This window comes from Spinacia oleracea, chromosome 2 (assembly GCF_020520425.1).
Source record: "Spinacia oleracea cultivar Varoflay chromosome 2, BTI_SOV_V1, whole genome shotgun sequence".
NCBI classification, from domain to species: domain Eukaryota; kingdom Viridiplantae; phylum Streptophyta; class Magnoliopsida; order Caryophyllales; family Amaranthaceae; genus Spinacia; species Spinacia oleracea.
In genome coordinates, this window is record NC_079488.1 from 79,781,285 (window position 1) to 79,853,373 (window position 72,089).

The following is a 72,089-nucleotide window of genomic DNA, read 5'->3' on the forward strand; positions in this document are numbered from 1 at the left end:
CTTTCCATGCGTTTCAAGTTAATATGGCCTAATCGACAATGCCACAGATAGGTGAGATCTGAATCATCCTTTTTGGCCTTTTTGGTATTTATGTTATAAACTTGTTTGTCGTGATCTAATAAATAAAGTCCATTGACTAATCTAGCAGATCCATAAAACATCTCTTTAAAATAAAACGAACAACTATTGTCTTTTATTAAAAAGGAAAATCCCTTAGCATCTAAGCAAGAAATAGAAATGATGTTTTTAGTAAGACTTGGAACATGGAAACACTCTTCCAGTTCCAAAACTAGCCCAGAGGGCAACGACAAATAATAAGTTCCTACAGCTAATGCAGCAATCCGTGCTCCATTTCCCACTCGTAGGTCGACTTCACCCTTGCTTAACTTTCTACTTCTTCTTAGTCCCTGTGGATTGGAACATAAGTGTGAGCCACAACCTGTATCTAATACCCAAGAAGTTGAATTATCAAGTATACAGTCTATAACGAAAATACCTGAAGATGGAACGACTGTTCCGTTCTTCTAAACTTCCTTTAGCTTTGGACATTCTCTTTTGTAATGGCCTATTCCATCACAATAAAGACAGCTTGATGTGGACTTGTCCTGCTTTGATTTAGCATTGCCCTTGGACTTTCCACTTTTCTTGAACGGTCTCCCTTTAGCCTTGAGTAAATCTTTGGCTTCGCAGTCCAGTATTATCTCAGCCTTTCTGACAAGGTGAACAAATTCTGCAACTGTTTCTTCTCTTGGTTCACTTAGGTATAGTTGCTTGAAGCGACCAAACCCACTATGCAGTGAATTGAGCAAGATAGAGACTGCCATCCTTTTGCTTATTGGTGTTCCTAGCGGACTTAGGCGATCGAAATTTGAAAGCATAAGATCCACATGGAACCTTAGTGGGACGCCTACCCTTTGTTTAGTGCGAAGGAGCTGAACATGTGTTTCTTGGACCTCCATCCTATAACACCTGTTGGGAGAACTAACCTTTAGACCAGACATTGATTCAATCAACTCATGGACGTTCAGGTCCCTGTCCTCCGTGCTTCCACGACAGATATCCCTCAGATTCTTGATGAGCGTAAAAGGTTCATAAGCTACAAACCTTCTAGCCCATTCATCAGGGATATTGTTCAGCATGAGACTCATAACCTTTTTGAGATCCGCATCCCAGGCGGAAAATCTTTCAAGGGTCATGTCTCTGGCATAGTAGCTTGGCATGGGATGTAACAGTACATACTCAAGTCCATTGAGTCTGACTATTTCAACTAGCTTAGCTTCCCATTCAAGAAAATTTGTTAGGTTCAGCTTGACCATAAGCTCAGAACCCATGATGATGTTTTGATTGTTGTTTGCCATAGTTAAAACTACAATTGAAAAGTATAAACAAATAAATAACCATTCAAAATTTCTCTTAATAAACTTAAAATCTAGCATACATGCATAATTCAATGTTCATTAAGCATTTTATTCAAGTTATGTGTTCCGGCAGGTGTGAATAAAATGATTCCAAGACCCTAAAATCCATTGAAGAATTAAGCACATTATGTATTTAGACTCAATTCTAAAATCTTTTAGGTAAGCAAAAGCCTTTTGCTAATAGTCTAGAAACTACTCTTGGTTGATAGGTACGTCTAAGAATTTTTTAGGTAAACCTATCGATTTTGCCACGACATAAAAGGACTCCTTACTTATATCGTTGAGTTTCACCAAAACTAACATGTACTCACAATTATTTGTGTACCTTACCCCTTTAGGACCAATAAGTAACACCTCGCTGAGCGAAAACTATTACTAGATTGATGTAAAGGATATCCAAGCAAGTGTTTATTTTGGCATGGCACCTTTTAACTCAATTTTTAAGTTTGGAACTTAAGGCTCTTACTATGTTGGTTAGATTTTAAGTGAACTAAAATCCTTAATCATGCAACATAATCAAGCCACAATCTCATGCATAATTAAGACGTATTTAAAGCAATAAATAACTTAAAGCATACATAAGATAAATGTGATCTAGTATGGCCCGACTTCATCTTGAAGCTTCAACTTCAAAGTCTGTCTCGAAAATGGTAACTTCGTCTTGAATTTCACCGTGGGAGGCGCCATTTTCTTCAAATAGGATAAGCTATAATTAAACTAATTACAACTATTTGATGGTACGCAGACCATATTTAAATTGAAAAACAAATTTGGTGCATTAGACCAATTACATTCAAATTAATGGTGCGCAGACCATATTTTTCTATCCTATTTGGGCCATACTAGTCACTCCATAACCTGCAAAACAGTACATATACAATATATACCATTCACCCATTCATTATCATGAATGGCCCACATAGCTTGTTAGTAAAACACGTTATGCATCACACAAATATTTACAGCAATTAATTGAGGGCACCAATAATCTACCAATTATTCAGTCCTTATTAATTCTAATCAAGTTGTTTAACCTTAAAGGATTTGTAGACCTAATCAAGAGTTTATGACTAAAAATGCTCCCACTTAAACCAATAAATTCATATGCTTTACTAATTTTAAACATAAAAATGTATTTCTAGTCTAACCGGAAACATACAAATTTAATTAAAATTTAAAGCTCATATAAATTTATAATCGAATGCATTAATTTAATTTATTTCAGTTGAATTAAACGAATTTAAATTAATTCAAGATTTAATTTTAGTAAAATAATTAGTATAAATAAAATTTATAATAATTATAATATTCAAAATTAAAATCCAAGAAAACAATTTAAATTACGAAATTTAAAATTAATTAAAATCGTTTCCGAACTGAAAATTAAAAATTAAATTCAAAGCGCATCAATCGGGTCAAGACGAGGCCATGGGCTTGCGCCCATTCCCCGTCGAGTCCACGAGGCAGCATCGCCCCTCACGAGTGATCGCACAGCAAGGCACAAGCAGCTTCCAAGCGCAAACGCAGCAAGCCGAGCCACGCTTGCGCGCAGCATCGCTCGCTGCTTCGTAGCGCAGCAGTTGCTTGGCGAGGCTGGGCGAGGCAACGCTCGTGCTGCGAGGCACCCCTCGCTGCCCGCGCGCGCGCCTGCCTTACTCGCTCGCCTTGCTTCTTCGCCCATCCGCCCATGCATCATCGCAGCACTCGACGCAAGGCAGGGCTGCTGCCTTGTGCTCGCGTGCTACTCGCCTTGCTCGCTGCATTCATACCGCATGGGCGACGAGCTCCCTTGCTCGTCGTCGCATGCCCGCACTATACAACACCCCTTAAGGGTAACACGTAGCTTCCATTGCTTTGTGCGTGCAAATTTTATGAGCGAATTGTATAAAATTTAAAACTTTTATTTCCAAAATTAATGACAAATTAGTAAATCATATTAATTTCATAATTTTAGGGCGAAAAATCGAAAATTTATTAATTAATTAATTTCCGATTAACATGGATTCAAATCTAGGTCATAAAAATTTAAAATTTTAACACAAACTAACAATTTTTATGGTGGTTTTTAATCATTGGTACCTAATTAAATTATTAATTAATTATGAAAATCAAATTAATTCTAAATTATTCGAATTTCAACAAATTAATCATAATTACAAATTAGGTTGTATAATTAACAAGGCTAGGCATTCAAACTTGTTAAACATATACTGTAGGTCAATAAAAAACTCAAGATTTATCAACAAGAATCGCAAATACTTAATTTAACATCTTAAATTTACAAACTTTTGCGTTCGAAAAACTAAAACCTCCGAAAAGTCATAGTTAGGCTTCGAATTTGGGAATTCTGGGTTCGGCCGAAAAAAACCTATTTTTGTCAAAATTTTAGAATGCCTTTTACATGCAGAATTGACACAAAAATCACTCGATTTGGATGAGTAACGAAGAAACTGCCGAAAAACTGCGTACATATAATTAAATAAACGCAATTTACAATTAATTAACAATTACGAAAATTAATCACCCCTTTTTAATTCCTTGCAAATTTGTAAAATTTAACCATGTTTATGAAATTTAGATTATGAAAATAATAAGAGGCTCGTGATACCACTGTTAGGTTATGATTCATATGACAAAAACATAAATCATGCGGAAAAACCATAAAGCCAAGAAAGCATATTATTTACACATAATCATTTAGCATAGTTTAGATGCATACACTTTGTTGCGTGCCCTCCCTAGCTGCGCCAGAACCGAACAAGAACAAGTCTTTAGGACTCCAAGTGTCGTCCCTCCGTAGATAGTCCACAGCACGTCCGAATCCGCCTTAAGCTTGACCAACTAGAATCGCCCTTAAGGTTGCTTAGGAATTTCGGCTATTTAGGTGCAAGTGTATGGCTGATTTTTCTTCAAAACCTTACCTTTAGAATACTTCAATTGTGTCTATAAATTATGACCCTAGGCTCCAATTTATAGAGGTATGGAAAAGGAATTATAATCCTACTAGGATTTGGATTTATTAATTAGAATCCAACTTGAACTCTAAATAATAAAATTAATCTATTAGGATTAGGATTTAATCAATACACGAATTCCGATAGGTATTAGGATTCGTTACGAACATGAGCATCGTATGGCCACGAGCATTGCACCACCCGCGCAGGCCTTGCGACCCACACGAGCAGCCGCTGCTCGCAGCCCAACAGCACGCCTAGCGTGCGCGCGCCAAGGCCTTGCTGGGCCTGGCCTTGCGCTGGGCCTGGCGAGGTTGTGGCAGCTCCATGTTGAACGCTCGGCTTGCTGGGCGCGGGCCTAGCTTCGTGTTGGGCCTTCGTCTAGCAAGCCTCGTCCGATGCTAATTCGTACGATGCGCTTCCGATTAAATTCCCGGTTCCAGAATTCATTTCCGATACGAACAATATTTAATATTTCCGATTCCGGAATTAATTTCCGTTTCGAACAAATATTTAATATTTCCGTTTCCGGAATTATTTTCCGATTCCGATAATATTTCCGATTCTGACAATATTTCCGTTTCCGGCAATATTTCCGATTCCGGCAATATTTCCATTTCCGATAATATTTTCCGATACGTACCATGTTTCCGTTTCCGGCAACATCTACGACTTGGATAATATTTATATTTCCGATACGATCCATATTTCCGTTTCCGGCAATATCATCGTTTCCGGAGTATTCATTTCTTGCTTGTGACGATCTCAGCTCCCACTGAAACCAAGATCCGTCGATTCCGAATATCCATAGATGGAGTATTTAATGCCATTAAATACTTGATCCGTTTACGTACTATTTGTGTGACCCTACGGGTTCAGTCAAGAGTAAGTTGTGGATTAATATCATTAATTCCACTTGAACTGAAGCGGCCTCTAGCTAGGCATTCAGCTCACTTGATCTCACTGAATTATTAACTTGTTAATTAATACTGAACCGCATTTATTAGACTTAATATTATATGCATACTTGGACCAAGGGCATTATTTCCTTCACATCTATCACATTTACCGCCAAGGTTATCAAAATTGTGATTCTACTTTGAATCGAAAGAGACTCTCAAAATCGAATCGTAAAATCTAATCTTATAATCTTAATTAGATTCTACGAACAAGTATGATCAAGATTTTGTTTCAAATTTCATTGAAGTACTTGTATTATATGCGAAAAGCTTAATAATTGAAATATATAGGCCCTGTTTGGCAATTGGCTGTTAATAGCTTTCTCAACATGATTCAAATTTATGATGTTTCATTAGTAAAGAAAAAAGTGAACAATCGTGTAAAATCGTAAACCAAATCGTAAGATCATATTTAAAGATTATACAATTTGAATCGTGATTTTAATAACCATGTAAAGCACAACTAGATTACTAACTGCACCAAAACAAGTTTATGTTATCTTTTGAAGAAACTAATACTAGTACTAAAATCCGGGGATGGGGTGTGACAAGGCCCAAGTAGGCCACCCTCTAGATCCGCCGGTGGTTAATTGATTTGCTTAATTTATGATTCAACGACTGACATTAACCCCCAAAATTGAACAGAAAATTTAGGGTTCATAATATAACGTTTATGTGATTTTTAGCTTAATTTATATAACGTTTAAGAATTGATAAAAGACAATTTTTTAGATGGCAAAATATATTTCTATGTTTTGAGGTGGTAAAAAATAATAATGTGAAATTTTCAAAGTAGTAGAAAATAATTAATCCCAAAAAAAGAACATTAAAAAAGAACTCTACTAAAATTCCCCAGGGCAGACTCTAGAACGAAGGGCTTTGACGGGGTTTTACGAACCTGAAACTTCACTCCACACTCCCTATATTCTCTAATACCGCCTTCTTCAGTTCTTCAACCCAGAAATTCTCCCCAAATTTTCCCGCCCCGACACCCTCTTCTTCCTCATTTTTACCTCACTCTCCCAAAATCACTATTTTTAGGGTTTCCGCAATTTCTCAAAGCTCCAACAATGGTGTCCCCTAAACTACTCCTTTCAACAATTGAATCCACGCTTCTAAGTTCTTCACCTCCTTCTCCTTCTGATCGGATTGAGCTTATGCACGCAGTTCGCAGTTCTCTATCTTCTCTCCAGAACCTCCTCTCTTACCCTGTAATGTTCCATTTTCGTTTTTAATTTAGTTATTTGATTCAATTTTGAAGTTTTTATGTCTAATTTGATTGATTTTGTGGTTTTATTTGGTAGCCCCCGAGACCTTCGGACCGAACTGAGGTGCAATCGAAAGAAGTCCGGTTGCCGGAATCACCACCGATATCTTTGGACGATCAGGACGTCCAACTTGTAAGCTTTTCAATTATTTTTTTTAGCTGAATTACTTGCTTTTTTTTGTTTAATTACTTCCTTGTTAGTGTTATGGAAAGAAACTTCCTTTGATTGAGCAGTTGTTATAGAACTGCTTTAAATTTTTATGCTTAAATGCTGTTGTTTTTTGATGAATGGTTAGGCTCTGAAACTGAGTGATGATCTTCACTTGAATGAACTTGATTGCGTCAGGTTGCTTATTTCTGCTAACCAAGAGGTACAATTTCGCTCCTCCTCTCTGCTTGCTTTTCATCTCTTGATGCATAAGTATGTCTTACATTAGTAAGTTGACATCAGGTGTCCTTGTTGGTTTTAAAATTTTTATATTGTTTTTTTTAGTGTGGCTTGTTTGGACGAGAACCTTTGGAAATTTTGCGTCTAGCAACGGGACTCTGGTATACAGAAAGAAGAGATTTAATCACAGCCTTGTACACTCTATTAAGGGTATTATGTTTCCTCTCTTCTTCATTAGTTTTAACATGTTATGATGATTTGTCTCCATGCCCTGATCATTATTTTTTACTTCTTGTTTCCACAGGCTGTTGTTCTTGATCAGGATCTTGAAGGGGATATGGTGGCTGACATTCAAAAAAATTTGGAGGATCTTATAAATGCTGGGCTTAGACAACGGCTGATAAATTTAATCAAGGTTAAATCATGTGTTTTTCACTCTTCGCTCCAGTGTAACTCTTTTCTCTTTTGCAGAGTTTGATTCATCTCAGTAGTTGAAACTAAGAATACGAAAATGTTGTAATGTATGAATGGCCGTGATATTGAGTAAAAGGCCCTTTAATATATCAATTTTCCTTATGCAAACTGTAAATGTAGGAATGCTAATCATATCTATTATATTCCTATGCGAACATTTGCACACAATGACACAATGATGCAAGTTGACTTCTTTGCAGAACTTCTAGTAACTTTCTGCTGTGTTTTGGTATCTAGGAACTCAATTGGGAAGAACCAGCTGGTTTAGGGGGCCCTAACGCAGAGCGTTTTATCATTGATGCTCGTGGTGCTATTGTAGAACGGCGAGCAGTTGTTAGCCGGGAAAGGCTTATTCTTTCTCATTGCCTTGTTCTGTCTGCTCTGGTTGTTCGCACAAGTAAGTCCACACAAGTGACTATCGTATTATAGCCTTATAAGTTTTCTTTGAGCACGATGGGTGAGGCAGATGGAAAATACCAGATTCCTGATTAGGAGGGTAAAACACTACTATTGTTATATAAATTGTCTCTTTATATGATTATAGCTCTCTAGGGTCTTGATTTCTGCTTCTAGTTGTAATTTTCTGTACATGGTTAGATTTCTCTTTGTTTACAATTTGTCCATCTGGGAACGCTTGATTCACAGGCTCACGGCAATTCCATGCGTGTAATTGAAAGTTAAAGGAATCAAAAGAGGGAACTATGAAGAAAGGAATAGTGGCCCCTAGTTTTATTAATTTTTTTTGCTTGGAAGGGAAATTGTTGATTCCTCACTGTCGAATCTATGTCCTATCTCGCATATTTCCCCTATCATTACCCAGTGAACATCTCCTCAGAGTCCTCAACAATTTTTGCTGTGGCCTTTATTGCTCTTTCGCCATTAGTTCAAGCCTCTATTCCCTCTCACTACTACAACCACAAATGGCCCATTTCTCTATCATCAACAATGGTCCAATGCTGCCTTTATCCCACACTACTAGCAACAGCACTGAAGTTTCCCTTCATTTTATGCCATTACTTTGTAACAAGGACCCGATCTTGAACTGTGCAAGAGCTAGTGTCTCTAGATCTTTATGTTATAGACGTGTATATTCTTTTCTCCTTTACCAGTGATGGCTTGAGGTAAACTGGTTGAGGGGGGACCTTTTGATGTTTGTTAAGTCGTTGGAGGACGGTGGGGTTGGGAATTGGATGCATGACAATATTTAATTTCTTTGGGAAGTATTTTGACTAATATATTATATCTACAAGAATTTAGTTAGACTTAGAGCATGGGTTCGCCCTCCACCTCCAGCATGTTTGTTGGCAACTTGGACAGAAGGTGGGTCCATCTCCACTAGTCAGTGTTAATTGTTTGTGGTTGGTAATGGTGGTTGTGGGGTTGGGATAGGAAGTGACCTTGACAAGGGTTCTTTTCATTTTCTTATCATCATTTTGATTTCTCAATATAGGGCTTCTTATTTTGGTGAATTAAATCAGTGCGGAGCTGTAAAACCAAAGTGTAGAAGGGGAATGGAAAAATTGTGAATCAAACATCAATGGAAGGGGGGCCTTAAGTTCTTTTGCTCTTTCTTATATACCACTTAGCAAACAATGTTCAACCGTCTCACTGTATTGCAAAACTTCTCAATATTAGCTTGCTACATTTGGTGAGTTTGTGTGTGTGTGTGGCCCGTTGCCTATGTGACTTTTATGCATGTTTTTTTTTCCGTGGGGAAATTTTCCTGAAGAGGTCAAAATAAAATGACCCTCATTTTTAGAAAATCACAAAGTAACTCTCAAGTAGGAAAATTTATGTGAAATAACCTAATGTAATGCATGGTTAACAACGTTTACGCAAGGACACTTTTGTAACAATTATGTGATTGTGTCCCTTCCAAACCCCTCCGCTCCTCTCTGTTTTCTTTCATAAATTTCGGTACCACTTCTATGATGGTATAACCATCACTACTTATATGATGGTATAACCATCACACTTCTATGATGGTATAACCATCACTAATTCCACGCCCATCAAAATCACATCTTCCAGAAAACTGATTTTATGAAAGATTCCTAAGAAAGAGAAGGGAAATCACCCAACTTCTTCACTTGAAAATTATAGGTTTACTACAAGTCAGAGAACAAATTATATCACTAAAAGGAGTTCATGATAATATAGTCACAAAAATAAACTAATCGATCAATTGAGTAAAACTAGCAACAATAGGCACAAAACAAATAATCTTAAGCTTTTTTTCACACATCATGAAAAAAGTTTTTACTCATAACTTTGCACTCCCTGAACAAAACTTCTTAAATCTCGAACATCCTTCAATGCATCATGGCTATCAAATTGGCATCCAGTAACAAAAGCCTGCAATATTGCAGTACCCAACCCACAACTTCTTTACTGTTACAATTTCTACGCCAGAAATCAAAATTTCAGGTACTGGAGTCAATGGAGGAATCTGAGCTCCAACCCTACACGGTCTCAGGCTCTTAGCTGCAAAGAACTACAACAAATTTATTTCTTGATTTCAAGCACCAAAATGGTTTTTGAATCTCTGGCTATTTTGGATTTGATCTATGGTAGTCGATATAATTTGGCTTTTTGGTAGCCGGCTTTGGTCATTGTGGTTTCTGATCTATAACCTTAATTTTGACCCCTAAAGATCAAATCTAGTGATTTTCTTTTTCATGGTAGCGATGACAATGCTAAGATATAGGTAGTTGGCATCAGTTATGATGCAAAATGGTGGTTGTAAAACGGTTGAAGAGGGCTAGGTGACAGAACTATGGTGATGAGAAAGAGAAGATGGAGGAAAGGTCTCGGGGACAAGGTAGGAAGAGGCTTGCGAAGGAGGGAGAAGAAAGTGGGTGGTATAATCCTCTATTAAATTGCAACTTAAATGCTGTTAACTCTCATCATAGTATGATATTCTGGAGAAAGATTTCTTGCTTGCTCGTGATCTTGAGAATTTCAAATCATGAGAGTTGTTTGAGAATATGCTATATTTTAGGATTACATAAGATCATTTCTATTAATGTAATTTTATTTATTTATTTGGGAAATTTAGCTGTTTATTAAGCTGTTAGGATGGTGCTTTCCTGAACTTCGGTTTTATTCTTGTCCAGCTCCCAAAGATATAAAGGATATTTTCTCCGTTCTGAAAGACAGTGCTGCTGAACTCAACAGTTACACAGAGACCTCAAAATATCAGGTATTTGCTTTGCACACTTGCGCTTAATGTCTTTACGGGTCATTTCACGTGTACAAGAATTATGGTCGCCTTCATATTGCTCCCTCCTTGCTCTATGGTGCTTCTTTTTATTTGGTTCTTATTTACCTGTGCAGATTACATATGGCATCCTCTTTTCTCTTGTAATTGCATTCACTTCTGATGCTTTAAGCACTGTCCCAGAGAAAGTGTCTGTCCTTGCTCGTGATGCTTCCTTCAGACAAGAATTTCAGGATATTGTAAGAACTGCTGGTTAGATATGTCATGTGGTTCCTTTTGGTTTTAGTAATTTTAAATGATATAATCCTTTGTTTCATGATTTGAAATCTTTTTAGGTAATGGCTCCCGTTAATGATCCAACCGTTGGTGGTTTTGTTGATTGTGTACGACTGGCTTGGTCAGTACATTTGATGTTGATACAAGAAGGAGCTGCGGCAAGGGATACGATCTCCACTGCTCCATCCAAAGACTTGCAGAATTTTAGTTCTTGCTTGGCAGTAATTTTCACAAACAATGTGTTTCAGTTTTTCCTGGACAACGTTCTTCGAACTGCTGCTTATCAGGTACTGTTTAAGCTGTTTGTTTGTAAGGTGGGGGCTAATTTACAAAGGCAGCCAGTGTTTTCTATCTGCTCTTTACAGGAGGTAATTGTCTGTTTCTGTGCACAGAATGACGATGAAGATATGACGTATATGTACAATGCTTATCTTCACAAGCTTATCACTATATTCTTGTCTGAACCACTTGCTAGAGACAAGGTCAGTTCAACTCATCTTTTAACGTTATAATATTCAGGCTAGATTATAAATCTGTAAATGTATCATCCCATTAGTACTCTACCCTCTCTCGTCTCTCCTGTGGGCCTGTAGCTCTCAAAGCATAAAGAATATCTGTCAGTCTTATGGAACTATGGATTGTTGATTTATTTTTCAAGATTGTACTTGATGAGGTTGATGCAGGAGAGCTTAGGTTTTTGGAATATTGTAAACTTGGGATTTATAGAGAGTATATGGTTACCCTACATACATATATGCACCCCCCCCCCCCGCCGGTTGGAACACATTTTTTGGTTGATTGAGGCTCTCACCTTGATTATCTTCAATTTATCTTATTTACAATGATACTCAGACACGGGTATGAGGTGTATAAGTGTTTGCGTGTTGGGTAGTGGTTATGTAATGAACTGAATATTTGATGACAGAATTGAAAGGGAAGAAAAGATGAATTGGATTCTTAATTGGAATATTACAGTAATCAAAGATAATATGAGCTTTCGAGAGGCTTGTTTTCTTCCAAAGTGTAAAATTAAACTGAAGGAAACACTCAATAGTATTCTATCTGCCCCTAGGCTAGTTCATTAAATTGTTGGCCGTCCCAATTCCCACCTTGTCATCAAGGTGGAGAGAGTGATCGGCACCGAATTTCTTGCCTTTATAGCAATTATCCGTGTCATTTACAAAACTTGCTTCTATTGACGCTTGAGCACTTGATTAGTAAGTGTTTGTATGACAACTATTGCCTTAGCCTGGAAGAAGCCTTCAGCAACTGGTCATGGAAGGATATTGAGTTTGGGTAGAATGGGTTGTATTTGGACTGAGCGGGTAAGTATGGGGGGAACTGAAAGAGAGTGTGGTGTGATGGTTTGGATGGGATTAGAAAATCTTAGGATGGGTGGGTTTGTGATTTGAAGGGTAGAGAAATGGGGGTTAAAACACTTGGGAGGTATTGGGCTTAGAATTAGAATAGTAAGTTGTAAGGCCTAACTCCTTTCTCTTATACGGGTTGGACTTCGGAGAAATAAGAAAGATGAATAAAGTTGTTGGGTTTTAAAACATGAGTGGAGAAACTAGGCTTCAGTTAGGGAGGATAGCAGGTTAGGGGTTGCATATGCAATTCCATTATTCCAACATTGTACACACATTTTTGACATGGAGACTTCTTGAATTCGGAATTGGGTGCGGGGACACCACATTCATGAAATATGTTCCTGAAGACTAGTTCCGTGTGCTGTTGTAATTGCATAAACTCATATTTGATCCTTTGAGGTTGACATGGTTGCTAATTCTTAAATTTTGATCTCAAAACTATATGTGAACATATTTCACATAATTTTCCTTTATCTTCCTTTCTTTCTTTTTATATATTTTTGCTACTAATATGTGGTTGAAAGTTGAAGGGTTTGGGTATGGAATCCATGAGCTTGTTGGATTGTCGAGCTTTTAGCGCGGGTATGTAAGACCTATTGAAGAGTCGCAGTAACATAGTTTGTATCTCTTATTGTTATAGGTTAAAGAGGTCAAAGAGAAGGTTATGACAACGCTAAGCCCTTACCGCATGGGCGGACCACATGGCTTTTCTCACATGGACAACCTAAATGCTGATCATGCTGCTGAAGTGGACCGTCAACCATTTATGTCCTTGTTGGAGTTTATTAGTGAAATTTATCAGGTATCTCCCCTCTATATTTTGGCGACTGATAAACCTAAAGAGTATTTCTAAATGGTGGGTGGTAGATTATTTGTGAGATACGTAATCCATTACCTGTATGGTTGTGTGCTGATTTCCTTTTTATCCATTTTTTTTGTGTGGATAAAAGGGGTTTCTTCAGTCAACTTGGCTTATACTTGTCATTACTTAGAGGCTGTCAGCCTGTCATTTTTTGACTCTTGGTTGAGGAAGAGACTACAAGTCTACTAGTACTCAGTAAGTAAGAAGTAGAGGACAGCAGTCACCTTAATAAGACGCTTTATTTAGTTTATTGTTCTATTAAATCTCAAAGGTGAAGAAGTTACCAACGTTGAGTTTTGGCTTAGTTCTTAGGATTGTAGGACCTTACTTGGGTGGTGGAGGACTGGTGGTAGTGGTAGTTGGTTATCTAACAATCTTAATTGGTCTACTTGGGTCTTTTGTATATATTCAGCCCCTCATGGTCTTTAGTCTTTTAAATCTTTATGTTCTCAAAATAAATTTCAAGTCTTTCTCTCTGCGGCATCAATTATTAGTGGAGGTTGTTTAGAATATAATGCAAATGGTGTACAGATAAAGGGCCATAAGGACACGTTCGCCTTCAAGCAGAAAAAGAAAATTACAAATTAGCCTGATTTGTTTGCAGCTCCCCAATCAAGTAATCCTGGACTATCTTTGCCACTGTAGCCCATAAGTGACTTAGTCCCACGACAAATCAGATGATAAAGAAGCTCGTGAAAAGACACGGGAGTTCAGATCCAACCACACATCACAAAATTGTGAGATAAGTACTGCATCATAAACAACTTCTCTTTTTCTTTACCATACCCTTTAAGAGTATCCAACCAATTCAAAACGGTAAGGGAAAACCCGAGATTCTAAATGGCTCATGCAAAGAAAATAACCTGTTCAAAAGGCAATTTCCACTTTGCAGTAAAGAAAACATGTTAACAAGAGACCCTGTCAGCTTGGCAAATCACTCAGATATCAGGTGAAATAACCGACCCCAGCCTATGGCTTTGGAGCATGTCATAGTATTAATCATACCTAGTTCAAGTGTCCGCACTGAAGCTCTCACCTTCACGGTTATGGGGTATATTAAGTTACATTAATATCAAAATCGTACAAACTGGCTGCTAATGTAAGAATGACTTGAAGGATTGGTTGATCTCTGTTTATGGTTTAATGCTCAGACTTGGTGCATGAATTGCGGTCATCTTATGTAAACATGTGATGCAAAATTATTCTGGATTTAAATGAATAGGTTTTTATAATTATTGTCAAGAAGTTGGAATCTTACGCTTACTTAAGGTCACCAAAGGAAAGATGATTGTTTGGATGAGGTTCTGTAACTTCTATTATTTATTTACTGTTGGAACTTTTGGATGAATAGAGGTTAATTGCAGCTCCTTTTGTCCTAAACTTCTTGTCAAATGTTCCTTTTTTGCATGTCTTGTACCCTTATCATATTTTTGTAATAGCATATTTAATATTTTGAATACCACATATCTAAGATATGATTGGCAAAAGGAAAAGAATATTGTGGCCCGTGGGGCGTGGGGAGTGGGATACAAAGGTAACAACGGCTAAGGGATCCTAGAGTAACTATGTTGAAATGAACCTACCTTTATAAAGCATTTTCTTTATGCTGATAGAGGTAGCTCTTACGTCTATCTACCCGAGATTATATTTAATTCACATACATCTTATTTTCTTTCTTCACTCCCTCCAATTCCCTTTCTTTCGTTTTTGCCCTATTATTTAATATTGTGGGATACAAAGGTAACAACGGCTAAGGGATCCTAGAGTAACTATGTTGAAATGAACCTACCTTTATAAAGCATTTTCTTTATGCTGATAGAGGTAGCTCTTACGTCTATCTACCCGAGATTATATTTAATTCACATACATCTTATTTTCTTTCTTCACTCCCTCCAATTCCCTTTCTTTCGTTTTTGCCCTATTATTTAATATTGTAAGCTATTTTGATCAGATGTCACTTACTTAGCAGTCCTGCAATTTTTTGATATTTTGCAGAAAGAACCAGAATTACTCTCTGGCAATGATGTATTGTGGACATTTGTGAACTTCGCTGGGGAAGATCACAGTAATTTTCATACGCTGGTTGCTTTCTTGAAAATGCTTGGCGCCTTGGTACGTGAAGTGATGTGCAATTTTATTTTGCACAAGCATTATTTTCATGTTTCACATGTCTGTATTTTGACCCATGCTTTGCAGGCTTGCAGTCAAGAGGGTGCATCAAAAGTTTTTGAGCTGCTTCAGGGGAAAACTTTTCGTTCTGTTTCCTGGAGCACTCTGTTTGATTGCCTGTCAATTTATGCTGATAAATTCAAGCAGTCTCTTCAGAGCACTGGTTCTTTGTTGCCAGAATTTCCAGAAGGGGATGCTAAAGCATTGGTTGCATATTTGACTGTTCTTCGAAAGGTTTACTTTTGTTGATCATAATGATTCTCATATGGTCAAAGTCAAAATTTTAGATTCATCAGTTATGGTGGATGTGAATGTTATTTTCTTATTGGAGAAGTGCTTTTTAACTGTCTCTCTTGGGTCTTGATCAGGAGGTGATATCTGAATCTAAAAACCTAATTTGGAGATTTTGTAACTGCAGGTTGTCGAAAATGGAAATCCCACTGACCGGAAAAACTGGTTTCCTGATATTGAGCCATTATTTAAACTCCTTAGTTATGAAAACGTGCCTCCTTTTCTCAAGGTAGATTTACTTCTTCATTTTTTCCATCAGATTATGCAAAATTTAATGATTCTTCACCAGTTATAGTTGACGTCTCTTAATTTTCCAGGGTGCCTTGAGAGATGCTATTGCAGTGTTTATTCAAGTTACTGCGTTGATGAAAGACACTATATGGGGTTATCTTGAGCAGTATGATCTGCCTGTTGTAGTTGGACCTCAAGTTGGAAATACACAACCAATGTCTACCCAGGTCTGCTATTCTAGAGAGTAACTTATTTACTAAGTATGAAATGGATTATGCAGAGTTCATCTTGAATAATCAGTTGCCCGCAATCTAGTGATGTTTGATTTTTGTTTTGCATTTCCTAGTTTGCATATTTGTCAGTATTGCATATTGTTAAATTTGTTAGAATAGAAAATGGTCCTGGGCAACCCAACAAGGAGCAACAAATTGCAATTTTGCATATAAAGATTCCATTTTACATATATTGCCTCACATGTTTCCTTCCCATGACACTTAGGGGATTTTTTTTTTTTATAAAAACCGGCTCCTTCCACAAGCTGGGATTTTTTGTGAACTGGCCTCTAAGTGTCATGAGTAAGGAGGACTAAGAACTAATCGGGGCTGTTAGAACTTCATAAATGGACGAACAAGATCTTACCCGTGAAACAAGTGGCATATTCATAATTTTACAGTGGCCTAAAGGCCCTAAACTGTTACTATTTTTTTACTTCTAATCATTTCCAACTACTTCTTCTGTTTCTTAATAGATGCATCATATTGATTTTTCACACTATTCAGTTACTAACTTTAACCACATTTATTACCAATATGTAAAGACAAATTTTGAAATTTTAAAATGTTATTGGGTAAATCTCAATATATATTTTCAAAATATCTATTTTTTATAGTTTTTATTAATACGTAATTAAGGATATCGTTGGACAAAGTTAAAATATAAATAGTGTAGAAAGTCAATACTCCGTATGATGCATCTATCGTGAAACGGAAGAATTTTTTTTTATTGATTTGGTTTACTTTTGTTACTTTTTTCTTTTCTATTAAATTTGAATGATGAGAACTTATGTTTAACAATTTTAAGTTAAAGAGATGTAAAAATTAATTGTTAATGCTGCTATTTGTTAAGTATTAAGGTGTTTATTTTCATCAAAAATAGAAAAATTAAAGTTTGTAGAGTTGCTTCATTAGATATTTACTTTTGAATGAATATGATTTACTTTATGTTTTTTGAATTTACTTGTAACGGATAAAATTGGTACACAGTTTTCATATATTTATATATACGTGTAATGTGTGTGCGCGTTCTTTCTGATTTACTTCCATTTTCTTGTGCAGTGTTCTATTCATTTTGCCCGCAAATCTTTTGACTGAATACTTATTTTACAATATTGACAGCTTGTATTAGTCAGAAATTGATTTGAGTTATAACTGTTATTTGCAGGTGTATGATATGCAGTATGAGTTAAATGAAATTGAGGCAAGGAGAGAATTTTACCCCTCTACAATTTCATTTATAAATCTTTTGAATGCTCTTATTGCTGAAGAAAAAGATTTCAGTGACGGAGGCCGCAGGTAGTAGTGTTTCTACCCTTCTTTTGGGATGGAAAATAGTGTTTTTCTCCTGAAATTTACAAGTCATTTCATCTTTTTTGGTACACATATTGATTGGTTGGCATTGCCTGCAGGTTCGTTGGTATATTCAGATTCATATATGATCAGGTCTTTGTGCCTTTTCCGCAAAGGGCCTATGCAGATCTGTCTGAAAAATGGCAGTTAGTAGTTGCTTGTCTTCATCACTTTCGAATGTGAGTTGCTAATACTCTCCTTGGCATCATCTTGTAATATGTAATGTTCAAGTGTTTGTTGGAAACCCTTTCTGTAACATATGCCGTGTAAATCCTCCCTTAAACAATGTTCTTTTTACGCAATGCTTACCTCATTGCTGTTCTGTGAGAGCACCTATGTGGCTTTTTTCCTATTCTGTTTTTGGATTTTCTTTGTCACAATTTCTTTTGATTTTTAAAGGCTAATATATTTGAAGTAATGGTTGCTTCCTGCAGGATATTAAGTACATATGAGATCACAGTTGAGGATATTGAGAGTGTGGTTGACAGATCTCAGCTTTCAACAGTTCAGCAACCTGTTCAACACCAACTACAGCTTCCTGTTGTTGAGATTATGAAGGTTTGCAAATTGATTTGTTTTAAAGCCTTTTCATCCATTTGAAATTAGGGCCGTTTTCTATGGTGAATGACCAAAAATAATTGATGATACTATAATTCTTGTGCTAGGTATTATTTCACTTTTTTAAACTGGACAATATGCTGAAAAAATGGGAGTTTTACCCCACAGCTCTCCTGTCAACTTAGAGAACTCCCTTGACCGCACTTCACAGCATTAAATCAAGCCTGAGAACCCTAACTTCCTAACAAATAGTTCACCACTACAACATTTTTTATGTGAAAATTGTTGGTCTTAATCATGGCAAAAATGATTTGTGACTAATAGCTGTTTTAAATGAAATTATCTCACTGTTGGTTCTTACTGTGCTGGATATGAATAAGAAAAACCTGTCGTGTTGCCAAGTGTCTAATATGGCTATCTCTTGTAACATGATATATCCAATGAATCCCAAGTTAATTGCTACATTATCAGTTGATAGTACTGATATTTAGATTTTACATTTGACGATATTTCTGAATCTTATATCTTCTGTCTGTATTTTATGTAGGATTTCATGAGTGGTAAAACAGTATTCAGAAACATTATGGGTATTCTCTCACCTGGGGTCAACGCAATCATCACTGAACGCACTAGCCAAAGATATGGGGGCCTTTTGGAGAAAGCTGTTCATTTATCTCTGGAGATCATGATTCATATTTTGGGAAAGGATATACAACTGGCTGATTACTGGCGCCCTCTTTATCAGGTAATCAATAAGATCCCTTTTAGTAAAGGAACTGAGCTACGTCATATATATTTTTTGGTCTTGTCATTTTCAGTAACTTTTAAACAGAATATTTTCACCTTTTGTAATATCATTGATCTTCCAAAAAATCTCTCAATTAGTACCCATACGAGATACAGGTGAGGTTACATCTATATAAATCTCTCTTCAACCTAACAGTGATGGTTACCTTTTGTTGTATCTGATTTCTTTCTTAAAAATGTCCATGATGGGTTTGGTCCACGTCTCCACGAGAGATGGCGTGTTCTTTTGCCGGGGAAAAACACTAGTAAACTTAATTCCTTGATTTAATTGCGAAGTATTGCACTTCTAGTTTCTTAAACAAAATAATTGGGCTGTCGATGCGGTTGCTGATTTGATGTTCCAGTTATGCAGGGGCACTTGAAAAATAGTAGTTCTTTTTCTCCTCTTTGTCATTGTTCTTTTTACATCTGCGACACTAGGGAGTGTAGATTTGTACGAAAGCTGATTACATTCCAATGAGTGTTCGGGCTTTATACTGTTTTGATGATTTTTCAGAAGTGTTATTGCTTTTCTTGTGTCTAGCTTATCCGCTTATGGCATGCAGCATTTAGCTTTTTCTTTGTTTAAATTATAAATGATCTTTACTAATCTAAAACACTTTGCCTCTCTATTTGACAGCCTTTGGATGTGATACTCGCACAAGATCATAATCAAATTGTAGCTTTGTTGGAGTATGTAAGATATGATTTACATCCACTTATTCAGCAATGTTCCATCAAAATCATGAGTTCTTTGAGGTATCTATTTTATGTCTCATTCTGCCTCATTATATTTTATACTTGAAATGCTTTGTACGTAGTAGTTTGACACTGTTTACAGCTATAACCGGTTAACCATTCTTTCTGGCATCAGTGAATGCGTTTATGCTAGCCTTAATTCAGCTCTATCTTGTTTTTCTTTCCTTCATACTTCTCGTAACACGACGAGCACCACTAGGGGATTAATATAAAAAGGGGTCTTATGTGCTGTTCTCATCTTTGCCAGCTCTCGAATGGTTGGGCTTGTTCAGTTATTACTGAAATCTAATGCTGGTAGCTCCTTGGTAGAGGATTATGCTTCCTGCCTGGAGATACGCTCACAAGAAAGCCAGAATGTTGAGAATTGCGGTGATGATCTGGGTGTGCTCATACTCCAGGTACTAGAGAAGTGTTAATCAGTTGTTTATTTATTATTATTTTATTTTTTTGCTTGTGTGTGATATGTTGGCTTTTTATTTTTCATTCACAGCTTCTTATTGAAAATATCAGTAGGCCAGCACCAAATGTGACTCATTTGCTACTAAAATTTGATCTGGATACCCCAATTGAGCGTACAGTCTTACAGCCAAGATATAATTACAGGTACGGAGCCTTTAGGATTATTCGATTTTGATTTCTCAATTCTTTTCTCATTATTTTTCTCATTTTTGCATTGCTGGTATGATACACAGTTGCTTAAAGGTTATTCTTGATATGCTGGATAAACTTTTGAAGCCGGACGTAAATGCATTGCTTCATGAGTTTGAGTTTCAGGTTAGCATTTAGTTTAGCTTTATTTGAAGTAGTTACAAGGAACCAATACCAATCTTGAGTCAGTAGCATCATTAGGTTTTTCTTCTTCAACATACTAGATAAGGAGATAGGGCTGCAATCCACAACCAGTCCAATTATATTTGAAAGTGGTATTCTGATTGCTGCCATGATCATGACTGCGTTTCTTGATTTCTTGATTTATTACTTTTCTTGTTTGATTAACTTGCATCTTACGCTGACATAATGAGTTAATTTCTGCAGCTTCTTTATGAGTTATGTGTTGATGAACTTACATCTGGTCCAGTAATGGATCTATTGAGTAATAAGAGATATCATTTTTTCGTCAAGGTATCCATTGAAAATGCCTTTCCATTATCTTTTTCTTAGCTACTCAGTAAGAATTATGTTTGTCTGTTGCTAAGCATCTTTCTATGGACTGCAGCATTTGGAGACGATTGGCATTGCTCCACTGCCTAAAAGGAATAATGCCCAGGCTTTAAGAACCAGTTCACTTCATCAGGTTTTATACCTGTAAACCTTATTGTTGATGTTTTCCTTGTGAATATTCCCCAGATTTTTCTTGTGTCTTTTTTTTTAATTACTATTTCTGTGATGGAATTCGTGTGTGTTGGTTACAGATTCAGTGTGCTTGTTTTTCCTTTTCATATTTTTCTTGCATTGTAAGATTTCACATGTCATGTAGTTGTGTTGTCCTCAGAGAGCCAAAAGCTTTTCATCATTATAACTGGGTAGGTCTTTTTTCCTTTTCGGGTCACAAATAATACTTACGTCTACGAATATGTCTGAAGTTATTTATCTCTGATTTAGTCCAACTGTTAATTGATGAATTCTGATGTATAGACTTTAGAGAGTTTGCTCATGTTTCAAGCTATGCTGTCTGTTTGCCTTTTCCACAAACCTCCTTCTCTGCATTCTCCACTTTCTGAGTGTCTTTTCTCTCAATCAAGTATCTAACTAATTGGTGGCAATATGCATATCTGTTTATTCTCATAGTATCAGATTACTGTAACAGACATATTTTTTTTGTAATTTGGTACACGACAACGACATGTGATATATCCAATTATCTGTAACCAGAGTTACCTGATTCGTGGTTCGCTTCGGTACGGGGTACGGGTTCGGGTTCGCGGTTCGCTGGTGGCTGATTTTGGGATCGCAAGAGGGGTTTAGAATTATTTTGTGTTTAAAAAAAAGAGTCATTGATTGAGGCCTAAATTGTAAACTACGAGTATGATTTTGAGAAATAAAAGCACGATGAACTGCCATATCATCGTATGCACATTAATTCACAAAGTAAGGACAAAGATCAAATATTAGAAACCATGAAAGCAATAGTGCAGACATAAAGTAAATAATAAAACAAATAAAATAAAAAGTACAACACAAAGTAAAAAAATAAAACGTAGCCATGTGCAGCCAAATAAAAGTAAACAATAAAACCAAAGGTACAAAACAAAGTAAAAAAATGAAAATTAAACAAAAATTAAACACACCCATGAGTCCATGACCCCATGTGCAGCAGCAGTACAGAGTAAAAGTAAATAAATAAAAGTTTAAAAAAACAAAACAAAAGTACAAGATAAAGTAAAAAACTAAAAACAAAAATTACAACCCATCTTCATCTTCACCATCGAGCTCACAACTCAGCCATGGTGTTTTTAGATTCAGCAATATGAAAAAACGACAAAAACAACAATTGACAATCGCAACCAACGCGTATATCCTTCGCAAACAAAAGCCCCAATATATTGTATGTTCTCTCGCCTCCCTTGACCTTCAATCGGTAAAACTAGGGTTTTGGTTTGGTTCGCGAAACATAGCGAATTGGATCGCCGGCGAACCGCGAATCGGTACGGGCGAACCGGTTCGCGGTTCGCGGAGGTTAGGAGCGAACCAGGTAACTCTGTCTGTAACTCTACTATAACCTTAGTCTTTCTACTGTGTCAGCTTCATTTTTTTTATTACTTGTGCTTCTTAATCATGCAGCATCTCACCTTTTTGCACTGTTCATTTATATAAAAATAAATGTCATTAGTTTAATTGTGGTTGGGTTGATCTCAACGTATATTTTCATAACTACAACATTATGTATTTTTATCAAAATATTTAATGGTCAAAGTTAATATTAAATAATGCAAAAAAGTCTGGCGTGTATGTAGAAATGGAGGAAGTATATAATTTCACATATACTTTTTGGTCAATATGGATGGAGCAGTTTGCTTATCAGCTTGATCATATCTCCATGTATAAGAAAAGATGTTGCTCCTCACTAAGAGGGTGTTTATTCCCCAATTGTAGCTCTAAGCTTGTTATTGGTACTTTAGACTTGCATTTGTCTTAGATGTGTGTGTGTGTACCAATTGTATCATTTTTATTAGACTGCTAAAGTTTTGTGCTTCATGTTAGATTTTAGTTTTATAAGATTGTACACGTATTCAATTTGTCTGAAAATTTGTTGGTTTACTTTTTCCGGATTTTTGACTAAGCACTATGATAATTGCATTTACTTCCCCCTCTTCACTTATTTGCGTTTACATGGTTTCGGTACTACTGCTTCATTTATTTATTTTAGAAAAAAGGATGCTTGAAAAAGAAAAGACTTTCAAAATACATTGTCCAACATGTGTGCTCAGATTTTATAAAAGAACTATGGATGAGGTTATTATGACCAACTTGTGTATAAAATGTTACTCCTATTATGAAGACACGTGCTACTCCTACAGGAGAAAAGAATGCTCTGCTGATTTTAGACATCTGAACTATAAAAAGATGACCTTTATTTTCTGATAGAAGGGAGCATGCCTTTGCTTTTCTTGATGAACTTCTTCTCAGTATATGTAAGTCCTTGTACCTTTCTTCAGAGAGCCTGGCTGTTGAAGCTGCTTACAGTGGAGCTGCACTCTGGCGATGTGACTGATTCCAGTCACAGGGAAACATGTCGTAAAATTCTTGCCTATTTGTTTGGGCAAGATATGAACGAACTGGAGGGTGATCAAGATATTCCTTCTCTGCAAAATAGAGAAAGTGCTGGAACTAGAACATTCAGTAAGAGCAAGGTATGATCATGTGCTATTTTGTGTGTTTGGCGTATTACAATTTGTTTTGTTCATTCTATAGAAAAAATATAGTTCTGCACTTTGCTTTGTTTAGTTCATTCTGTAAAAAAAAAATATACCCCTCGGAATGCTTGAGGAGAGTTGATTATTTTCATAACGTTATTAGATTTTTTATTTATTAAACATAGAAACGCAATTTGTTTTGTTCATTCTATAGAAAAAAATATAGTTCTGCACTCTGCTTTGTTTAGTTCATTCTGTAGAAAAAAATATACCCCTCGGAATGCTTTAGGAGAGTTTATTATTGTCATAACGTTATTAGATTTTTTATTTATTAAACATAGAAAACGGAAAATTTCCAGGCGGAAGATCACAAAACTCAATGAAAATAAGATCAGAGCTCCAATCAGCGTACGCCTAAGGAGAAATTTAAAAAATTGCCTGATCTCGTAATAAGGTCAAAGAAGAAACCTTATGACAAAAAATCAGATAATTTCTAATCAATTACCAAAAGAAGCACAATCATCATAGCTAAATATGCTCACCCACCCCCCAAGGTTTATGCCCTTTCTGTGTGTAAGATGACCCAAAAGAGTGTAATGGGTAGCCCGTCAAACCCCTCTGCTAGAGTAAGGCCACTCACTTTGGAAGATAATACTTCGAGTGATTTTAATCCTTTAAATTCTCGTAGGTATTGCCCAAACTAGCAACCCACACAAATGTGTTTTTACCTAATTTAAGGCCTTAGCGGCTTAGCCTCCACCTTCCGAATGAGGGTAAAGTTGGAAAAGGCTGCCAGACAGAAACCCAAAAAGAAAGGGGTCATAAAGTATGGCGGTGGTAGAAATTTTCTAAACATGGGGAAAAGGATGTTTAAAGATTTCTCCACTTATCTAACTTATTTTTTCTTTGACCATGAGAAAAAAAAAAAGCTTATTATAATGAGATAGGGCTCTCATCCTTTCCCTAGAAGGAAGTTGCTGCTTTTTATCATCCTATGCTCAAGAAAACCACTCATGGTAGAAAACACTTCAAATGTTTTCCCTTTGTAAGTCTACACTAAATGTACCGTATTCACTACAGTAATACTTAAACATGATAGCAAATAAATTTGAACCCGCTCCCCCCTATATCCTCAAAATCGGCACGGATTTGCGATAATTTTAATTACATATTTGTGTTCCTAGATACTTCATTGAAACTAATTGACCATTCTCTTTTCATTCCGAGGAGAACTTTTGTTTCAGCTTACAGTATTAAAAGCTATGTTTCCCACCTCTTTCGTTTTGTTCGCTGAATTATCAATACCAAGGCCTCCGTATTCTGGTAGCTTACGAAGATACTCCCATCACCATGGACTGATGTCTTGTCACCAGGATGCCACTGTCAATAAAAAAATTCTTAATCTTCTATATCTTCCTATTTACACCTCTCTCTCCCACCCAAAAATAGAATAGAAAGGGAAATAAACCATTTCCATTCCATTTAACTTTTACGAACCCTTTTCATAACCAATTCTCAGGTACCAGTCGTACCACTCTGCCTGAGATTATCACCTAAAGGAAGACTTAGCCAGGTAAGGGGGAAACTATGTCTGGCGCTGACAAGCCACACAAACCACAAGTGAGAAACTATCATAGAATATTGAATTGTCATTAATCCTAGTATAGTTATGCATACTGGATTTATCCAAAGATGCGGGGTAACTCTAATACCTGGAGAAAAGGAAGTTCATTTTAAAGCTATCAAGATCACAGATCACTTGAAGAAAATGAACAGTTCCATTAGCAATTTTTTTTTAAAGCACTGATACAAGAGGGATAATAGGTGCCCGCACAACTAAGAATCACCTTTCATTTTATTTGCCTAATCCGGAGAATTATACTATTATAGTCTTGGACACTTGGAATTCGGAACACTTCAGTCGAGAGAATTAAGTGATAATTTGTGGTCAAGTTATTCTCATGGTGATAATAGTATATTGCCTTGTTATCTTATGCGTCATGTGTAATCAGCACGTGATATCATGTTTTGATTCAGATACGTTGATGCCTATCTTTTTGTCCTTTTGGGCAAGAAGTCAAGAACCCTTGAAATCTTGAATGATATCTAGGATAAACTGATGATTAATCTTAGAGGTATATTGGGTGAAAGAGCCTTCTACAGTTTGAAGGTGTATTACTCTTATTTGGTTTTGTCTGTCAAAGCTTCCATTGTGGTTTTTTCTAATTTTATTTAGTTCAATCAAATTAAGGTTATGACAGATTCTCTTTGGTCTAGGGGGATGCAAGATAAAAGAGATAATTTGTTTAGCTGGGTCTGGTGGAAAGTGGAATACGGTGTAGGCACAGGGAGGATCATGTTTAAGAACATTCTCTTGGTAGGTGAATGGCGATGGAAATTTCTTTTGAATCCTGGATCCCTTTGGCATCTGTGATTGGAAGTATGTTTTTACAGAGTAATAAGATAGTCTTGAAAATATACGAGCCCCGAGCTCTATTTCTGCGGTAATTTTTTTCCCGTTTTGCTTGCTAATATACGAGTATGATCTCTAGAGGAAGAAGATGAAATCATGCTCTAGGAAGGTGCTTTTGTCCATCTTTTTCCTACCTTTCTGCTTTGTGTGATGTTCTCATTTCATCGGGAGTTCGGATAAGGTGAATTCTTGGGATTTGGTCAGAAAATCCTTCAAACTAGATGTTGGGTACGCTCACAAACTTGTCAGGTGTGGTATAGGTAACAATATTCCCAGTTCGGGGGGTTTGGTGGAGAATTCTTCTGGAGTGTTTTTCCATCTATCATAGCTCTTTTTACAGACACCTCTCCATGGGGGTATGCAATTCCCTCCCATCTTCGAATTATGCCGTGAAAGCTAAAATCCCTAAGAAAATTAAGGTGTATTTGTGGAACTAATGCTTGAATAGAATTAAAACAATATATTGTCCGGATAAATCGGAGAACAGTGCTATGTGTTCTTTGCCTTGGTGGCGCGGAGTCTGGGAGCCATAAGTTTTTGCACTTTAGGCTGGTATTCTTTTTGCGGATTAGGTTATTTTCTATTAAGCTATTTAGTTGGGTGTGTTCAAGGTCTTATGAAGCATCTTCAGGTTTGTTGGTTTAATTGTGGGAGGCATAAGAATAAGTAAACGCTGAGGCGGGTTGCTTGTATGGCTGTCCCTTATTTTTGTGGATGGAAAGAAAATCTTTTATTTTTGTGGATGGGAGTCTGTAGGATAGAGTGGTGTTTCTCGCTTCATTGTGGTGCTTTCCCATTAGCATGCTTGCCTGTTTAGGATTAAATGATATTAGGCCAGATTTGCTAGCATGATTTTTGCATTAATGACCTTTAGAAGACTCTTGGTCCTCTAAGTCTTGTACTGTTCTTTTTATTCTATTATTAAAAACTCCCAAATTCAGTTTGCCTACTTTATGATGACTTGATGAGTATAACTAACTTGAATCTTCTTTATATCCCCAGGCATTAGAGCTGCTTGATATCATACAATTTAGAGCACCTGAGGCCACTATGGACTATTCACAAGTTGTATCTAATAAGAAATGTAGCTTGCTAGTAAGGGCTGAGGCTGATGGTATCTTTTCATAGCAATATTCTATTTATTTATTATGATGCAATGATAGTTTATTTGAGACGTTTAAACCTTAGGCCGAGGAGATACTTCGAAGTTCTGCGCCCGAAAAGGATGGTGTATACTATTACTCAGAGCGTGGTGATCGTCTAATCAATCTTACATCATTCCGGGACAAACTTTGGCAGGTCTGTGTGGGCCCGCACACATGTTTGTGTGTGTTGAGTTATTTGTGTTTGTGTGCTCTTGTTTGTGCTTTATGTGTACATAGTTTGACGTGTGATTTCTTGATTTTCCAGTTGAGCTCCTTTGGCAATGAACTCGAGGTTAATGACTTACGAGAGATAGTTCAACAATTGCTTAGATGGGCTTGGAAGTACAACAGAAATCTGGAGGAACAAGCTGCTCAACTTCATATGCTAACTGGCTGGTCCCAGATTGTTGAGGTAACTTCATATGCTAACCGGCTAACCCTCTGAATTCTTAGAACCTGTTAATTTAACAGTACTTCTTGTGTCATATTATTTTTTTGTTACAGAGATTTTTAATGCACTATTACTTGTCATTTTAAAGTCTGAATCCATATTACTAGACAGTTTTGATTACCTATGCTATAACAAAGAACTCCTTTATACGTGTGCATAACCTTAAGACCCTTCTGAAAGGAGAGGGAGCATAAATCCCTTTTTAATTTTCTAACATACGTGGACAAATGATATTGTATTTCCCTGTGTGTCAGTTTTTCTAATTTAAAACCCTTGGCTTGTAGATCTCTGCTTCAAGAAGATTGTCATCCCTCGAAAATAGAACTGAAGTCTTGTTTCAGTAAGTAAATTTAGTAAAGTTTTATACGGTTTTTTCTTTAGAATCCTGTAATTGTTATTCACTTATCGGTATTGGCAGATTGCTTGATTCCTCTATGAGTGCTTCTGCGTCACCCGACTGTTCTCTCAAGATGGCACTTTTGTTGACTCAGGTACTGTTATTTTGGTGAATGATAGTTGATACTGTTCTCTATTGTGGTTCTTTCTATTTCTTTTGGCAGTTTTTTTTCATATTGTTGATACACTTACTCTGATTCTTAGGTCGCCCTCACATGTATGGCCAAGCTGCGGGATGATAGATATTTATACCCCGCTGGTTTAAATTCAGATGCTGTAACATGTCTTGATGCTATCATGTTTAAACAATTATCAAACGGAGCTTGTCTCTCTATATTGTTTAAACTTACTCTGGCACTACTGAGGCATGACTCATCAGAAGCCTTGAGAAGAAGGTATTGAATAGATGCAGTTTTTCTGGTTGCTGTGCGTTCCATGATTGTAATTTTTATTTTATTTTACACAAATATGCAGGCAATATGCGTTGCTACTGAGCTATTTCCAGTACTGTCAACATGTGCTTGATCCAGATGTACCAAGGAGGATGCTGCAGCTACTACTTGGTTCCGATCAGGACAGTGAAGATATGGACCTTGAAAAGGTATCACGTGGAAATATTATCCAAGCCATATCCTCGTGACAGGATTTTACGAGCAGTTATTGTCGAATATGTTTTTATTGGGTGAAGTCCTGAATGTCTTGTGGTTTTTCCAGATTGACAAAGAGCAAGAAGAACTAGCGCGGTCAAATTTCTCTATATTGAGGAAAGAAGCTCAAGCCATTCTAGATTTGGTGGGTTCTTAATTCCATCGTTTCCCGATCATAGTCATACAGTGGGTTTGCCTTATATTGCTCTTTAAATATGTCGAGGCTGTAAATATTTGAGAATATAAGTAGGCTGTTCTAATTGGAAAATGGAAATGAAGTACAAGAAATCTGGATGAGCACCATGGGGTGTTATTGATAAGTGATATCATAATGTGTAATGCAACAACAACAACAACAACAACAACATAGCCTTAGTCCCACAATGTGTTTATAATGTGTAGTACATTTGTTAAAATAGACTGGGTGCTTTTATTTCCATTTGTTTCAAAGAAATTATCCTTTCTTAAATCTTAGTCGTGTAAATTTGAACTTATTCCAAGGAGTTCAGTTGAAAGTTTACGAATTACGAGGAGGAATTTCAGACAGATGAGAATAGAATATGGGACTTGGTCCTTTTCTGTTGAGCATAAAACTGATTACTGTTAAGTTTGGTGCTTTGATGTACAAATTCTGGTACTGGATAATGATATGATGCCCTAAATTCACCGTTTCTTGTGCTCAAGTGACCTTGCATTGAATTAGCCCACTGCACATTCGATCACTGCATGTATGATGGGTAAATTCTTAAAATGTGGAGAAAGAGAAAGTCGATGTGTTATTTTTTAATTGTGGTGAGAGAATCTAGATGGGTTAGGCAATTGAGAGAGAAAGTAAGTCTATATGTTTTTTAATTGTTGAGGGTCAAAATAGATGGGTTTGGCAATGGAGAGAGAGAGAGGGAGAGGGAGAGAGAGAGATACGATGGGTTTGGCAATGGAGAGAGAAAGTCAGTAGCGCGTAGATGGGTTAGGCAATGGAGAGAGAAAGTCAGTCCGTCTTTTTTAATTGTTGAGGGTTAAAATAGATGGGTTTGGCAATGGAGAGAGAGAGAGAGAGAGAGTAGATGGGTTTTGCAGTGGAGAGAGAAAGTCGATTCAGAGTCAGAGATGGTACCGACCCCCAAGAGGAGTTGGGTGAAGTATTTGGCGCATTCGGAAAAGGAATAATGAGTACTCTGAGACGGAAGGAGTATTAGGTAGCCTATCTTGCCAAACAAGCAAGGTAAAAAATCTTTGCTTCTTTGGGAGGGTCTTGATTTCCTAGAAACCTTACAAGGATGTACATATCGGTGATAGCATAGGATATCTTGGAGATTTTCATTTTGTTAATAAATGGGGTTCTTATAGTTTCAGTGACTGATATATACATATGTTTCGACATCTGCTTTGTGCATCCACATCTGTTTGTGACGAACAACTGAATTCTGATTTAATTATGTGTTCTCAAATTATTATCTTTGCTACCTGACACCAGTGTATATGTACTGTATATTTAGTTAGAAACTGCCACTATGAATTTCTTACTGTATGGAACTGTGTACCCAACTTGTCGTACTCGGTCTTCTGTTGAGTTTTGTTTGAATCAATAGTCCAGTAGTTTAGTATGGATCTTTATCTATTAACTCCCCTTAACCTGCAGGTCATAAAAGATGCAACCCAAGGCAGTGAATCTGGGAAGACTATATCTCATTTTGTTCTTGATGCACTAATATGTATTGATCATGATAAATTCTTCTTGAACCAACTTCAAAGCAGAGGTTTCCTAAGGTCTTGCTTGATGAGCATCAGCAACTTTTCTCATCAGGTTTGTATTGCTATTTTAGTACTTGTTTAGGTACCATGGTATGGACCATAAAATGGGATCCTTTTTTGAAAATATCACAAATTTTAAAAGCAAAGGGTAAGGTGATGGATAAAGAAGTATATCACTCAAAACCACTTTAACTTATATAGGCGTACCTTCTGCAAGTTGTAGCCAATGGTATTAAATAGTATTAGTTAGAGGAATAAGCTTAAAAATAAGCATTTATGTAAAGACATTATGGAAATTCAAGAACATGTGCTATGTAATAGGAGGTTTTATGCGTGGTACGCTATGTATATATAGATCTGGGCCATGGTGTTCTTATTAGTGATCTCGTGAAATGTGAAAATGGTTGCTGGTAAGCGTATGTCTTATGATGATTGAAACTAGATCTAAATGCACGTGAGGCATGCTTAAAATTTTTAGAAACATGTACTACACCTCATAACATATTGGCACATGATGCATGCTTAAAATTCAGAAACACGTACTATACCTCATAATACAAAAGTAAGGTTTTTGGTGGACACCAAACTACTCAAGAGTTGAGCTTATATAATAGGGATGATATGGGTAATTTATCTTTGATCTTGCAAATTCATGCAAAAAGGTTTGGTGAATACTTTGCTGAAACTGGTTCCATTTTTGGACAAATTGTTTCCCCTCCAAAAAAAATTGAGCTCGAGCTTGTAAAGTTGCTAGTTCTATAATACTTACAATGACCTCTCACTTGAGAGTTGTTTCTTGTATATGACTTGCTTTTCACTGACATGGTAGTTCTGTAAAATTTGTTGGACTTCTGTTGTAGGATGTTCGACGCACTATGGAGAACTTGCAGAGAGCCTGCACACTTGAGGCTGAACTGGCCTTGATGTTGAGAATCAGTCATAAATATGGAAAGGCCGGGGCTCAGGTTCTATCCTCTATGGGTACATTGGAGCATTTGACTTCTTGCAAAGCAATATATATGCCATTGAAGGTATCTTCTATACTTGTATTATTTACTTTTTCTGATTTTTTTATTAACCTGGAAGGCTGGAATCTGTGTATCAGGGAAGTTTAAGACGGTTGGAGACTAGGATTGGAAGGGAACTGCCTGCGAATGCCAACCAGCAGCAAGTAATAGTTTCTCCAGTATTGAGATTGGTGTTGTCTCTGACTTCATTGATTGATGCATCAGATTTCTTCGAGGTTTGTCAATATGGTGTCCCCTCAGTTTATTATAATTGTCTAAGCACATGCCGATTCCATAAAGTCAGGCCATTCTACTGATTGCAACTCTATAAATATCCAACATAAAGTACCATCCGATTCAATTTGTATCCAGTGTGTTGTATGTTGAAACACTTAAGTTTCTGATTCAGATTTTTAAGGTACGTTAATTATAACAATTGATTAAAGATGTACATCTAGTCTTGGTATAGCTGACGCTTATTTGTTTTCTTTGTCAATAAGAATCATACTGTCTTTGACTTGTAATAACTTAATAAGTGTCATGTTAGAGTGTATCTAAAAAAAATAAAAGTAATTAGTGTTGTTTCACGTTTTTACTGTAAAACTGTCTTTTTACTGTACTTTATTCTTGAAATCTCCAATGTAATTCAACACCATCAGTAATCAGATCAACACAATGGGTCTTTAATTGATATTTCTTCCGTTTCACAGTAGATGCATCATTTTGACTTTCTACACTGCTTATATATTAACTTTGACCATCAATATCTTTAATTACATATTAATAAAAATTATGGAATTATATATTTTCAAAATATCTATCGAGAATAACCCAATAACAATTAAAAATACGAAATTTGTCTTTACATATTAGTAAATAAATTTGGTCAAAGTTAGTAAATGAATAGTGTGAAAAGTCAATATCTTCTATTAAGAAACGGAGGAAGTATTCTTTAATGTTGTGCAAAAGGCCGACATTTGGATTGATGGGAGTGTTTAGCTACCTAGTTAACGGTTATCTGTATGCCGTTGTACAATTATGCTTGAAGTTCTAATGATCTTAGTTGGTCAAATATCTGCAGAATACTTCTTCATTGTTGAATATAGTCCCGTTCATGTTGGAGATAATATATTGTACATCTGTCGGCCAACTCCAGGCCTCAGCTTATCCTTCTCGTTCATTTGGTTAGCCTGGTTCATTTATTGCTATCCTGATTAATGCACTTGCCCGAGTAGCTTTCAATAACTTTGCAATTTTCTGCCTATTTGTCCTAGGTAATTGCCAAGTATTTCCCGAACTAGTGCCTGTATTAAGTAGAATAACTGGCGAGATTGTGAAAAATATGCCAATACAGAATGCTTATCTTTTCTTTTTTATGTCCCTGTTAGGTGAAAAATAAAATCGTACGCGAGGCCATCGAGTTTGTGAAAGCCAATCCTTCTCTGTTTGACCGTGCTCTGCAAGAAAACATTTTTGAAGTTGATGAACTGATGATGGAGTTTATCAATCTTGTTGTTGGCATATTGAGTAAGGTATAGGGCATCTCATTTATTCAACCAACTGATATTGCATACTCCCATTTTAATATTGTTGCTTTCTAAATTATTTTAGCTCTACAGTTTAGAATAAAATTATGTTCACACTTCAAGTCTTTACTTGTTGAGAAATCATGTTCCTGAGACATTTGGCAACTAGTTGTTTTTAGGGTCTTTATCTGGACAACTAATTCTTTTTCTGTTTTCCAATTCTGATTTGACTGATATGCTGTAATCATTTATTAATTGGTGCTTGTGTTTGGATTGATGCTTTCTCTTGTCAAAACAATTTGTGGCTTTTCTACTGTATGGATCATTGTGTCAGTCAGTCTTTGTGCTTGTGATCTTTCTACTTTTTGGCTTTAAAGTTATTGAAAGAAAATGTGACTTAGTTGCGGGTGTACACTTCTCAACTGTGGAGAATGGAGTCATTGACCGACTGTTATTAAATGGCAGAAATGTTATCAAGTAAAAGTCACTGCCTTGAACAATCATATCTGATCTTTTAATCTAATGTCTGAACAAATTGAACCAATTTGTCGTATTTGCAATGCACGGGATACATGCAAGTCGCACCCCCCATCCTCTATCCCGAGCTTTGCTGTATGCTTTCTCTTGGTCCTTGGCAGATGGAAAGGGTGTAAAGTTGTCTCTTGAGGGAGTCAGGGGATTGTTTGACCCTACTATACTATTATCATTATCATTACCCCATTGCCTTAAAGAGGCTCCCACAAGAAGCGGGGTAAGGGGGGGTCCGACGTACGCAACCTTACCCCTGCAATTGCAGAGAGGTTATTTCCAATTGACCCAAAAGCAATAACGGGACTACCACGGGACGACCGTCTTCTACTTCATGGAGAGGAAGCGAAGAGGTTTTAAGAGCCATTTTGATTTAGTCCATTATATCCCACTGCCAAAAGAACAAATGAATCTTTGGCTCCATCGGAAATGGACATACCCTACTATACTATTCACGTTTCTTAATTGTAATATGACATTTGGTAGAACCTCACAATTTATTCTTCTCTAATTCTACAGGTCTGGCCTTATGAGGAGAATGATGAATTTGGATTTGTTCAAGGCCTTTTCCGGATGATGTGTGATATGTTCTCACAAGATTCTGAATCATTTTCTTCTGTCCCTTCTGGGTTGTCTCCCTTGGTATGTGTTCTTTTCTTACTTGAAGCTTTAGCATGCAGTAGTTTCTATTCAAGCATTCGTATATTCTTTATGCAGTCAAGTCATTTTGTGAAGTTATTTGTGTTCGTTTTTAATTTGGTTTCAGAACCAAAGGAGGTCAGAACTAAAGAAATTTCAAGTAGGCTTCAGGCTCAGTTCATACCTTTATTTCCAAGTGACGAAGAAAGCCCTTAGGTTGCAGGTAGATATAAATCTCGACTTTCATGATCATGTAGTTGTATTCTAAGATTGAAGTATATAATAATAGGTTGTGCAGTAGTTAGTCTGTCACTTGATTGCTAACTCCTTTTGTCTCCCCCCTCTCCCCCCTTCCGAAAAAAGGTCTCAGATGGTCAATCTGCTTACAAATTTGGTGGAAAACAGCAACCAACACTAGCATTGCTTGGCCATTTTCTCAACACTGTAACCAGTGCTCTTGAAAGGGCTGCTGATGAGAAGTCTCTGTTACTTAACAAGGTAGGTGGAGAAATCTTGACATGTGCTGATTCCTTATTCTTGTTTTCTTCCCCTTGAATATAGTATAGCTGTCGGCTTAACTCGCGTTAATTTTTAGATTCAAGACATAAATGAGCTATCAAGACAAGAAGTGGATGGCATAATCAATTCCTTTACAGAAAAGACTCGCGTTTCTTCATCAGACAACACAAACACAAGGTAGCTCGAGATGGATGAACAATCTCCCTGTTAGATATTATGAACTACAGAGCTATTCTTATCCTGGTATCTGCAGGATGAAATCATATCTCATCTCCATTTATGCATTTGTTACTTTTTGAATAGACATTTCAGTTAGGATAGCTGCTCTGCTTAATTCTATCCTCCTCAGATTATTTTGGAGGCAAGATCCACTTTTCATGGTGATGATGTTGCTCGGTTTTTGGTGTTTTAACAGGAAAAATGCAAATATTTTCTTTAGAAGTTGATATAACCACAACTTTATTCTACTTTTTCCCTAGGAGTTTTCCAGCAAGAGTCTCAGCTCTCAAAAATAACTACTTCATCCGTTCTTTTTTAGTTGATCCTTTTTGAGCAAGTTCTTTTTAGTTGACACTTATTATTTTGGTGAAGTTTTGTAATGTAAATATCATATTTAACCTTACTTGGGTATGTGGGCATGTGGTATGTGGGGTACAAGGTTTGTGTGTTACTGGGTATGGGTATTATTGTCTATTACTTTCCTTTGTCACATTTTCTTAACGTGTTCCAAAATAAAGTGTGTCAACTAAAAAAGAACAGAGAAAGTATATTAATGTGGATCGAAAGAATCTGCTTTCAGCACACCTGTCAGCTTAGTCTGGGTTCTTCCTTTTTGATAATCATTGATGCCAGAGCTCTAACAGCCACGGAAAGGAACTAAAAGAAATTTTATTTTGGCTATTTGTGATGGTTCAACAATTGTGAGACCCACTTATGTGCAAGTAATATGATTAACGAATTTGGAAATTGATTATCCAGTAAGGTTCTATGTGTGAGTTTAGGGGAGTTGCACTGATAATTGTTTTCTAGGACACATATTGGTGGTAGTAGAGATTTTATTACAAGGCTAGGTATCATATACTCCAGAATCCAGATAGTATCTATTTTCTTTTCCTTTCTCTATGTGCTTATTTTCTTTAGGCTAGTTTTTACCCATATTTAATCAGACTTTAATTTTCCACCTCTCTATAATCTTGTGCACCTTTTTGTCCTCTCTGCAAAGCTTTTCATGCTGTTTTATACTTGGATTAAGTCAGCAACATTTTCAGTTGGAATAAGCATAAGATACTGTCCGAGATTGAAAATTTCTCATCTGATTTCCTTTCTCTGCAGACGGTATATTGCAATGGTGGAGATGTGTCAAATAGTTGGAGACCGAGATCAGCTAGTTACTTTATTACTTGTACTGGCAGAGCATATGCTGAATGTGATGCTTACACATTTCCAGGACGCGTATGATTTCTATTTTTTCCCTTCTTTTGTTGTGTGTGCTTCCTTGATTAACTGATGTGTTATGGCTTGTTGATGACAGTTCTTTAATGGCTGGAACGAATGGAACTGCGAAGCAGATTGCCTATACTTCAGATGTGGAGTCTAAACAGGATCTCTCATCATTATGTGGAAAGTTACTTCCCATCTTAGAAAGATTGGAACTGCTAAATGAGGTAAACACACTGTTATCTTTGAGTTACTTCCCAAGTGTTTGCATTTTATTCGTAAGAGTGGTTTGCATTTGTTTGATAGTCTTGCAGCATCAAATTTTCTTTGTATCATCATCACATCTCACTCAACTGGTATAGAGGAGTCCTCATTGAGCATTTTGCATGTATTACCTTTTAGTTCTGGTGTTAGTTTGGTTCTCCTGAGTTTTGACAATTACCGTTGCTTGAAATCTATTGAAAACTACCAAATTGTTTTGTTTATGTGTAATTTAAAAATGTTCTTCAGTAATAAAAGTTGCAGTCGAGTTATGGTGCTGTCAAACTTTATTAAAAATTTTATATTTGCCCATGAACTTAAGGGTATTGGACAAAATGATCCGTGGACTCATAAAGAAGGGAAGTAAGACAAACGAAGGGGCTGCTGGAAATTTCCATCTCACATGAATTTGTTTTCCTTGTCTTGTGCAGGATAAAATTGGACAGAGTCTTAAGGTGTTTGGCAGATTAGTAACATCACTCAAGGAGTTGACCATCCGAAAACTGGCGTTATGACTGTCATCAAGCTCAGAAGTTCTATAGGATTTTTGAGGTTGATATAATTTTATTGTAATGTTGAATGTCTACATATATCTGCTGTGACCTACAGCATGAACGATGTTCTCATAATTATAAGGGTCATTGTTTGTATATATTCAACCTGCCGTTGCCCTTGTTTTGTTTGACCGGTTTAAGGGTAGCATGTAGTCGATTGTATCTGGGAGGAGGAAAGTGCAGACAGTTTCACTGTTTCAGTCAATACTCAATAGTATGGAATATCGTACCATACTTGCAGAAATATTGTATTGGTGCAAATAGTATATTTCACATACTATTCTTATTACTTCTCATACTTGCAGAAATATTGTATTGGTGCAAATAGTGTATTTCACATACTAATCTTATTATTTCTGGGAGGGGGCGAGGGAAAAGACCTTCCAACACGGGAACGCTTCTCCTCAAGATTTCAATGTTATCATACCTTTCCAAGCATTTGACGCTCAAGCTTTTATTCTTGAAGGTAGAAGTATGTGTAACATGGTGGATGAGAAATATGCCTCAAGGTTAAGGATTCCCCGATTAAGGTAGTTTAACGAACAAAACAGCCATTGGGCAAGGATTTTATTTTAAATTTTTATCTGATTGCTTTTTTGTAAACGTAAAAGGAGGACGGAAATTTTATGTTTAGGGGATGAGGAGGATCCGTAGACAAATTTACAAGTTTTGTAGCAGTGGTATAGAGAGTATAATATTACTACATACGTCTGTTTAAAAAAGTTAATTTTAGTTAAAACAAAGTGCTGCTATATCATACGGAGGTTACAACATAAGTATAGCAAGAAAGAAAACAACACGAACAACCACTCAAATTGTTTTATGACTGACACAAAATAAAACTAAAAACATACATATTAGAGCAATAAGCTATAATATGTTTTTTTGCTTCACACGAGAGCATAAAACATGTTATTTGAGATCTCACACAAATTCTCGGACAATCTGCCTCAGCTCAGCTGATGTTCTGGTTTTCTTGTCATCAGTTTGTTTTACGTTGAAGGTCATGCCATCAATTACACAGCTTGCAGCCTTAATAAGCCTCTCAATTTTGAGATCTACTGCTACCTAAACTAAGAAAAAACATAATAAGTATTCAATGAAAATAAGGCAAATTAGAAATAGATATAATTCAATATTGCAAAAGAGTGAAAAGACTAATTTGTGTCTTATGTTCAAATGATTACTTCCAGTTATAATCTACTTTGTACGTTAGAACAATAGAAAAGTAATTTGGTTTACTAATTAAAAGGTTAACAATACGTAGTTTTCTGCTCATGCATGCACTCTTTTTTCCTTTCTCATTTTCTAATGCATACTATTAGTGATCCATATTACAATGTGCTTGACTTTATTAATAGTGTACGGCAATGTTCACTTCCACGTTACAATTTTGTTGATTAATGAAAAAATGAGATTAATGATTCTGGTTTAACTTTGTAGAGTGGAGAGGAACAACAAGCTGAGATAGAACAAATTAAGTTAGAAAAATGGATTTTACTACTATAATCATTTTACAGTTATGGATTTAACTACTTTAATCATTTTACTTCTAAATGTAGGAGGGGAACAACAAACTGATTAGTGTTTCTTTTTTCCATCTATGACTATCGATCATAATCTCACTATACACAGAGAACCATAACAAAATTCAAAGAAAACAACAACAACTAACATAAGCTACACCACTAAACTACCAAGTTTAGACGACCTAGCTTGATTAACCCTCAATTTTCACACGTTTAATTAAGTTTGTAAATCGTGCAAAAGTCAAATCATTGTAATTAAAAAAGCATGTATACCATAAAATAAAACTAATATAATTCACAAAATGTTCTTATGATTCTAATCTTGTATCCTTAATTTTGCCGCCTTGTTAGCTTTGACAAACTTCCACAACTTTTTCTTAGATTCATTGTTCACTCGCATCTCACAAAATCTCATCGCCTTAGACATAATTTCTCCATCAAAATTGACTTCCACTGTACCATTTGTTGGAAATATTGTGTTGTAACCATGAAAATTAACAATAAAATAATAGGGAAGAACACAATACTAATTAATTGATCTCAAAAGTTGTGACGGGTTTTACGCCTGCCCTAGAAGCGTATTTCGCCACCACCGGTACAAGGTTCTCAGTGACGATTGCTCCCCAAGGGTAACACAGCTACCTTCCAACTCTGTACCCCGATTGGAAGGCTGGAATTACTTCAAGAACTGCTCAGATCTCTATGGGACAATAATGACAGAGATAATATGTTTTAGGGTTTATGTGTTTCTCTGTGTCTCTGGGTTATTTTATTGGAATAAATAAAGGAGTATTTATAAGGAATCTGGTATAAACCGCAACTCTTTAACAATACTCCAAAAACCAATACCCACGACAACAATGAAACGGGACCACAAGCATTATTATATTAAAGGGGTCCGTATTGCATTATAATTACCAACAATCCCCCACTAATGCATACGGACAAGAGATCTAGAAACCTGAGCAGTAAATGAAAGGTTTAGTGCATAAATGTTAGTGTCTAAAGACTTGAACTAACATATTAGTGGAGCGAGGTATTCAACAACCAATAAAGTATCCCAAGATTGAATTCTACGACTATTGAAGAAACCCAACACCACACGCTTCACCTTTAGAAGCTTGAAAAATTCCGCGACCGCGTGAGACGTCATACGAGGCCAACATTCCCTTGGATTCTAGTGAGTATTATTAGAAAAACAACAAACATGTTTTTCATAGAAGGATGCCATCCCCTCTTACTCACATAGGTGTCTCATCAAGTCTATTTTACCACATAAACCACCCAAAAGGGATATGAAAACATTAAGAACTTTAAACGTCCAACCTTACCCATCGGTATATCCATCAAGTCCGTTTTATTAGGACCACTCAAAGGAGCTATGGATATATTTAGAACATATTGTTCATCCTCGCAAATTAAACAATGTATCTATCAAGTCTTCTCATGAAATCACTTAGTAAGTGAAGTCAATGAGGCTAGATACTTTAATCTTAAATCCATCAAGTTCAACAATAAGAACCATCCACACAATAGGACAATGGACTAATAAGAAAAACAAGGATTAACCTTCCCAATTATAAATCGGTGTATCTATCAAGGCTTCTTATAGTACCACCCATTCTAGGGGAGCATAAGGCTAGATACATTAAGAGTAAATTACTCAACCTCACACAAAACGGTGAATCCATCAAGTTCTCTCATAGAACCACACCCAAATTCGGGATATAGATTCATTAAGAGCATAAGCTCATCCTAACAAGTGTTTTCCGTAGAAATTGAACACACCATAGATTTTAAAAACCCTTCCCCTTAACTAGTTTGACACCAACTCGTGCCAAAACCTTACTTAAAGAATATTTTCTCTTTAATCTCACATACTTAAGGAAGGTACGTATCACATTCACAAATAACCTTATCTTCACGTGTCTAAATTTCATGAATGTGTCTCACTTTGCCTATTAACTCATTGTACATGTCAACTCACACATACAGTAACTAGTGAATGACAGTATAAATAGATGCGATAAAATGACTTACCCCTGTTAGGTTATGATACATATGACAATTCATAAATCATACGGAAAAACCATAAAGCCAGGAAAGCATATTATTTTCACATAATCATTTAGCATAGGATAGATGCATACATGTTGCAGCGTGCCTTCCCTAGCTGCGCCCGAACCGAACAAGAACAAGTCTTTAGGACTCCAAATGTCGTCCCTCCGTAGATAGTCCATAGTACGTCCGGATCCGCCTCAAGTTAGACCAACTAGAATCGCCCTTAAGGTTACTAGGAATTTCGGTTATTATTGCAAGTGTATGGCTGATTTTATTTCAAAAACTTACCCTTTGAATACTTCAATCGTACCTGCAAATAATGACCCTAGGCCTTTATTTATAGAGGTATGGAAAAGGAACTGGAATTCTATTAGGATACTAATTAGTTAAACTAGAATCCTAGTAGGACTCTAACTAATTAATTTTATCCTTTTAGGATTAGGAATTTAATTATCAAACAAATCCTACACAATTTAGGTTTCGTATGTGAACACAAACTCTACACGAGCATGACCCACGAGCGTGCAGGCCATGCCCGCGCACAGCCCACACAGCCGCTCGGCCCACGCGAGCCGCAAGCCCACGCGAGCAGCAGCACCACTCGCAGTCCATTGCTGCGCGCGCTGCGCGCGCTGCCATGGCCTGCTGGGCCTGGCCTTGCGCTGGGCCTGGCGTGGCCTTGGCTGTTCGTGTGGCGCGCTTGGCTTGCTGGGCGATGGCCTGGCTTCGTGCTGGGCCCTCGTCCGGCAGGCCTCGTCCGATGCTTATTCGTACGATACGCTTCCGATTAAATTCCCGGTTCCGGAATTCATTTCCGATACGAACAATATTTAATATTACCGATTCCGGAATTAATTTCCGTTTCGAACAAATATTTAATATTTCCGTTTCCGGAATTATTTTCCGATTCCGATAATATTTCCGATTCTGACAATATTTCCGTTTCCGGCAATATTTCCGATTCCGGCAATATTTCCATTTCCGATAATATTTTCCGATACGTACCATGTTTCCGTTTCCGGCAACATCTACAATTTGGATAATATTTATTTTTCCGATACGATCCATATTTCCGTTTCCGGCAATATCATCGTTTCCGGAGTATTCATTTCTTGCTTGTGACGATCTCAGCTCCCACTGAAACCAAGATCCGTCGATTCCGAATATCCATAGATAGAGTATTTAATGCCATTAAATACTTGATCCGTTTACGTACTATTTGTGTGACCCTACGGGTTCAGTCAAGAGTAAGCTGTGGATTACTATCATTAATTCCACTTGAACTGAAGCGGCCTCTAGCTAGGCATTCAGCTCACTTGATCTCACTGAATTATTAACTTGTTAATTAATACTGAACCGCATTTATTAGACTTAACATAGAATGCATACTTGGACCAAGGGCATTATTTCCTTCAGTCTCCCACTTGTCCTTAGGGACAAGTGTGCATTTCCTAATTCCTTTGTCGCTCAATGCTTGCTCTTGAACATAAGGTAAGAGTTGTCATCCTTATTATGTCCAGAGGTGTTTCTCGGTTTCAGAGTTCAACTGATCAAATAAACAGATAATCATAGCCTATGATTCATCCGAGCACGGCCATGCATTTCACAGTTTCTAGCTCTCCGAGTGGCCTTGTACAACTTTTAAGCATCTCATCCCGATTTATGGGAGGACAATCCCAATCTTGCGATCTTGAGATTAGACTTCGTTTGATAGGTGATTACCTGAGCGTTGCCTTTATAGCCTCCTTTTACGGTGCGACGGTTGGTCAACGTCAAAGCAACCAGTTCTCAAACAAGTAATCTCAAATCACTCAGGTGTTGAGGATTTAGTGTCTAATAATTTAATGAAATTTACTTATGACAGATTTTCATCTCTTACAGTAAAGTTTCATAGGTCTTGTCCGATACTAGTCTTCCCAAAGTAAGTATCTTTGCAAATGATTATGACATTGCCATGTCCACATAGTTCAAGAAACAGAACTACTAGTCATCTTGCATTCTGGTCGTCTAACGTTTTCTATGCGTCCAATTTTATAGAAAACTCCGACTAGGGACCATTTTCAACCTTTGACATTCAAGTTCACTTGATAGACATTTCTTAGTCACAGGACTGGTCCTGACAGTCTATCTTGAATATATCGTCAAATTGAAGGGACTCATCATTTAATAAACCACAAATTAAATGGAAAAATGAATTTTTTTCATTTATTGTGAATGATTAACCAATAATGTTTTACAAAGATTTAAACTCTAAAACTTTAAAACATTAAACAAGGATATCAAAGCCATTCTCCAATATGCTTGATTCCCATATCTGCAGTGTGCGAGTTGTGCTTCGCCTGCGGCAGAGGTTTAGTCAATGGATCTGATATGTTGTCATCAGTTCCAATCTTGCTTATCTCGACTTCTTTTCTTTCAACGAACTCTCGTAGAAGGTGAAATCTACGAAGTACATGCTTGACTCTCTGGTGGTGTCTAGGCTCCTTTGCCTGTGCAATAGCTCCGTTATTATCACAATACAGGACTATTGGTCCTTTAATGGAGGGGACTACACCAAGTTCACCTATGAACTTCCTTAGCCATATAGCTTCCTTTGCTGCTTCATGTGCAGTAATGTACTCCGCTTCAGTTGTAGAATCCGCAATGGTGCTTTGCTTAGCACTTTTCCAGCTTTCCAAACCATAACTCATATGGTTTGGAAAGACACTTTTGGAGGCTTTCCAAACCATAACTCATATGGAGTCTTTTCGACAGCTTTAGACGGAGCTCTATTTATAGTGAGTGCAGCTGTATTTAGTGCATGTCCCCAAAATTCTAATGGAAGTTCGGCCTGACCCATCATTGACCTGACCATGTCTAGCAAGGTTCTGTTCCTCCGTTCCGACACACCGTTCCATTGTGGTGTTCCAGGAGGAGTCAATTCTGATAGAATTCCACATTCTTTCAGATGGTCATCAAATTCATAGCTCAGATATTCACCGCCTCTATCAGACCGCAGTGCCTTGATCTTCTTGCCTAATTGATTCTCTACTTCACTCTGAAATTCCTTGAATTTGTCAAAGGATTCAGACTTATGCTTCATTAGGTAGACATAACCATATCTACTGAAGTCATCAGTGAAAGTGATAAAGTAGCTGAAACCACCCCTAGCATTTGTACTCATTGGTCCACATACATCTGTATGGATTAAACCCAATAGTTCATTTGCTCTTTCTTCAACTTTAGAGAAAGGTTGCTTTGTTATTTTGCCAAGTAAACATGATTCGCATTTACCATAATCCTCTATGTCAAATGGTTCTAGAATTCCTTCCTTTTGAAGTCTTTCTAAGCGTTTCAAGTTTATATGGCCTAATCGACAATGCCACAGATAGGCGAGATATGAATCATCCTTTTTGGCCCTTTTGGTATTTATGTTATAAACTTGTTTGTCGTGATCTAATAAATAAAGTCCATTGACTAATCTAGCAGATCCATAAAACATCTCTATAAAATAAAACAAACAACTATTGTCTTTTATTAAAAAGGAAAATCCCTTAGCATCTAAGCAAGAAACTGAAATGATGTTTTTAGTAAGACTTGGAACATGGAAACATTCTTCCAGTTCCAAAACTAGCCCGGAGGGCAACGATAAATAATAAGTTCCTACAGCTAATGCAGCAATCCGTGCTCCATTTCCCACTCGTAGGTCGACTTCACCCTTGCTTAACTTTCTACTTCTTCTTAGTTCCTGTGGATTGGAACATAAGTGTGAGCCACAACCTGTATCTAATACCCAAGAAGTTGAATTAGCAAGTATACAGTCTATAACGAAAATACCTGAAGATGGAACGACTGTTCCGTTCTTCTGATCTTCGTTTAGCTTCAAGCAATCTCTCTTCCAATGCCCCTTCTTCTTGCAGTAGAAGCATTCGGATTCAGAAGTGGGTTGACTGACCTTCCTCTTTTCAGATTTGGCGCCAGCTTGTTGCTTAGTCTGGCTGGCCTTGTTGCCACCTTTCTTAGCATTCCTCTTCTTTCCAGATTTCTTGAACTTGCCCCCACGCACCATAAGCACATCCTGCTTATCACTTTTGAGCGTCTTTTCAGCGGTCTTCAGCATACCGTGAAGCTCAGTGAGCGTTTTGTCCAGACTATTCATACTGTAGTTCAGTTTGAACTGATCATACCCGCTATGAAGAGAATGGAGGATGGTGTCTATAGCCATTTCCTGAGAAAATTGCTGATCCAGCCGACTCATATTCTCAATGAGTCCAATCATTTTGAGAACATGTGGACTTACGGGCTCGCCTTTCTTAAGCTTGGTCTCAAGAATTTGCCTATAAGTCTCGAATCTTTCGACTCGAGCCAGATCTTGGAACATGTTCTTCAACTCACTGATGATCATGAAAGCATCTGAGTTGATGAACGTTTTCTGCAGATCTGTACTCATGGTGGCGAGCATTAGACATTTCACATCCTTGTTGGCATCAATCCAACGATTGAGGGTTGCCTGAGTGACCCCGTCGCCTGCGGCTTCGGGCATCGCCTCTTCCAGGACATACTCCTTTTCTTCCTGCATAAGAACTATTTGCAAGTTCCTTTGCCAGTCAAGGAAGTTTTTCCCGCTCAACTTCTCCTTTTCGAGAATTGATCGAATGTTGAATGAATTGTTGTTTGCCATAGTTAAAACTACAATTGAAAAGAATAAACAAATAAATAACCATTCACAGTTTCTCTTAATAAACTTAAATTCTAGCATACATGCATAATTCAATGTTTATTAAGCATTTTATTCAAGTTATGTGTTCCGGCAGGTGTGAATAAAATGATTCCAGGATAAAATACTTGATCCAAAATAAAATAAAATCATTGAAGAACTAAGCACAGTTTGTCGACTTAATCCTAAAACATCTTAGGTAAGCAAAAGCCTTTTGCTAATAGTCTAGAAACTATTCTTGGTTGATAGGTACGTCTACGAACTTATTAGGTAAACCTATCGATTTTGCCACGACATAAAAGGACTCCTTACTTATATCGTTGAGTTTCACCAAAACTAACATGTACTCACAATTATTTGTGTACCTTGCCCCTTTAGGACCAATAAGTAACACCTCGCTGAGCGAAAACTATTACTAGATTGATGTAAAGGATATCCAAGCAAGTGTATATTTTGGCATGGCACCTTTTAACTCAATTTTTAAGTTTGGAACTTAAGGCTCTTACTATGTTGGTTAGATTTTAAGTGAACTAAAATCCTTAATCATGCAACATAATCAAGCTTTGATCTCATGCATATTTAAGACATATTTAAAAGCAATAAATAACTTAAAACATGCATAAGATAAATGTGATCTAGTATGGCCCGACTTCATCTTGAAGCTTTAACTTCAAAGTCCGTCTTGAAAATCTCCGTGGGAGGCACCATTTTCTTCAAATAGAATAAGCTATAATTAAAACTAATTACAACTATTTGATGGTACGCAGACCATATTTGAATTGAAAAACAACTTTGGTACTTTAGACCAATTACATTCAAATTAATGGTAAGCAGACCATATTTTCTATCCTATTTGGGCCATACTAGTCACTTCATAACCTGCAAAACAGTACATATACAATATATACCATTCACCCATTCATTATCATGAATGGCCCACATAGCTGGTTAGTAAAACACATTATGCATCACATAAACATTTGCAGCAATTAATCAAGGGCACCAATAATCTACCAATTATTCAGTCCTTATTAATTCTAATCAAGTTGTTTTAACCTTAAGGATTTGTAGACCTAATCAAGAGTATATGACTAAAAAGAGCTCCCACTTAAACCAATAAATTCATATGCTTTACTAATTTTAAACATAAAAATGTATTTCTAGTCTAACCGGAAACATACAAATTTAATTAAAATTTAAAGCTCATATAAATTTATAATTGAATCCATAAATTTAATTTAATTTCAGTCGTATTTAAATTAATTCATGATTTTAATTTTAGTAAAATAATTAGAATAAATAAAATTTATTATAATTACAATATTCAAAATTAAAATCCAAGAAAATAATTTAAATTATTAATTTTAAAATTAATTAAAATTACGTAAACTGAAAATTTCAAATTAAAATTTCAAAACGATCTAATCGCAACGCAACAACCCCACGCAACGCACGCCCATGGGCCACACGCACACAGCCATCGCTGGCCATGTGCGCGCAGCCCATGCGCTGCGTCGCATCGCTGCTGCTTCCCATCACAAGGCGCGCGCCAGCGCTCGTCGCAACAAGCATGCTGCCGCAGCCCATCGCTGGGCGCAGCGCTCGTCGCACGTCGCAACAGAGCACGCTGCACGCCATCGCTGGGCGCAACGCTCGTCGCACGCACACTAGCGCTGGCTGCGCGCGAGGCTCCGCATGCTTGCGCGAGGCAGTGCGCGCTGTGGCGCAGCACGTTTGCTGCCCACACGCGACTGCTCGTGCCTTGCCCTCGCCCTTGCCCATGCGCCCATTGCTCACAACCCACGACACAAGGCAGGGCTGCTGCCTTGTGCTCGTGCACCATGGTTTTGCTCGCTGCATTCGTACCGCATGGGCGACGAGCTCCCTTGCTCGTCGTCGCATGCCCGCACTATACAACACCCCTTAAGGGTAACACGTAGCGTCCATTGCTTTGTGCGTGCAAGTTATATGAGCGAATTGCATAAAAATAAAAAATTTATATTCAAAATTAATGACAAATTAATAAATAATATTAATTTCATAATTTTAGGGCGAAAAATCGAAAATTTATTATTTAATTGATTTCCGATTAACATGGATTCAAGTCTAGGTCATAAAAATTTAAAACTTAACATAAATTTACAATTTTTATGGTGGTTTTTAATCATAGGTATCTAATTAAATTATAACTAATTATGAAAATCAAATTAATTCTAAATTATTCCAATTTTCAACAAATTAATCATAATTACAAATTAGATTGCATAATTAACAAGGCTAGGCATTCAAACTTGTTAAACATATACAGTAGGTCAATCAAAAATTCAAGATTTATCAACAAGAATCGCAAATATTTAATTTAACATCTTAAATTTACGAAATTTTGCATTCGAAAAACTAAAACCTCCGAAAAGTCATAGTTAGGCTTCGAATTTGAGAATTCTGGGTCCGGCCGAAAAATACTAATTTTGTCAAAATTTTAGAATGCCTTTTACATGCGGAATTGACACAAAAATCACTCGATTTGGATGAGTAACGAAGAAACTGTCGAAAAACTGCGTACGTATAATTAAATAAACGCAATTTGCAATTAATTAACAATTACGAAAATTAATCACCCCTTTTAATTCTTGCAAATTTGTAATATTTAACCATGTTCATGCAATTTAGATTATGAAAATAATAAGAGGCTCGTGATACCACTGTTAGGTTATGATACATATGACAATTCATAAATCATGCGGAAAAACCATAAAGCCAGGAAAGCATATTATTTTCACATAATCATTTAGCATAGGATAGATGCATACATGTTGCAGCGTGCCTTCCCTAGCTGCGCCTGAACCGAACAAGAACAAGTCTTTAGGACTCCAAATGTCGTCCCTCCGTAGATATTCCACAGTACGTCCGGATCCGCCTCAAGTTAGACCAACTAGAATCGCCCTTAAGGTTACTAGGAATTTCGGTTATTATTGCAAGTGTATGGCTGATTTTATTTCAAAAACTTACCCTTTGAATACTTCAATCGTACCTGCAAATAATGACCCTAGGCCTTTATTTATAGAGGTATGGAAAAGGAACTGGAATTCTATTAGGATACTAATTAGTTAAACTAGAATCCTAGTAGGACTCTAACTAATTAATTTTATCCTTTTAGGATTAGGAATTTAATCATCAAACAAATCCTACACAATTTAGGTTTCGTATGTGAACACAAACTCTACACGAGCATGACCCACGAGCGTGCAGGCCATGCCCGCGCACAGCCCACACAGCCGCTCGGCCCACGCGAGCCGCAAGCCCACGCGAGCAGCAGCACCACTCGCAGCCCATTGCTGCGCGCGCTGCGCGCGCTGCCATGGCCTGCTGGGCCTGGCCTTGCGCTGGGCCTGGCGTGGCCTTGGCTGTTCGTGTGGCGCGCTTGGCTTGCTGGGCGATGGCCTGGCTTCGTGCTGGGCCCTCGTCCGGCAGGCCTCGTCCGATGCTTATTCGTACGATACGCTTCCGATTAAATTCCCGGTTCCGGAATTCATTTCCGATACGAACAATATTTAATATTTCCGATTCCGGAATTAATTTCCGTTTCGAACAAATATTTAATATTTCCGTTTCCGGAATTATTTTCCGATTCCGATAATATTTCCGATTCTGACAATATTTCCGTTTCCGGCAATATTTCCATTTCCGATAATATTTTCCGATACGTACCATGTTTCCGTTTCCGGCAACATCTACGATTTGGATAATATTTATATTTCCGATACGATCCATATTTCCGTTTCCGGCAATATCATCGTTTCCGGAGTATTCATTTCTTGCTTGTGACGATCTCAGCTCCCACTGAAACCAAGATCCGTCGATTCCGAATATCCATAGATAGAGTATTTAATGCCATTAAATACTTGATCCGTTTACGTACTATTTGTGTGACCCTACGGGTTCATTCAAGAGTAAGCTGTGGATTACTATCATTAATTCCACTTGAACTGAAGCGGCCTCTAGCTAGGCATTCAGCTCACTTGATCTCACTGAATTATTAACTTGTTAATTAATACTGAACCGCATTTATTAGACTTAACATAGAATGCATACTTGGACCAAGGGCATTATTTCCTTCAACCCCCACAATGAGCCATCATCCAATAGCCTTTTCTAATTGTATGAATCTTGACTTGTAGGATCCAATGATATTGCCATAAATTTATATTGACTCAATGGGCATCTCAAACCTACTCGTTTTATTTGATCCTCTTCCCATTGTACCTTTTGGTGAATAATGAGGATTACTTTCACGTGCTCCACCTATGCAATATAGGATTGTCTACAAGGTATGCTTACATCACAAGCATCATCAAGTCATGAATTAATCATACAATATTAGAACTTCAAGCATGTTAGCATATTCAATCTATGAGAAACTGTTTCTAGATAAATTTCCACAATATGCTAGGATTATACAATAGTATAAATGTATAATTGCCACTCAATTAAGAATTGGTACTTACCAAAAAGCCTCTACAAAATCAATTGTAGTTAGGACAACGTACCTTTACTGATTCATTTGTCTAAGTTTATCTTTTTATCTTAAATTGAGTAAAAAGAAACTTTAGTTTCATTTAAAGCACTAACGTGTACGTGTACCATGCAACAACATATGATTCACACAAGGCATATGAACACTATCAAAGCCAACCACATATAGGAACACGCATATGCATCAAGTATGCTCATAATAAAACCAATAGCATGAAATTATTTTAATAAACGGTTTTTTCATGAAATGCCCCTGAGGTTTCACGAAATTCACCAAATACCCCTGCGTGTTTCAAAATACATAATATACCCCTATTTTTTTCGTATTGTTCACCAAATACCCCTATTTTGACTTTCCGTTAGTCCTCCGTTAAGTCATGTTTATAATTCACCAAATGCGCCTATTTATAAACTTTTTGAACAATATACACCTATTTGTAAACTTGTTTGCACCAAATACCCAAACTGTTTTTAAACTGTATAATTTAAATCTAACGGCTAGTTTGCATTTCTAATTTTCCTAGCAATGAAGTGGAGCAGCTTGTAACAAATTTCCAGCAATAAACAGGGATTATATTTCATAAAAAGCTGATTAATTTGCATAGTAACTTTACAAAAACTTAGATTGCCATTGCCATATACTTTGAACATTTTATGGAAACGAGTGAAGACAATTTAACAAGTTCCTCCTGCAACCTGTCAAAAGCTCACACCGAGATAGAAAAGAAGAAGCTTTCTTTGATTCACACCAAACAGTACAGATACAAAAGACAACAGCTTGAAGGCTACAACTCTCAAAGTAAGTGACTTTAGGTCACCAATCTCCTATCTCAATACAAGTTGCTCAATGCCTACTCTATCTCTCTCCTCTTCTATTTAAGAATTACATAGTACACTTCATTAATTACTATTCTTGCCTGCTAGCAGTGGGGTAACAACTCTCTCCACAAGCCTTGTGTTGCTCTACTGCACTGCTGCTGCCTCTAGTGGCTTCTGTTTCTTTCTCCTGGTGTACACAATAGCAGGTGGTGTGTTAGTGGTGTGGTTCATCATAAAATGATGGGAGTACAAATAAAAAGTCTCATAAATGGCTTGAAACAATTGTAACCCCGTGAATTTTTTCTGGAACAATTTCATGGAATAAAAACACAAGCAAAACACAAGCAGATTCATGGCCACCATGATCTTGAATCTTTTGAAGTCATAAGAGCAGCTCTTCTCTTCTGGGCAATCAGTTTCCTTCCCCATGAACTGTTCTCCCACTTGTTCTTAACATCTGCCCGACATCATAGCAATTTAACAACAAAGCATACCCAAAGAAAAAGCAGCAAAAGATCAATCCGAGATCAAAAAACCATACCAGCAACCTCCATAGCTTGGACAAGGGTCTTCTTGTTTGGTGACTTCTCGATCTCAACCTTGATATAGGTCAAAGAGCTTCAAGTTCATTTGACCTCTAACCATGTTAGGAGCATCAACTAGAACCTAAAATGCAATTTAACGTCAAAATTAGGATTGGACAAAATCTCATTCAAGGGATCATCAAATCCCAACAATAACATAGCAGTTAATAGCTATGGCACAAATGGATATCCTGGAGGCTCTAACACCAACTCAAAATCATATGTCGAACATGGATGCAACAAGCAAAACTAAAACTTCATATGATTGGTCCAAATTAAGGGTCAGGAGTCCAAGCATGTTATGGTGTCGAATACTCAGATATTCTAGAAAAATATAATACCCATACGAAAACATAATCAATGTTAATATCCTATCAAAATAAGATTTTAATATCAAATGTACATTCTTGGCATTTCCACCAAACACCATAGTTCTCAAATTAACTGATTACAACAGAGATGTCCATTTCCAGCAGAAAACTTGTAATATCCACAAATCATGTTTTCGGGACAATAAAAAACAATCATTGATGGAAATCCAACTAATAAAAAAGCGTAGAAATGCAATTTCAGTTCAAATTATATGCTTAATATTAATCCAAAATCAACAAACAAAAACCTTAAATCAAAACCCTAAAAATGCAGAAAACCCATAAATTTCATTGGAAGTAAGAGAAAGAGAAGAGAGAAATTGTAAGGCTACATTAATTTAACATATTATTATAACAATTGTGATAAATTTCTACTGAAATTAGCGCAGAAGAGAAGAGAGAGAAAGATCACCATTTTCTCCGGGATCGACTCCTCCCCTTAATCGACGTCTCTCGCCTTGACGAAATCTCACTCGTCGACAACGCCAATGGAGGAGATAGAGAGTTGACCGGGTCACCGATGCCATCAACGGTGCAACCGAGGAAGTCGAACCCTGGCCGAGGTAGGCGACGGTAGCGAGGGCGAAGATGGTGACGGCGGTGAGGAGTGGTGGTTGAGTGGGAGGAGAGAGAGAGAGAGAGAGTTTGGGTGGTTGAGTGGGAGGAGAGAGAGAGAGAGAGTTTGCAGGTGAAGGGGATGAAGGGGATGAAAGCAATATAAGGGCAAAACCGTAAACTACTGTTAACGGAAAACTAACGGACGTTAAGTCCAAGTGCATTTTATGAACAATACGGAAAAATAGGGGTATATTATGTATTTTGAAACACGCAGGGGTATTTGGTGAATTTCGTGAAATCTCAAGGGCATTTCATGAAAAAACCGTTTAATAAAACTACTCATATCAATGCTTAAGTGTTCGTTTTCCAACATACTCCTCATTTCTAGCTAGTAAACTAGCCCATTGGCCTCAAACATTAACTCACACCCCCACATTGACCAACAAAGTATCAAAACAATGTACCACACATCAAAGGAGGGGACATATCTACATATTATGTAAATAAGTTAGAGTTTGCCAACATAAATCTAGATAAGAAACTTCCCTGACATCAAGCATGATGGATACAATATCATTAATGATAGTGCTCTCCAAAGTAGTAGACGAGAATCCTCATTTTTATTGCTAGCTTTGCAAATAGGTATTCACATTAGCTATGCGTCCAAGTATAATGAACATGCACAACCTTGTTAGTGTCCAACGCACAAAATCACAACTAACATACTTGTTAGTCTTCGAACTTTAGTTTTAACCCTCACATTACCCACTTTTGCATTAGAGGACACATAAAATAAATTATGCGAATAAGTTAAAGTTTTACAAAGATAAATTAAAGGAAGGAACTTCCCTTTTACCGCACAAACTTGTTGGAATGCAAAGGCCGGATATACGAACTTGACCCTCCTCAACCAATGACTTTATCTCATGTTCGTAAAGCGGGTTTTGCTTGTATTGTCATACAAATATGTCATGGGGCAGCCTACTCCACAACCTACCCGCGGCACAATAAGACTAGCCACAACCTACCCGCGGCAAGAGGATTTGGCCACATTGACCGCACATCAACATATCAAAATTTTAATCAAGTTTCTTATTTTATCTAATTTAGTGCGTCGTACTAGCCAAAATCAAACTAAACTCTTCATATTGTTTCGTTCCAAATTCACGTGGAGGCCATCAAGAGGAATCAGTAAAGTGTAATTATTATCCATCAATTATAACTTACTAATTAAAACAAAATATATGGCTATCTCCAACATCAGGATATGAAAACCAAGGGATATGATTTTACCAAGCTTTTCTTTCGTCTTCTCTGGTTTCTCAATGACGACAAACAACTCATAACTGATTTCTTATAAGTAGATTTCCGTTATTTCCATATTAACAAATCAGATTATAAGTTCACGTAATTCAAGGAATCAACGTAAACAAATTAGCTTCTAAATTGTAAATAGAATTGGGTGCAGCAAATACGTTCCTCGCCAAACACATAATACATTCGTATAATTCAAGGTAACAACAGTAAAATTACGCTTCTAGATTGTTGGAAATATTGTGTTGTAACCATGAAAATTAACAATAAAATAATAGGGAAGAACACAATACTCAATAATTGATCTCAAAAGCTGTGACGGGTTTTACGCCTGCTCTAGAAGCGTATTTCGCCACCACCGGTACAAGGTTCTCAGTGACGATTGCTCCCAAAGGGTAACACAGCTACCTTCCAACTCTGTACCCCGATTAAAAGGCTGGAATTACTTCAAGAACTGCTCAAATCTCTATGGGACAATAATGACAGAGATAATATGTTTTAGGGTTTATGTGTTTCTCTGTGTCTCTGGGTTATTTTATTGGAATAAATAAAGAGTTGCGGTTTATACCAGATTCCTTATAAATAAAGGGGTCCGTATTGCATTATAATTACCAACACCATTTTCCACCGACCTCTTAATCATAGGAGATTGAAAAGAAACATCTTCATTTACCACCATTGTTACACCATAAGAGCATTTGATTGTTATTGTTTTTTTTTTTTTTTGGCAAATAAGAGATTTATTACCAAAAGGAGGAAAAAAGCAAACTGCCTCAGTTACAGCACAAGCAAAACAGCAACACAGCCCCTAAAACACTTATCTACTCAAGTTTAACAAAGTAGAACTTAAAGCATCAGAAGATCTACTAGCTACATGGAACTGAATCTGCCTAAACAACCTCTCAGGAGTTTTACACACCTGATTGTACACAACATCATTCCTGTTCAACCAAATGGAGTAGATACATTCAGCAAAAAACATACCCAACAGCTTGTGTCTGCTTCCACTTCTTTTACAGCTCTTAATCAACCATTGCATCTCATTATCAAAGGATTCTGGCCTTCTCTTGAAATGCAGCAGATCCAAAACTTTCTGCCAAACTCTGTAGGATAGGGTGCAAGCAAAGAACAAGTGCTCAATAGATTCAGTACCCATGGAGCAAACAAGACATACTTCAGAATCAACAACCCCCCATTTAAACAACCTGTCCAAAGTAGGAAGCCTTTTCCAGATAGCAATCCACATGATGAAGATACTTTTAGGAGTAGCCAAGTTGTTACATAAGAGTCTTCTCCATGGAACTTTAGGATGATCTCCACACAGTTTCTATACATCAGTTTGATTGAGAAACAACCACCCTTCTCAACAGCTGACCATCCACCTACATTAGTGACCAACTCCTGACAACCAATAATCTTTTTAAGTGACCAGGACATAGTAGAAGGGCAATGAACATCAGCAATAGACCTCCCTTTCATATAATACCCATCTACCCATCTGGACCACAACCTGTCTTTCTTGTGAGTGATGGCCCACAAAAGCTTACACACAGCTGCCTTATTCCATATCTCCATATCTTTAATATTCCAACCACCAGCAGTTTTAGGCAAACACATATGAGACCAAGCAACAAGGCTTTTCTTGGAGCAATCAGTACCACCTGTCCATAAGAAAATTCTGCAGTAGCTTTGTACTTCCTTAATGACTTTCTTAGGTAACACAAAGATCTGACACCAGAAGGATTGTAGGCTAAGAAGAATGGTTTTAACTAGCTGCAGCCTGCCAGCATAGGAAAGATATTTAACAGTCCAAGTCTTAGCTCTACTCAATACTTTATCAACTAAAGGTTTACATTGAGCATAGGACAGTTTCTTGGTAGACAAGGGAACACCCAAGTACCTAAATGGAAACTCACCAGAAGGAATATTCAAGGTGAGCATGATTTGATGCTGAATGTCTGAACTTACACCACAAATATAGGCATTACTCTTATCCAGATTGGCTTCCAACCCTGAAGCTTTTGAGAACAACAGGAACTTCTGAAACAACATATTAGTTGAAATAGGATCTGCTCTGGCAAACATAAGCAAGTCATCTGCAAACATGAGATGAGTGATATTCAGCTTCTCACATTTTGGATGAAAGTTGAAGTTAGGATCAGCTTTCAACTGGCTAAGACTTCTGGAGAGGTACTCCATACCAATAGCAAAGAGAAAGGGGGACAAAGGATCACCTTGTCTTAACCCTTTTTAGCAGGAAAGGGAACACAAGGCTGACCATTAATAAGAATGCTATAAGAAACAGAAGAAATACACTCCAGAATCCACCCAAGAAACATCTCTGGGAAGCCTAATTCCTTCATAACATCCATTAAGTAACTCCATTCAGTAGAGTCATATGCTTTCTTTAAGTCAACCTTAATCATGCATCTGGGAGAGAGGTTCTTCCTGTTGTATCCTTTCACAAGCTCAGTGGCCAAAAGAATGTTATCTGAGATGATTCTTCCTGGGATAAACCCTGCTTGACAGTCACTAACAATAGAGCCAATCACCTTCTGAAGTCTACTAGTCAAGATTTTAGAAATAATCTTGTAGATAGTAGTACAACAAGCAATAGGTCTAAATTCCTTAACCTTAGAAGGGTTAGGAACTTTAGGAACTAAGGTCACAGTAGTACAGTTCACTTGCTTCAACATCCTCCTATTATCAAAAAAACCCATAATAGCAGCATACATATACGTTTTAATTATCCCCCATGTCTTTTTGAAGAAGACTGCATTGAATCCATCAATTCCTGGTGCCTTATTGTCATCAATCCCCTTCAAAGCTAGATCAATCTCCCCTTCAGTTATTGGCTGGCATAAAGAGAGCCTAGCAGAATTACTCAGTGTGGGCCCCTCTCTCATAGTGGGAAGATCAATCAAAGGCAAAGAGCTAGCCCTTGTACCAAGCAACTGCCCATAGAACTTCAAAACCTCACCCTGAATATCAGCTGGTGTCACTAATTTATTGTTATCATCATCAATTAATTCAGTGATTCTGTTGATCCTGTGCCTCTCCTTGACTGAAGCAAAGAAGAATCTACTATTAGAATCACCCACTTGTAACCATTGGAGCCTAGATTTCTGTCTCAAAGCCACTTCTTCAATTCTCAACCACTTCTTCAAATCTGCAGAGCAAATGTGTTCCTGACTCAGCAGGAAACTATCAGAATGATTCTGCTGAAGTTGATTCTGAATAGAATCAAATTGCACCCTTGCTTGATCTATCTTATTTGCAATACCTTGGAACTCCTGTTTATGAATGGACTTCAGTTTCTGTTTCACCAACTTCAGTTTTTTCCACACAAGTAACATACCAGATTCTGGCATAGATTCCTTCCAACAATGCTCCACTGAAGGAAGAAAGCTATCATGATCAACTAAATAATTTAAGAACCTGAAAGGCCTACCACCACCAAGAGATTCTGGAATGCACTTAACCAAGATAGGACAATGGTTAGAAAGGGAGGAATTAAGGTATTCAGAACATACATCACCCTTCATACTCATCCACTCCCCATTGCCTAAACATCTATCAATTCTGCTAGCAGTTTTAGTATTATCTCCCCCCTTATGCCAAGAATAAAAGTGACCTTTGCTCTGCAACTCATAGAGCTGATAGGCATCCACAAAATCAGCAAAATCTTTAATTTCTGCTAAAGTCACAACCCCTCCATTTACTCTCTCCTGGAAACCCATGATAGCATTAAAATCACCAGAAATCAACCAAGGAGAACTACCCACTGTAGCATTAATATCACCTAAATCATGCCACAAAGCTTTCCTGTCATCTATGGTGTGCAACCTATAGACTGCAGTGAAAAAGAAGCAGTGCACACACTGCTGATCAATAACCTCACAGTGGATAAATTGAGTATTACACCTTAAATTTTTTACAGTAACACAGTTAGTCTGCCACCCTAACCAAATTCTCCCTTTAGAACTATGCACATAGTTATTTTCCCAGTTCCAGGAATGCCCAAATTTATTCATGATAGACTGATGCTTGCTAATCTTGACTCTAGTTTCTAAAATTGCAATAATTTTAATATTATAGGTACTAATAAGCCTTTTTACCTCAGTGACCTTAGAGGGATCATTTAGCCCTCTAATATTCCATGTGAAAAGATTCAACATTCAGATATTGGCCCAGAATCACCATCCAGCAGCTCCTCTACATCATCCTCCACAACAACCTCATATGAATCATCTTCATTCAAAGGCCTAAAAGAGTTGTTGTGTGACACAGGCACACCTCTACTTCTTGCTCCTTTAGTAGCCACCTTCCAACCAGCATCAGCACCTGATTGATTCACAACCAAGCTCTGGTTCAAAGGAGTAGCAGAAGGAGTTACAATAACTGCTGGAGGTACAGTTGTTTTCTTTGGAACCCACATCTTCTTCACCTGGGGTGGCTTACTGGCTTGCTGCACTTGAGTTTTAGCAACACTAGCACAGTTATGGCCTGGTAATTGGCATTTATGACAATAAGAGGGTTTCCAGTCATATTGAACCTGTTGTTTAAATTCTTGACCATTCACATCTTCAATCCAGATATGATCAGGCAGAATTGCTGTCACATCCATTTCCACCAAAACTCGAGCAAAAGACACCCTCTGTTGTCTTGTAGTGCAGTCATCAGCACAAATAGGAACTCCCAACAAACTAGCAATCCTACTAAGAGAATCACCACTCCAGCAATTCAGTGGGAGATTAGGCAATCTAACCCATAATGGAATGACCCTTAAAACTTCTTCATAAAAATTGAATTCTGGGGACCAGGATTTAATGATCATTGGCTTACTGAAAAACGTGTATGTACCTCCACTCATCACAGAATTTCTATCATCAACTGAGTCAAATTGGATAATGAAATACCCATCATCATGCAGAAAAACATTAGGTGTACCAATGTTGACCCAGTTAGCAGAAATGAACCTCTTAATAGCAGCAATGGTTGGAGTATCACCCACTACATACAACACAATAGCAGCTAACCATTTCCTAGTCATATCATCTACCTCATTCTTCTGTAATTGAGCAAGTTTCTTACCCTCTTTAACTAGTGGAGCAACAAACTTAAGAGAAACACCTTTACCTGCTAAAGGAGATCTCTGAAATAAGCTAGACCAGGTGGTAGGAGCCTGAGTGCCATCCATCTCCAATCGCCTTTGAGCCACTGGTGCAGGCTGAGTAGGAGCACAGATAGGCTGGTTTTGCTCTAGGTTTTCCCTCAATTGAGAGGCCAAAGCCCTCATTCTGCGTTGCATCTCTAAATCACCAGTTCCTGATCCTCCCCTGTTTCCAATCTGAGATTGAACATCATTTTCCCCCAAATTCGAAAATAACGCCTCTATTTGGTTTCCAGCAGAACCAGAGAAGCCGAGAACTTGATCGTAAGCCAAAATCGTGTTATGGAGCTCTAGAGGTATCAATCCAGCACTTGGATGAACTAATGAAGAAGAAACAAGCTCACCTTGCTGATCCATGGCGCTCAATCGATTCTGGGATGTTGTTACTTGTTGCTCAAGCAACGGTGTTTTCACCAATGGAACAGTGCTTACACTTGCAATAGCTTTCTCACCAGTCACTGAAGGAGAACCTAGTGAAGGAGTAGAGCTCACAGCTTTCTTCTTCCGCCCCATCAATGGAGTGGGTGCACGATAGTAATCGCCCTAAACGTGCGCCACCAGAGAGAGAAGAAGAAGTTTCTTTTAATTTTATTGATTGTTATTGTTTCCATTTGAGTAATTTGCTTCAAATTTTGCTAAGAGCTTTTTTTTTATTTTTTTATTTTTTTAACAAGTATGTGAGTTGAACTTTATAATTCTTGTCAATTTACATTGTCTTATGTAGCATCATATAGTAGTAGTAGATAAATCATGCATGAATGTTTATAGTGGTAGATAAATCATGCATGAATGCATATAGTGGTAGATAAATCATGCATGAATTAGTGATAAACAAATCATGCATGGTTGATGTATGATTAGTAAAAACATGCATATTAAAGTTAGTACATATGTGAATAAGATAAAAATGGTTGATTAAATAAGTTAAATTTACCTTAAATTAAAATATATAAACATATTACATATTATCAAGAAATTAGGATAAGCTATAACTAGAAGTACTTGAATGTACAAATGTAACAGTAAGGTGAAGTAGGGGCCAATATAATAGCAACAATGAATTGAAGATTAGGAATTTAATCATTTTGATAAAGGAAGGTTGCTTTCCTCTATTTTCCCATACCATCGTCTACACTTTGCTTTTATTGACTCACACCGATTTGATCCCCGGCCAAAGAGCATAAGTATCTCATAGAGGAAGGGGCTGTGAGAGAGAATCTTCCTTTGGAGGCCTAAGAGTAACAAATAATGCAAGCTAATTTGAAACTAAAGCATTACATAATTATCCTGTTCCCCTGACCCCCAAATTGCATGGACTGCTTCAGCAAAACTCACACATTGATTCCTAGAAGCTGGCTTTATATATTTTTATTCCTGCAAGCCTTAGCCACCTCCTCTTTAACTTCATCATCAAACTTGAGAACTCTTCTCTTCAACTACTACAGATTGTTTTCCAGATGATAGCAGATCGATTATATAAGCACATTTAAAAAAACAAGTGGTGTCACAGACGATGATACACTTTTGATCAGCATAAATGTGCCAAAGTAATATAATGGATATTCTGTTTTGGGATTTTTCTGTTGTTACCTATTACCCTCTTCCAAGTAACATCAGCAGTTTAACATTAATTGCTGAAATTATTCCCATGAACATTATTTTTTAACATTACCCTCTTATTTTTTTTTACTAAACATGGGGTACATTTTGAGATAACATTATTGATCCATCAATGCAAAAGCCTCCCTTCTTCTCGCACCTGGCCTAGTAACAACCGATGTGAAAATTTTGAATAAGTACGGAGTAGTAGATTCAGCGTTTAGTTCAACTAAGTCTCTATACGTAAACGACCAACATAAGTTGGTGGAGTTGGTGGGGAACTCACCTTGTGACTTGGAGGTCACAAGTTCGAGCCCCATCATCTGCGAAATGCTTGGGAGTGGCTCAAGCGATGACCTACGGAGCTGGGCTGGTTAACCTATGCTAGGTGCTGGTTCAGTTAGGGTCTCTTCTTCTTACCTATTATAAAAAAAAAAAAAAAAAAAAAAGTCTCTATACGTAAAAAAAAAAATATATATATACAGAGTATCTATTTGATGTCCCCCCGTGTGTAAATGAGTCAATAATCCAAATATAAACAAATGACAACCTGTAATATGACTTTTGTACTCAACTGCCAACGAACATGATTTACAATGTATTTCGTTCACCTTAGTTTCACTTTTTCTTAACACCTACGATCGCACAAACACTTATTAGAATTTCATAGAACTTATTTCAGTTTTATATTGAAATGGGTAGTAAGTAAGAACTTGCAACTACATAAAAAATCTATGAAGTAAAATGGATGATCTTATTAATCATCTCCCGCGGCTTAATTTTAACAACACTTGATCCTCATATTTATATCAGTGAGAATTCGTTATAACTTATTCACATCAAAATATATATTTCGTATATATTTAGTTAAAATAAGATTTTTATAGTAAAAAAAAAACAATTTCAATCCGTAAAAATCAGTTAAAATCTGTAAAAATGAGTAAATTGTTGCTTTTTTTTGTTTGAAATACATAAACATTGTTCCTTTTTTCGATGAGAAATATAATATTGTTTCTTTAAGCCTCAATGCACCTCATGTAGAATTTTCTCCCTTGAACGGTGGCTTATTTAATACTCCCTTCGTCCCGGAATGCTCGCAACAATTTGACTTTTTGCACTATTCACATAATTCACTTTGACCCTATTTTATTTATAATATATGAAAATAAGTGTTATTATATAATATATTGTTGGCTTCATCTTAATATATATTTTCAAAATGTTAATATTTTATAAGTTTTTATAATATATAATTGAAGATATTGATGGTCAAAGTTGTGCATTGCCAAGCGTGTCCAGTCAACCATTACGAGTATTCCGGGACGGAGAGAGTACGTTCGTATATATGTTTAATACGATGTAAGTAGTACTCCGTACAATATTTTAACATTAACCTATATTTTTCCTATCTTTTATTTTTTGAGGGATTTTGTAGATAGATAAGTTCTATTTTATTATTTTTTCATGGAAAATTAAAAGTTGCTCCCTTGAAGGTTGACTTAGTTTTTTTTTTTGAAATATTTTTTCACAAAATTTTATTTACAAGGCCAAAGTCCTATATTTGGCAAGCCACACCATCAAATTGATGGTGTGACATGTTTACATTAGTTATTTAACTCACGGTGTAACATAATTATGTACGTTTTAAAAAAAAGGAAAATTTGTCATAAAGGATCTTTTAAAACACAAAAATTGTGAGAAAGGACCTTTTAAAAAAAAAAAGTTGTGAAAGAAGGCCCAATTGGGTTTTTTTGTTGTGAATAAGGACCATAAGCCATATTCCGGTGGTCAATGACTATTTTCCGGCGTTGACCATCACGTGACATGCATGTGTCTTAAATTTTTACATTTTTAAAAAAAAAGTTTCCCTCCATGTTTCCCCCACCCCCCACCTAACTTATTCAGATCTTAAAAAAAATCGATTCTTGAAATTAGGTAACACTAAGAACCCTAATTTCAAGAACCAAAAATTTGGAGAAATTTGAGGAAAAAAAATTAGGGCTTTTAGTGTTATCTCGTACGAAAAGGACTGGCAAGCAATTGGGTTGCGTGAATTTGGTTGATTTCAACTGGGGAGAAGAAATTCGTGGTTGGAAGGAAGAAGAAAATGGTGGAGGAGCAGCAGAGCAGGAGAGAGAAAATCGATTTTTTTTTAAGATCTGAATAAGTTAGTTGGGGGTAGGGGTGTTCATTACCGGGTACCCGGCTAAACGGGTACCCGCAAATGCGGGTAGTTGTTTTGTCGGCCCATGACCCGACCCGAGATAACCGGGTACCCGATTATCCTGGATCGGGTCACAGGGTACCCGGATTCTTTTATGAAAAAAATCTCATACTTAATTTTTCCTACTCCCGTAAATAATCATGTAGGAATGTAAATAATTACTTATATTATATTAATTAAAAAAATAAAAACATCCAATGTAGCATTAATAATGGCGTCTTTTGCCCAATTTAAAGAAATGTAAGGGTTATCATAACAAAACGCAAACAATGTAACCGCAAATTTATCAATAATTATTTTCAAATAATTTGAATATTTTAAACATTATTGATTACTCCCTTTCGGCCTTTCCTCATAAGTAAATCAACCAAAAGCTGATTCAAAACCAAACTTTCAAACATGTCAATTAATCAAATTTGCTGGAAACTTGTCGCTCATTAGACTTGGTTGGTACAAACTTACAGTAAGCCTATTTGGTGGAGAATAATTATAACTCAAATAATTTGATAAGTTGAACTCTTGAGAGCTTGAACCGATTTGGTGGAGCAGTGGCGCTGGAGCGGTGGCAGCGGCGCAGCGCAGGTGAGGTGATGACTTGGTGTGGTGATCTGATGGTGAAGTGGAGGCGGAACGGTGTTTGCTTGTGCGAGCTGTGCGGCAGCGAGAAAGAGAGAGAGTCAGAGAGGTGAGGTGAGGTGAGGTGAGGTGAGAGTGTGAGAAATGAGTTGTGCGGCTGGGATATGAAGTTAAAACCCTACAAAGGAGACATCAGTAGCACAAACCACACGCGCATAATTTTTTTAACCGGGTACACGGGTACCCGTTTAATGAAAAGAACGGCCCGTGCCCCGACCCGGATACCCGGTTAATATCCCGGGTCGGGTACCCGGCCCATTTATTTTTCAAAAATCAGAAAATTACCCGGTTAATTTGTATCGGGTCAGCGAGTTAGCGGGTCGGGTAATCCGGGTCGGGTAATTTTGAACACCCCTAGTTGGGGGTGGGGGAAACTTGGAGGGAAACTTTAAAAAAAAAAAATGTTATACACGTGTGTGTCACGTGATGGTCAACGCCGGAAAACCGTCGTTGACCACCGGAATATGGCTTATGGTCCTTATTCACAACAAAAAAATTCAATTGGGCCTTCTTTCACAATTTTTTTTTAAAAGGTCCTTTCTCACAATTTTTGTGTTTTAAAAGGTCATTTCTGACAAATTTTCCTAAAAAAAATGTGGAGAATTGTGTAGTATAAATGTTATGTGGATCAGTTGTTTAACAAAACTACAGTGCTTATCTTTTGTCTAGTACGTCGTGAGAACTCCGCTTAGCTACTTTTTTCCCCTCCTGTCATATTTTTTTTAACATTCTTTATCCATTTTACTTTTCATTAAATATTTTGTTAAAAAATATTATGCAACCCTTAAGTTGATGAAGGCTAACTCTAAATATTGAGTCAAGTAATTTCCGAATAATATGAAAGTAACCAAATTTTGTATTAAAATAACATATTTACAAAAATAAAGTAACCCTTAAAATAATAGTAACGCGTTTTATTCGTAAAAGTAACTACGCTAAAACTGAAAAAATAATATACATAGAAATACTTCAGTTTGTTAATATATACTTCAGTGCTTTTTTTTTGCGGAAGATGCAATGGTCTTCTTTAAAGCAAATAGAGAGTCATGTGTGGTTATGAAGGATATTGTGGATCGATTTTGCAAGGTTTCCGGTCAACAGTTGAATCTAAGTAAATCCTTCATTAAGTTTAGCCCGAACATTGAGTTGGAACATCAGATTAGCTATAAACAAATCTCAGTATGACTCACGTGTCTGTGTTTAACCATCATTTGGGAATACATACTGATATGTCGGAGAAAAAGAGTTCACATTTCAATTTTTTGATAGATAAGATTACAGCTTGGAGTAGAATTTTGTTATCTTCTATGCAGAACCTGGTTTTGATAAACTCGGTTTTGGTGTCTATGGTTTCTCATGTCTTTTCAATTTTGGAAGTTCTTCTTTCGATATGCTCGAAAATTGACATCCTTTTAGTTAAGTTTTTCTGGGCAAAACAAGACCGAGGTGGAATTCATTGGGTTAATAAAGAAATTTTACATAAACCTCGTGGAATGGGGGGGACTAGGTACCTGAAGTTTGTCTGATCTTAATAAAGCTCACTTAATGAAGCAAGTGTGGAGAATGAATCATAACCCTCAGCTATTGGTTTCTAGAGTTTATTAGGCGAAGTTTCCTTTTGCTATGATTGAAAGGAAGAAGCTTTCTTTAAGTGGAAAAAGTTTTTTTTTGGGGAATGAGGGGTCTTAGAAGAGCGGAAAATAAAATTATTTTTGGTTGCGCTTCGAAGGTAGGAAATTGAAAGAAAGTTTCTATTGCTGCAGATAAATGGGTAAAAGGCAGAGTCCTAGTTATGTATTCAGAGGTCACTTTAGCATAAGCTCGAGATTGGAAGGTAAGGACCTTATTGTGGAGAATACTGGTCGATGGAATGAGGCTCTTATCAAGAGTTCCTTTTCTTTCAAAGATCCAGCCAACATAGCTGCAATGGAACTTCCTAATGGAATAGAGAAGGATCTTTTATACTAGGATAGGCATCCTTCAGGTAAACTTTCAATCAAATCTGCTTATGTGTTTATGAAGGAAATAATGCCCTTGGTCCAAGTATGCATTTAATGCTAAGTCTAATAAATGCGGTTCAGTATTAATTAACAAGTTAATAATTTAGTGAGATCAAGTGAACTGAATGCCTAGCTAGAGGTCGCTTCAGTTCAAGTGGAATTAATAATATTAATCCACAAATTACTCTTGCCTGAACCCGTAGGGTCACACAAATATTACGTGAACGGATCAAGTATTTAAGTGAAAATATTATTCATTAAATACTCCATTTATGAACATTCGGAAACGACGGATCTCTGTTCCAGTGGGAAATGAAATCGTCAAAAGGAAAATTAAATAATATTCCGGAAATGATGATATTCCTGGAAACGGAAATATGGTTCATGACGGAAATATAAATATTATCGAAGTCATAGATGTTGCCGGAAACGGAAACATGGTTCTTATCGGAAATAGAAATATTGCCGGAATCGGAAATATTGCCGGAAACGAAAATATTACAGGAATCGGAAATATTGCCGGAAAAGGAAATTATTTCCGGAATCGGAAATATTGACGGAAACGTAAATATTTGTTCGAAACGGAAAATAATTCCGGAATCGGAAAACGAATCGGAAGCTCAACGAGCGACAAGCCGACAAGCGAGTCGGCCCATCACTTGATGAGCAAGGCAACAGCCATGGGGCCGCGCCCTACGAGCAAGGCCGCATCCATGGGCCGCGCCAAGCTACAAGCAAGGCAGCAGCCTCATGGGTCGCGCCAAGCTGCAAGCAAGGCAACAGCTCATGGGCCGCGCCCAAGCCTGCGGCAAGGCAACAACGCATGGCATGCGCCCAGCCTACGAGCATCGTGTGCAAGGCCTGCTGAGGCATGGGCCGAGGCAGCCCGCACACCCACGTGGCCCATCGTGGCTGCGTGGGTTGTTCGTCTTGGGCTCCAAGAAATATCTGATTGCTTCCCAAGTAACCTTGGATTAAGTATTCTTAGTTTTACTAGAATTCAAATAATTAAGAGTTTAATTATTGTTGCAATTCTAATTGAATAAGAATTTCAATCCTAGTAGATTTGGTAATTCTATTCCTAGTAAAACTCAAATTCCTTATTTCCTACACTATAAATATAAGGCTAGGGCCTCATAATTATACACATCAATTGAATTGAAAACATATTCTTGATTCCCATTGTGTTCAAGGGAGAACATAATACAAGCCTACCCGAATACATTAAACCTTAACTAAAATCCTAGTTGGTTGAACCTAAGGCGGATCCGAACGTGCTGTGGACTTTCTACAGAGGGGTAACGTTTGGGGCTCTAAAGACTTGTTCTTGTTCTGTTCGGGAGCAGCTAGGGAAGGCAAGCATCACATTGTATGTCACCTAAATTATGCTTATTTACTATGTAGCAATTAATTTGGATTCTAGCTTTATGGTTTTTCCGCATGAATTATATTGTTGTATTATTCATAACCTAATAGTTTCTTCAGGGAGATAAACGTACAGATGAAGAGGATAGTTCAACTCATGGAGAATTCCTACTCTTCCTAAGTGGAAAATTTTCCTATGGAGACTATCTTATAAAAGATTGGCGGTGAAAGATCAAATTCGTCGTCGGGGAATTGACAATGATGGGGTTTGTGAAGAGTGCGGGGAACATGTGGAGTCAGTAGATCATCTCTTTAGGCTCTGTAGGTTGGCAAAGCAGGTGTGGTTGCAAGGATCTTTGAGTATTAACTCAGAAACTAATAGGGACCTTACTTTCAAAGATTGGGTCTCCACAAATATTAAGCGAACATTTTATTAAATCAGTTCCCTCAAAGTTATTAAACTATAGGAAATTGTTATCAAGACCTAAAAACTCCAAATCATCTGTACTCCATCTCGCGACAAGATGAGGTAATATATTTCACGCTCTATACATACGATTACAATTAACAGACTAAAAAGCACATTTATTTATAGCTACGTCTTCATCTCACCCTCTATTCTCAATCTTTGTCCATAATATCAACCAGCTCTGCCACATTGCCCTTCTCCACTTCATCAACTGCCTTCCTGACATTTCTCTTTTTTCGTTCACTTTTCGACTTCACAACAGTTTTTGGGGAAACATTCTCATCCAACTTCTGCTTCTTTTCCAACAAATCAGCCACGCTCTCATCCAATTTCTGCTTCCTTTCCAACAAATCCCCCACAAACTAGAATCAAATGAATGGTAGTAATCGCCAATTGTAAATGGTGTCACAACTAGAATCAAATGAATGGTAGTAATCGCCAATTATAATAAGAAAATATCAAGAGAATGGCACATGTAACAGAAACTTAGCAATTGTAAAGTGCTAAAACAAAACCAAAAATTAGTTCAATGAAATTAACTAAACTCGATAAATTAATAGAATTTTAGTAATCAAAAGCAAAAACCCTAATTCTAGTAAAATCAGAACGAAAAAAATCAAATAAAGGGCATAAAATTCAATTGAAAACCTAATTAAAGAAAATTAGCAACAAAGGTAGAATCGAATCACCTACTAGACATTTCGAGGATGAAATGGAACGAAGATTAACGACAATATAGTTGCTTAAATTCTCATTCCCTTATTCTTCAACATAACCCTGACTTTAACAATGAAATCGCAAAATACTGCAACAAAAGCCCTAATTCGAAAAACAATAATCCCTATTTTCAGACAAAATCAAAAGTACAAACACTGAAATACATCGAACAATTCAATACATACCTGACGAATTGAAAAACATGAAATCGCAAAAAAGATAAGAAACTTGCAGGAATCGAAGATGTTGAAGAAGATAAGTCAATCGTAGAGACTAGAGAGGGTTTAAAGAAGGAGAGAGAAAACGGGAAGAAGAGAGAGAAAGAAAATCTGGAAAAAGGAATAGAAAGGGGAGGTCATTCATCCAAAGTAAAATGATCATACTACCCTTACTTTTTGATTTGGTCGGGCGAGATGTGGTCCGTTGATTGAATTGATCTAAGGGCTGAGATTAGTTCTCAGTTCTCATCTTAAGGGGTTGTTCTCACCGGATCCTGATTTATATATATATATATATATATATATATATATATATATATATATAGAGGCCCAATATTACAGGATAAGATTAATTTATGTTATTTATTTGATTCTTCATCATTTTCTCAATCCATCAACTTAATTTATATCTGATTTTATGTTTTAGCAAAAAATAAAAAAGATATTTATCATATTGAATCTTATACATATTCGTTTAATCTTATACATATACATAAAAAATTAATAATAATTAAGATAAAAAGTAAATAGATTAGAGCTGAGTTGAGATAAATAAAATACTGATTTATCAATTTATATAACTCAACTTAGTTTAGTAGCTACGTGGCTTTTCTCCTTGAGTTACATGATACTCCTAGATACAATCACCATTCATTTTCTTGTTTCTGGATGCATTTTCTTCGATAAGTATCCCGATCCTTATTCTTGGCAACTATCCATGATCACAAGTAGCCATAACATCAGTCGTCATCTCACACCTTTTTCCTTCATCTTCAAGCCTCAAGTGCAGCATTTATACAACCATAGCCAGTAATAACTTTAAAATCAACTGTGATTTCTGTTTCTAACAGGAATAAGATGGGCAGTTACCAGCTAACATTCACAATAGATTACAACAGAATTCGTCCCAAGTCCACAAATCCGCATAAATATACAAGTTGCAACAGATCAGGAGAACGCGACTGGCAATAGTAAGCAACAAAAGACCAGTCGAAATCCACATAATAATAGTACAAACAACCCAAATTGAATAAAAATTTACCCAACTTCAATATCATTCTCAAATCTAAGCAACCCATATATATATATATATATATATATATATATATATATATATATATATATATATATATATATATATATATATATGTGTTCCGGTGTTGTAAAGATGGAAACAATGGGCTTCGAATGAAGGCCCTTTTGTATGTGTTGAAGATCTTGCTTGTTTGAATGAGTGGAGTCCGAATTCACCTGCACAAGAGCAAAGTCACTAGCCTCGGGGGTGTTTCCGAGGAAAGCCCCTCCGATGCCTAAGTAAGAATGATGCTCGGATTCTAGAGAGAAGTTCTCTAGAAGAGTAGTCTTAAGGCGGTAAATTGGACGTACCTTGAGGTGTGAGCCTTGGCGGCCTATTTATAGTGTTTGCATAATAAATGCCCATAGGTCATTTATTGCTTTTGGGCCTTGGGCCTTGATGGATGGCTGACTAGCCATTGGTGGGTTTGATGCTGTTTGTTTAGAGCCATTGGGCTTTGGACTTAGTGGCCCAATTGAGAATCAATTGGGAGCCCAAACAACATGCCCCCCAGACCCGGTCCATTTAGAATTAGATGGGTGGGTTTCCAGCTGTCAGAAGTCCGAAAGTTCCCTCTCTTTTTTGAAAAGGGATGATTTGCATTGATGACAAGTGTTGGGAGTTGTACTGTGTCGTGGAGATCGTGGGTTGAGGAAGTTGATGCGCCCTTTTCTTTTCTATAAATACTGGGTGCTTTGCTCTTTTTGAACTTTTTATTCCTTCTTTCAAACCCATTCTTTCTCTAAATTCCGGCGATCGCAGTGCAATTTGCTTCTTCAGATCTACGAAATTCGGCCAACTTTAGACTTCGGGAACTTGTGTTGTTCGCTTTATCGGCGAATTCCGCTTCGGAAAAAGGTAATTTGTTTCTGAGTTCTCCTTTTTTCTTCGTTCTTCCTTCTACCCCTCAATCTAAACCCTAGATCGAGATTTCGCGACCATGGCAAAGAATAGGGGCAAAAGCAAGTTCGTCGTTGGCTCCTCTAGTGAGAGAGAGAACGTGCCTTCGGGGAGGTTACCGAAAACTTCGAGGAGTCGGCCTTCGGCGAGGCCGTTGGAGAAGAGTTCGATTGGTTGGGATGCTTCCGAAGATGAACGCGCAACCTCTGGTGAGAGAGCTGGCTTTTCGGGTGCTCGTCGTCGTTACCCCGAGTTTCCAGTTCATTGGACGGAAGCTGATCCGAAGGGCAAGTATGCCTCAATTTTGCACGAGACCACGCAGATCGACGGTCCGTTGGAGAAATCGGTCAGCGGTGACTGGTTGGTGGAAGCGAAGTTAGGGAATTATCATCGGAAGGCCGAGGAGCTATACGGAATTCAGCATGCCTTGGGGTACTGGTGCGAGCTTCCTGAACAAGAGCGTCCTCGGGTGACTCATCCACCGAGGGGGTTCATTTCCGTGTATACTCACCATTTGGAGAATGGTCTCCGCTTTCCTTTGGATCCGTTCGTATCCGAGCTTTTGGTGTCGTACAACATTAGTTTGGCCCAGCTCACACCCAAATCTATGAGGCACATAATCGGATTTAGATGGGTGTGTGACTTCGTCAATTTCCCTTGCTCTGTCGCTATTTTTCGGGATCTTCACGATCTGGTTCTCAACCATGCTTCCAAGGGTGATGGGTATGGTTGGTGGACCATTGTCAACAAGAAGTCCCGAAAGAGGGGGGATCCGAACTACATCACGGCGTACCCCTACCTTAGCTCTGACCACAATTGGAAGATGGAGTGGTTGCTCGTCCGTGTGCCGACGGATCCGAAGCATCCCAACTTTTATCGTCCTCCGAAGTGGTTCGTGGCTCCTGATCCTGATATGAGGGGTGTGGCAGCTCCAGATCGGAACCATCGCCACTATGTGGACCTCCTCCAGTGGTTCTTGGCTCAAGAGGATAACCATCGACTGCCGTCTAGCTGGCTCCCGAATCTCAATTACATTTTGAGGGAGGACATTCTTGCTGTTGCCGGTCTCAGCAGGATTTTTGACAGGGGTAGGTGTCTTTCGGCTGAGACCGTTTTTTCAGTGAGTTTGTCCTCTTTCCTGCTTCGTTTTGCTGACATGTTTTGTGCTTTGTTTTTGCAGAGTACGGCTTTAGCTGCATTGATCCTAAGAAGTTGGGCATTTCTTTGGATTTGAAGACTATTCACGACCCGGCTCCCGAGTACAAGTTCGGAAAAGATAACCCTCGTAATCCTCGTCTGAAGGATTACGTGTTGTCTCCTTCGGGGGTTGCTCGGATATCCGAAGTTCGAGCTGATCCGTGGGATTCCGCCTCCTCTGTTGAAGCTGTTCCTGTGAAGGTTGTGCTTCCTGAGTTGAAGACAACTTCGGACCCGGTGAGTGTTCATTTATAGGCTCGATTTTCTGTTTGTCTTCTTCTTTTCGGTTGGCCGTCGGCTAATCGTCTTGGTCCTGGACCATCTTTTTAGGGTCCTGGGACTGACGCTGTGCCGCGTGCCGTTCCTTCGGTTTCATCTCCGGCTCGGATAGATATCTCTTTATCTAGGAACCGGGTATTTCCCGCTTTTTTCTCTATTTCTTCCTTTTTCTTCTTTTATATTCGTTGACCCTTGGTCTCCCCTTTTTAGGATCAACGCAAAAGGAAGGGTAGCACTCTTTTGAGGCCTTCCACGCATCCGAAGAAAGCGAAGGCTTCTCAGTCCTCGGAGAGGGTATTTGTTCTGACTTGGAGTTTTTTGTAGTTCGTTTCTCCCTTTTTCGGAAACTAATCTTTGAACGCTTGCTATGTAGGAAGCGGTTTCGGAAGTCATGCCTCCTCCTAAGAATCTTCTTCACTTCATGCCCTTGCCAGGGCAGAAGTTAAAGAGTGTGGTGGTTGCTGAACCGCCGCCCGTGGATCAGCCGCTGATCGAGGAAGATATCATCCCCTCTCCACTGAAACCATCTGCTGCTTTGGGGATCGAAATCCAGGATATCACCGAGGTGATGGAGGCGATTGAAGCCGATTTTGTTCCTGGTTCGGATGTCCCTGAGGTAGCTGGGGAGAAGAAGGAGTCTGCTGATCTTCCCTTCGAGAGAGAGAAGAGTCCAGACAAGGAGATGATAGATCTCTCGGGCCCCGAAGCTGCGGTCCCCGAGGTTCAGAAGGAGGTTCCCTCTGCTGGAGAGGAGGAGCAGCCCGAGCAAGGTTTGACGAGGAAGAGGCGCCACTCAACTTTGGGTTCTACTTCTACCTCGGCCCTGGATAGGCTGATCCATGCTGATCCCTGTTCGGATGTTCCGCTAAAACGGATCCCCGAAGAAGTAAGGGAGGCGATGGCTCGATATGCCAGGGCTCCGATTTTGGGAGAGGACCCCTTGGCTCACGTGGGATCCTTGGTGGGCCTCGAGGCT

General features: G+C 37.5%; 2 protein-coding genes across 4 annotated transcripts; one reads left to right on the top strand and one right to left on the bottom strand.

The window, feature by feature from the left end:
* Nucleotides 1–6,196: 6,196 nt before the first annotated feature.
* On the top strand, nt 6,197–37,085 carry LOC110795013 (nuclear pore complex protein NUP205). Its single transcript, XM_021999984.2, has 45 exons — nt 6,197–6,542; nt 6,636–6,731; nt 6,895–6,969; nt 7,092–7,196; nt 7,291–7,401; nt 7,698–7,857; nt 10,577–10,662; nt 10,797–10,919; nt 11,016–11,243; nt 11,349–11,438; nt 12,967–13,128; nt 15,184–15,300; nt 15,385–15,591; nt 15,776–15,877; nt 15,966–16,106; nt 17,320–17,450; nt 17,564–17,683; nt 17,939–18,062; nt 18,610–18,807; nt 19,489–19,607; nt 19,855–20,005; nt 20,098–20,210; nt 20,300–20,381; nt 20,643–20,729; nt 20,824–20,901; nt 23,264–23,458; nt 26,937–27,029; nt 27,123–27,233; nt 27,345–27,491; nt 27,815–27,870; nt 27,949–28,021; nt 28,131–28,321; nt 28,401–28,527; nt 28,641–28,718; nt 30,213–30,377; nt 31,186–31,356; nt 31,431–31,568; nt 32,721–32,864; nt 33,906–34,028; nt 34,153–34,248; nt 34,389–34,523; nt 34,621–34,721; nt 35,877–35,996; nt 36,076–36,208; nt 36,674–37,085. Exons 1-45 carry the CDS (start codon nt 6,402–6,404, stop codon nt 36,755–36,757), a joined length of 5,628 nt encoding a protein of 1,875 aa, XP_021855676.2. The 5' UTR covers nt 6,197–6,401; the 3' UTR covers nt 36,758–37,085.
* A 20,237-nt stretch (nt 37,086–57,322) lies between these two features.
* Nucleotides 57,323–63,017, bottom strand: LOC130467953 (uncharacterized). Of its 3 annotated transcripts, none has more exons than XM_056837112.1 (4): nt 62,720–63,017; nt 60,584–60,668; nt 60,320–60,453; nt 57,323–60,193 (listed from the first exon to the last, which is right to left on the bottom strand). In XM_056837112.1, the coding sequence occupies exon 4, from the start codon at nt 58,945–58,947 to the stop codon at nt 57,433–57,435; it is 1,515 nt and encodes a 504-aa protein (XP_056693090.1). In that variant the 5' UTR covers nt 58,948–60,193; nt 60,320–60,453; nt 60,584–60,668; nt 62,720–63,017; the 3' UTR covers nt 57,323–57,432. The 3 variants fall into 3 exon arrangements, with proteins under 3 accessions (XP_056693090.1, XP_056693089.1, XP_056693091.1); XM_056837111.1 differs by having other exon boundaries at nt 57,323–60,198; XM_056837113.1 differs by lacking the exon at nt 60,584–60,668 and having other exon boundaries at nt 57,323–60,453.
* Between the last annotated feature and the right edge of the window lie 9,072 nt (nt 63,018–72,089).

Excerpts from the sequence above, each read along its gene's own strand:
- LOC130467953 (XM_056837113.1), bottom strand. The coding sequence starts at position 58,947 with ATGGGGCGGAAGAAGAAAGCTGTGAGCTCTACTCCTTCACTAGGTTCT.
- LOC110795013 (XM_021999984.2), top strand. The coding sequence starts at position 6,402 with ATGGTGTCCCCTAAACTACTCCTTTCAACAATTGAATCCACGCTTCTA. Across the intron at positions 27,030-27,122 it reads ATAAGAAATGTAGCTTGCTA|GCCGAGGAGATACTTCGAAG; the intron begins GTAAGGGCTGAG and ends TTTAAACCTTAG. Across the intron at positions 34,249-34,388 it reads AGAAAGCCCTTAGGTTGCAG|GTCTCAGATGGTCAATCTGC; the intron begins GTAGATATAAAT and ends TTCCGAAAAAAG.